The sequence below is a fragment of the Onychomys torridus genome, chromosome 7 (assembly GCF_903995425.1).
Source record: "Onychomys torridus chromosome 7, mOncTor1.1, whole genome shotgun sequence".
NCBI classification, from domain to species: Eukaryota; Metazoa; Chordata; class Mammalia; order Rodentia; family Cricetidae; genus Onychomys; species Onychomys torridus.
The window spans coordinates 84,989,673-85,061,761 of record NC_050449.1 but is presented as its reverse complement, the minus strand read 5'-3'; the positions used below and the strand labels follow the sequence as shown (position 1 = coordinate 85,061,761).

Genomic DNA, 72,089 nt, shown 5'->3' with positions numbered 1-72,089 from the left:
TGCTGGTGGAAATGAAAACTTGTACAGACTCTATGGAAATCAATATGTCAGTTCCTCAGAAAACTGGGAATCAATATACCTCAAGACCCAGCTGTACCATTTTTGGTCATATGCCCAAAGGACACTCTATCCTACCACAAAGACACTTGCTCAACTATGTTCATAGCAGCTTTATTCATAATAGTCAGAAACTGGAAACAAACTTGATGTCTCTCAACCAAAGAATGTATAAAGAAAATGTGGTACGTTTACACAATGAAGCATTACTCAGCTGTTAAAAACAATGACATCATTAAAATTTTAGGCAAATGGATGATATTAGAAAAAAAAATCATCCTGAGTGAGGTAACCTAGACCAAGAAAGACAAGCATGGTATGTACTCACTTACAGGTGAATTTTAATTTTTCTTAATAGAAGAATAATTTTCACTATGTAAATACACCATATTCACCATTCATTCATCAATTGATGGGCACATCTATGCTGCTTGCATTTCCTGGGTATTGTGATGGGAACAGCAATGACTATTGATCAGCAGGTATGTCTATAGTAAAATACAGGATTCTTTGAGAATATGCCCAAGAATGTGGTAGATTTTTTTTTTTTTTTTAGGAACTGATTTCCATAGTAACTGCACTAATTTGGATTCTCACCAGCAGTGAATAAATGTTCCCATCTCCCCAAACCACACCCACACCAGCATTATCTGATCCTAGCCATTCTTACTGGGGTAAGATAGACTCTCAAAGGTTTTCTGATTATGTGGTGTGTGTGTGTGTGTGTGTGTGTGTGTGTGTGTGTGTGTGTGTGTTACACAAGGCAAAACTTTACTCTTGATCAAGGAAGAGTGAACACCTTATTGCAGTCTAACATAGGTGGTGACTTTTCCTCATTGGCTGGTGTCTTACCTCATAGTCTTTTGAGATTGGCTAGTTTTAAAAGATTCAGTACAAAGGACGTGAATGGGGAAGAGGAAAAAGGCCACTGCTGTCTGTGGGGAGATGAGAAGTGAACACCATCCTAAATGGGTGTTTATTATTGACATGTGCATAGTCATGTCAAGGACTCAATGCCTCAGGCTCATGGGAAACTGTTGAAGCCTTCACCATGGGCCAGGCTCAGAACTGGCCAAGCCTTCCTCTGGTCCAGGCACAAGTAACTATGGCTAAAAGGTCAATGTGTGCAAATACTACAACTGCAGCTGCATGTTTATAGCCTGAGAATGTTCACCTACATAGACCTCCTACAGAGACTAGCTATTTTCTCCCTGTGCTGTACATAATACATAAGCTTAGGTTCTGAGATGCTGTGGTAGTTGATACCACTCCATCAGAATGCTCACATCCCTCCCGACTTCAGTTTTCTGTATATGTGTCTATCTAGACACTGAGCCCTTTCTTCATTTCCTTAAAACCTTGGCCAGGTTTCCAGAGCCAAGCTCTGCAGATCACAGCACAATACTTCAAGGTGAAAAGGACCACCACTCCAGGCCATCCACTTCCTGGAAAACAGCAGAGGCCTTTGTGTAAACAAAGGTTTTGCTATGTGTACTTTTAGATTGTTTCCTTGACTCTCAAGAATAAAGAAAACAATTAGAAGAAGTCCCAGGGATTTAGTGTAAAAGCAAATTAATGAGAGCAGTGGGCGATAGGGCTGAACTGCCTGACTGTGCAGATCTGTAGAGAGATGTTGACGTCTATCTGGAGATGACTGATAAGATAAAAAAGAAGCAAGGCACCCATCTCAGATGCAGCTTGAGGAAGATTTCCACAATCTAAATCAGCTAAGGCTCTTCCAGGCAGAGGAGAATGAAAGCCAAGTTCTCATTATCTATGCATGAGATGCCTGGTCAGTGGGATTCTCCAGTCCAACATGCATGGCTCCCTCTGCATGAGTGACGGGGCCATAGGGAGCCACAGCATGTCTCCTGTGGACCTAGTGCTCCATGAAGAAGTTGTCAGGTACTCATGGATGAAACGAAGATGTGTGTAAGGAGGGTTTCAGATGGAGCTGCTGTACAGTCATGTTTATAGAGTACCCATCGGTTCCAGTCGTTTCCTTTGTTGAAGTCTTGAGGTTTGTTATGCTTTGTTTCTGAAACTCACTTTAAAACCTGTTTTGAAAGCATGGACTCCAATGTAGCCACATACGAAGCTGGGGTCCTGAATAGTCATTGGGTTATGAGGGCTCTAACCTCATCAATGGGTTACTTGATTGATCAGGTCATAGTTTAGGGACTATTAGGAGGTGGGGACAGGTTGGAAAAAATAGGTCTTAAATAGGTTTTTCTTGCTTATTTTTTTCACAGCAATAGAAAGCTGGTTTCCACAGGGTTGGAAACAATTTCTTCCTTACTCCTGTATTGTCAATTATTTTGATATCCCACAAACCACAAATGTTTTAAATAGCTTCGAGAACATTGGATCATTTTCAGAAGGCTTTAATCTACTACCCAAATCTCTAAGAAGAATCACTATCTAGGGCAGCTGAAGCCTAACAAAAGGTGTCCTTTAGACCATTAGATGTGAAAGTCAGAATTACTCCTTGGTGCATAGACTGCAGAATGTAAGTTGTATAAGGAAGCAAGAAAGATATTAACATTATGATGTCTCTCCATCTGTGCTCTTCAGTGACAAAGAGAATTGTCAATTGGTGGTAATGTTTTCAAAGAAGTCTTTCTTCTGAGCAATAGATTTCAATTGTCGATATGTGGAAATATTTGCTGTAAATAGATGTGCTCTCATCCAGGCTTTGTTGTTCCTTTAGGCAGCATAGGCTCATTAGACAGATTATAATTTTTAAAGTCTTGAGGTTTGCTATGGTTTGTCTCTGTCACTTGTTTCCAAATCTGTGTTGAAAGCTTAAACCCCTCATATAGCAGTGTGCAGAGTTGGGGCCCTAAGTAGTAACCAGGTTATGAGGGTTCTAACCTCATCAATGAGTTATTGGTTGATCAATCCATAGCTTAGGAACTATTAGGGTGTGGGGTCCTTGAGTTAGGTTGGTTATGATGGTGGGATGAGTCCTAGGACTTTTCATACTAGAAATGATCATTGGTTTACAATTCAGTTGCAGATGCATTAGTCCTATATCATTTAGTCTTTGTGTTGCTGGGACAAAATGCTTGGCATAAGCATTAAGGGGGTAAGGCAGCTCCAGCTGAAGCTAAAACAAAACAAAAGGGGGGTATAGAAGTGGTGTGAGACACCCTACAGCAATCCTAGTGTGTACAAGACTCAAGCAGGGAGACTCTGTGTGCTTTGGAGATCCTCTCTCCAAAGAGGGGAGGAGAGAGGACAGGGTCGGACAAAACTGACCCACAACATTAAGGTTAGCCATTAAACAGTGGAAGTTTAAGAGTTAAGGAAGGAGGACAAGACAGGAGTTCAGAGCCTCTGTGTTGTCATTCATATGTTCTGAGTATGGCTCTCTGGAGTCACTTACATGGATGTAGCCGCAGTCTGTCTCTGTCCCATTACATATCTGTCACAGGCTAATAATCTGTCTCTTCATGTCCAGTCAAGTGGGCATAGCTACACAGTCCATCTTTGTGCCATCAATTGTTTGAGCGCAGGTGCAATCTGTCTACCTGGCCTCACATTTCCTTCTCTGGTCACTTGAGTTGGTGCCCTCTAAGGAGGACCAAACCTTTGCAGTGTTCACTTTCTGTGTTGGTTTTTGAGTGTTCTGCCCCACAACAGAGCATGTGGTTTTGGGTTAGATGGCCAGTTTTATTACTCCAGATGTCTTTCAGTCTCTAGATAGTGGATAGATGGATAGAGCTTCTAGCTTCTGTGTGACTTATACCCTATGATCTTTAAGCACTTGCCACTGTTTATCCTTTTTCTGGTGAGTCAGTGAATCGAACACCAGACTATGGCTCATACCAGATGTCCAACACATGGGACACTGCACAGGTCTGACTCAGTCTCCCCCTCTAGGTAGAGATATTCTTCTGGCCAGGTCTCAGTATATAATTCCCTAATACTTGTCCTATTTGCACAGAATGGGTTATGAGGGGAAGGGCCTTTACCTCTGGCCACCAACAAAGCAGGGGTCATTTGATAATAGCTTCTTGCCACAGCTCTAGGAGAGTGATGAAAGGGGACAGTGTCTGTTAAAGCTACATGGATTCCAGGGTTCCCATCTGGTTGGACTGTAGACCTGCTCACTAGTATATTCAATGTCAACAGTGTTTCTGAATCTTTGTTCTGTATTATACTTACACCCCCCACCTCTCTCCAGCTCAACTCTTCTTTCTAAAGTGCCCTTTCTCTTCATCTTCATTGTTTTTTGCCATCCTAGGTGCCAATATGTCTCTAAGACATTCTTATATAGTATATAAGTGACATATTTTTAAAAAATAAAATAAAATGAAGAAAAGGCTAGAAAATCTTCATGTAGCTACTGTCCAACAACTGCATTTGCTGTCAGCTAGGTAAATGTGATTATTGTCAAATGCTATTGGAGAGATTTATGCTAATGGTTGCTCACTTTATCGCACAGTAAGACATTAATTTAGTAAGTTATTTACTCTCTTTTTAGTTAGAACATTAACTAAATCACATTGGGAAAATAAAACCAAGAAGCAGAATCTAATTGGAAACATTGTTTAAGACAAGGAAGCATTCCTATATCTATTTAGGGTTTCATTATGCTTCAGCTTGGGGGTGGGGGTGGAGAGTTTCATGAAACTCACCTGAAGTCCTCACAGTTTCAGCTAAAATTCATATTTACCAAAGACACAAGTGGAAGGATGACCATGGAATTTTACTGCTTTCATTTCAATAAACAGTGCATAAAAATTTTTTGCTAAATTTCAGAGATCCACGAATATAAAAGCCAGTCAAGCTTGTATTCAAATACGTATAGAACCTAGAAGGGGAAGAGGAACACCACTAAACCAACAGCAATGCTTCCAGGAAATAGAACATTTAAAGAAATTTGCATAAAAGACTATGAAAATAGGGTGAGAGAGTAATGCATTCTTCCTAGATGGGGCATAAAGTCTTCAGTATCATCTCAGCTCCCCCAGACATGGTACTTTAAAGATTATTTTTATATGAGTCAAATCTTCTATTAAATAAACTGTGGGAAGTCACATTGATTACTGTGATTTTCTCAAGCTTAAGGAGTAGCCATCTAGACAACTACAAAGGGACCTGGAATTCCAGAAGGCACATCCTGGGGAGGGAGCATTTGAGCAGCAAATGAACTCACTAGGACCATTCCACCCAGGAGAGAGAAAAGTGAAGCTGGAGAGGGGAAGCTGCTTCACCAGAAATGAAAACAAATGGATCAGGACAAAGAGTGCCTAGGAGCAAGCTTGCTTATTAATTAGGAGAGACTTTACTGTAGAAGTTAAAAATAGGCTTTGCAGAGAGACGTTGAGGTATTTTCTAGAAGCAGAAATACTTAAATAATCTTTTTGGTTCAGTGAAAACTAAAAGTGAAATGTTTTCTGTTTAAATGTCATTAAGTTTTCAGGGTGGTAACAGCAGCTGTAATCCAGCCTTCAGGCCCTGTAAAGAACTGAAGGTCCAGGAAGTCAGTCTTGACTTCCCTTTGGGGATATTATCATATGCACTATAGCAGCTGAAATCTTTCTCATTTGGTCTAGAATGGAAAACTACGAGCTTTGAGTTATGCAGGTCTAAATCACAAATTCATCAATTATTGCTGGGCAATGGAAATTCTAAAATTTTCCATTTTTCTCTTTGAAATGTGGCTATGCAAATTAAAGTTTCCTCCTAAGTTCCATTTTACATAGGAATTCACATGTATGCTTTCTTCTGATAAAGATGCAAATTAATAAAGAATTGCATTTTAAAGTATATGGAATATAGAGATTCTAAATGATGATTTAGTTTAAGGTATACACATGCACACACATTCATACATTCACATAGAAATACATACCCACATTTAATTTCGTGGGTTACTGAGTGACCAGTAGCACAGAAGCTTCATCATTAAATGAATTGTTTTAAGATTAGCTGTCTTAAATATTACAATCAAGTTATCTGAACTGGGATTGCTTTCCATTTAGGATTGAGAATATAACGCTCAACTGTTATAAGGTCTCTATTTAAAATGTATACTTTTTGGTATTTCACAATGCCTTTTTAATACACATAAATAATAATTTATACATTACTTTTCATCTTAAAAGAATGTGATTTACATTTTCATTCTTTCTTTTTTAATTTATTTTTATTTAAACTCTTTGAGACGATATATTTGGATCATATTCTTTCCCTTCCCCCAGTTCCTCCCAGATCTGACAGAAAATCCATCTCCTTCACTAGAGTGTCACTGGGTATATCAACCACACTACAGGACAAGCCCATGCCCAGGAGTGATTGGCCAACACAAGACAGACCCCAGGCATTTTTGTTATACCTTTCCCCCTTTCTTTCTTTGGAGAACAGCACAAGTGCTGGTTCTTGACTCGATGCACCTTGTCCAGGTGGCCTGCAAACCTCATTGACTGTCTCCAAGTACTGAGAACTGGCTTTCTCCCACATTATTTAAAAAAAAAAATAGTATTCAGTTTTAAGGTGCTTTCTTCTAAGTAGATCAAAGTTTCCTATTACAAAATTAAGATAGCCATGTACTTCAAATGAAACACTATTGAATGATGAATGTGTCATGAGACAATTCAGGAGGAAAATCCAATAATTATTACAGGTGAACGTAAGTGAAACATAATATACCAGAACCATCGTGATGCTGTAACAGTGGTTGCCACAGGGAATTGTATAGGTATAAATATATAAATGTATGCATACTTTAAAATATCGGAGTGATGTCAAGTAGGTGATTCCTTGATTCACTTCAAGATCTCAGAAAAGCAAGAATAACTCAAAACACAAAACAATATGAAGAATAGAGCCAAAAGAATATATAAGAATAAAATAATTTCTTCAAAAGTTAAAAATGATTGATAAACCTAGCCAAACTAACAAAATGTAAAGATTAAATTAAGCCAAGGAGTTGTAGAAAATTTTAAAAGATATATAGCATACAAACAGATTGAAGCAGAAATAAAAAATTCTTAAACTAAAAAGCCCAGGCCAGTTGGAGTCTCTGCTGAATTCTATCAGGCCTTTAAAGGACTAACACAATTGCTTCTGAAATGATTCTTTAAAATTTAAAGGGGACAGTGCTACAAAACTCATTCTATAAGGCAGTATTACCCTGATACCAAAGTTAGATAAGGATGCAACACAAAAGTATTCATAGAGCAATCCCCCAGATGAACATAGATGCAAAAATTCTCAAAAATCCAGTAAAAAAAAAAAAAGAGCATTCATCATGACCAATTTAGTTTCATTCCAGGGATGCAAGGGCATTTTAGTATATACAAATGAAGAAATGTAATATAGCCAATAAACAGACCCAAGGTCAGAAAACAAAGGATCATCTAAGGTGAAGAAAAGGTATTTGACAAATTCTAATATTCCTTCATGATAAAAAAAAATTCCTGAGCAAATTAAGATAGAAGAAATACAAATCAACACAATAAAGGCTGTATCAAACAGACTTATAACCAACATTGTATTAAATGTGAAAAAAATCAAAATATTTTCACTAAATTAAGGAAGAAGTCAAGGGTATACATTTTCTCCACTCTTACTCAACATAGTGTTTAAATCTTATTAGCTAGAGCAACAAAATGAAAGAAAGAAGAGATGCTAACAGGAAATGAAGAACTTACATTATCCCTATCTGAAGACAGCATGGCCCTATGTATGGGACCCTAAAAACTTGAAGCTGATAAACATTTTTAGCAAACTGGCAGGAGATAATTATCATCACTGTCATTGACAACGAATCAGTAACTTTCACATAACAAACAGGCTGAGAAGTAAATCAAGGAGACAGTCTCACCCACAACAGATTAAAAACACCTTGAGTAAAACACAAACAAGGAGTCACAAAAATCTCTACAGTGAAAATTTTAAAAGACTGATGAAAAATATGAAGGAAGTAGAATATAAATATTCTGCTTATGGATTGGCAGAATTAATTTTATGAAAACATACTATATTAGCCAAAATTGTCTACAGATGCAGGGCAGTCTCCATATAAAGTTCATTCTTTCCTAAACTGGGCAAATGCTAAGATCTTATGGAAAATATAAAAGGCCCCAAACAAACAAAGCTGTCTTCATCAAAAAGAACAAGGCAGCATCATGATACCTCATCTCAGCTTACACGCAAAGCTTTAGTAACAAAAAATTGCATTATTAATGACAGGAATACAGAGGGCCTAGAAATAAAGACACAGCTGCAGCACCTGATTTTTGACAAAGATGTAAAAAAATATATACATTGGAAGAAAAAGACAGCTTCTTCCTACACAGAACAATGAAGAAAGATATGTATTCCTCACCTTCCATAAAAGTCAATTCAAAATACATCAAAGACCTTGACATAAGCTATGAATCTCTGAAACTGTTAGAGGAAGAAGTAGGGGAAACATAGGCAAGGACTTTCTGAAAATGACCCCAATAGCTCAGAAAGTGAAACCAAAATTTGACAAAAAGGGTTATAAGAGATTTTAAAGTTTCTGCCCAGCAGGGGAAGGGACAGTGTAAGGAGGAGAAAATATTTGCTAGCTATATATCTGATAGAGAGCATTAACAACTGGAACATATAAAGAACTCAAAACTCTAAATACCAGAAAATCAAGTAGCCAACTCCATAAATGTAAAGCACAAATGAATAATAAACAGATGAAAAAATATTCAATACCCTTAATTGTGGAGGAATGCACAATAGAATTGCACCTGATAATCCATTTCACTTGCTATAATAGCTATCAGGCAACTACCCAGGCCCCAAATCAGGGTTATGAGTTGGACCACCCCATCTGTGATCTGCTGGAGCACATGAAGGGGCTGGTCCTGCAGAACCACAGCTGCAGGATTTCTACACCACGGGGCAAAAGCAGGATAACTAAGAGAAGTTCCAATGAGAGTCCAGCATCAATACTGTAACAGACACCAGAGGCCTCGAACCAGACCAATGATTCTGCAATGAACACTTGCAAATAAAGATACGTGGACAAAAGGGTTGACTGCGTGACTCACTGTGTCACACTACAACTTCCATGATGAGATTTTTTTTCCCCTTTCTTTTTCTTTTCTTTTTTCTCTTAAATTTTATGGGGGGAGTTCAGAGTGATGGGAAATATTGAGATACATGATGTGAAAGACACAAAGAATAAATAAAAAGAAAGTTTAAAAATAAGAAAGAAAACAAATGGCAACAGATAACAGTAAGGGTGTAGGATATATATATATATATATATATATATATATATATATATATATATATATATATATATCACTAGTGGCAATGTAAACCAAATTAGACCTGTGGAAATCAGGAAGGAAGTTCCTCACAGAACTAAAAATAGATCTTACTACGCCATTACAACCTGTGACCCAACTATACCACTCCTGTGCATACATCTGAAGGACTCTGAGTCAACATGTCATAGATGCTTGCACATCCATGTTGATTGTAACATTCTTCATAAGAGCCAAGTTATGGAATCTGCTTCACTGTCAACAGATGAACCAACAAAGAAAATGTGGCACATGTATGCTCCAGGTTTTTAATCAGCTATGAAGAAGAACAAAATTAGGTTGTTTTCAGAAAAATGGACTCAATTGTAGATATCATATTGTATGAAATAATGAACACTCAAAATGATAAGTATCAGATATCTTCTCTCATTTGTGGATACTAGTATTTATACAGATTTACAAAATCATATATACACATGCATATATGTATAAATACACACACATATATACATACATAAATAATATACATATATATAATTTACAAGGGAGCAGAAGTAAGACTGTGAGAAGAAAGACTTGTGAGAACAGGAAAGGGGGAAGGTGAAGGAGGTGAATGTATTAAAAGCCCCTGATGCACTGGAGTGAGTGCCTTCATGCACAGCATCACTGTGGCAGTGAATGTTAACTTTGCAGTGGACTGCAGACACATGAAGGAGTCAGAACTGGACAGCAGAATCTTGAGTTGAATATAATAATTAATTACCAAATTTAATGTGGTTTGTTTGTAAGAAAGTGCTATACTATCAATTTTAGTGAAATAAAACTTAAAATATATTTAAGGAATGTACTTTAACTTCTTAATAAAGATAGATAAAACTTCATGCCAGTAATCACCAACATGCTATTTCTAGCTTATTCTTAGGGCCAGAGTTCAAGATACATATAGTCCTAGAATAAAAATTTAAAAAATAAATGCAATTAAGTTTTTTTAATAGTACAAATGGGCACAGCTGTCAGATAAAAGATCTTTCAGGTTTGTGCTATAATTATTGCATTTATAAAGCCTTAAAAACAGAATTCTGAGAATCAGACCTTCAAGACTCCAACTTCCAAAGAAACAAGAATGACTGTTCTGCTACTCTTAAACATCAAAATAACAATATTGAGTTTAATGGTCCTTAAGGAACAGCCATAATTCACATATCCACATACTTTCATAGCATATCCTCTTTTAGAAAATTGGGGGAAAGGGAAAAGTTATATTGTTCTTGTCCTTAAAAAAAACTAACATTAATATCTTGTTTCAAATTCTTCCTATCCATGATCACTTGATATTTTTACATGCTTACATTTTGTTATTGTCACTGCTGGATAAAATAGCCCAAAGGCTCAATCCATTAAAATTCTTTGAATATACTTATTCTGATTCTTTGTAAGGTTGTTTTAATCTGTTTAACACACTATTTTAGAAATGTCCCAGACTTAAACTTCAGAGACCTTAACTTTTTTATATTTATTTGAGATGAATTTGCTGCATAGATTTTTTTATATCACTATTTATTGTAAAGCTTATGGATACTTTTGATCTGCATCTGAAAGCTCATAAAAATCACACTTGTGGAGCAGGGTCTCAGTGTACTTCCTGAAGGTTGTGCCTGTTGCTATGGACATCTGGCTCCTTCTTCTTTCATCACTAGAAACAAAAGCTACACTGCATCATGAGTAAAGGGGTACTCCATCTTCTTTTTCTCTTTTATTTGTTGATGGAGACGGTGCCATGATACACAGCCCTGGCTGGTCTGGTGTTCACCATGTAGGCTAGGCCGACCTCAAACTCATGGCAACCTTCCTTCTTCATGTTTCCGAGTCCAGGTGTTGCAAATGCCAGCTGTTTTCTTTGTAATCCTCTTTATGTATTTTGGAATTTTTTTTCTTACCCTAACCACTGACTTGAGTTATTTTATATGATCTGTCCATGTATGTCAGGAATTCGTCTTTCTCTCTTGTCGTGTAAAAGTGATTTGTTAGAATAAAAATTGTACTTCTTGGTCAGAATTGTAGCATGCATTTTACCTCTGTTATTTGCTTTTAAGTACTTATTGTTACTATGTGCTTAGAAGTCCAGACATTTAAATATTGGAATGCAGGAGTCTGCTGCTGTGTGAAACGTTTGCTTTGAATGATCTCTGGAAACCATCTGTTCTGTCTTCACTTGCTCAGTAACACAGTTTTTTTCTTCTTTATGTTTGCTTTGGGTTTATCCTTTCGTTTACTTTTAATCTTTAGCTGATCAATATTAGCTCATTAACTTTCTAGTTTTCTTCAATAGCAATTACAATTCTAGCCTTTTTTACTTAGGGGTGAATCAATAAATTTAAAAGGCAATAATTTAATTATTATATATTCTGATGTATTTAATTTTTCCATTAAGTCATTTTAATTCCTGAGATATTGACATGTTTTCATATGTAGAAATCATTTAAAGCATTAATCTTTATTAATTTCTAATTGACTCTGTGACAACTAATGTTTGAGTGGTACAGTTCCCAAAAGTTTGTTGTGACATGTTTCTTGGCCTCCTATGAGATATCATTATTATTTTTTTTGTAAATGACGCATGTTGGAAAATAATTGATCTTATCTAGCTGTTTCATGTAAAGGGCTACATATGCTCCCTAAGTCAGTGTTGTTAATTTTGCTGGTCAAATTGAAATGATTTGACGTTGAAGACCTTTTATCTAATGACAAAGATATAAGCGAATTTCTAACTGCGTTGACTCTGTCACTCCAGCTCTTCAACGTCTGTCTTCAGAGTGTGAATGTTAGGTACACGCTTGTATAGAATTACTGGCAATTCCCGTTCAAATGGAATGTTTACCACAGATGTCTACCATTGTTGTCTCTGTGCCTAAGGATTTCTGTTAAGGTCTAGTGTCTATTCTAGGTACCAGCCAGCAACTTCTTTAGTCTTCTTACTTCTTATATTTTACTACCATTTTCTTTCTTGCAGTTTTTTTTTTATCATTTTTAAGGCAACTCTTATAAAGAACCTATGCATTAAAAAAAAAAAAAAAAAAAAAAAGCTGCTAGGGCCAGGGAGCTGGAAAGATATCCCAGAAACCAAGAATATTGGTTGCCCTTTCAGGAACTAGAGTTCAATACCCAGTATCAACATGGTGCCTCACAACCATCTGTAACTCTAGCTCCAGGGCATCTGACACCCTCTTTTGACCTCGATAGGCATCAGGCACACACTTTGTGCACACACATACAAGCAGACAAAATATTCATGGGCATAAAATAAATCTAAATAAAAATTTTTTAAAGCCTGGTTTAAGTATAAAAATCCAAGCATGGGTAGGAGATGAAGTCATGAAGTCCTGCTTCTAGCTAAGAAATTATTCGTCGTTGACAGTTTCTGGGAGAGGGAAAGTCAATTTTCTTCAAGGTTGATCCAATAAGTGGTTCCACAACCATGTACATACTGGCAGCACCAAGGGGACTCAGTGGTTTTGAAAAGGGACACATGAAATTGGGAGGGAATAGTGGTGGATGGTTAGGGAAGAAATTGGATGGAAGAGGAAAAGGGAGAACTTGATCAAAACACATTATAAGAATATATGAAATGTTCAAAAAATAAAAATTCCTCTTTAACAATTCCTATCCACAGACAATGCTAGTAGAGGTATGGCTTTAGAAGATGATTAGAATATGAGACTTGACCTTAGTCCCCCTCCAAAAAGATGGAGATGGACTCTAAAAATCACCCCCAGTGGACTGACTTAACTTGTCCTTCCCACCGTTTCTGCGATTATGAAGACCTTGTACTTATTCACTCCAAATAACACATTTTTCATGATGCTGCCAAAAAAGTTAATGCTGGGATCCCACTAGACACTGTCCACTCACCCTGATCTTGCACTTTAAAAAACAGACTCATCACCTTCATCTGTGAACTGTTTGTAAGTGTCTGTCCAGGCAGGACATCCACTAACACAGGAAACATAAGAAGCATGCACATGTGATTATGATAGGAAAGCATTATGAAATTATAAAGAAAAAGATACCAAAGGGTACAACACACAAGGAGAGGGGGGAGAGAGGACGAAGGACAGGGTGAAGGGGTGAGGGGGAGAGAAAGAGGAGGGAAGACAGAAAATGGATAGTGTGATACTATAAAGGTGGACATTCAGACTTTCTGGAGAGGGTATGGTAGCAGCTGCCAATGATAGAGAAGCTGCCTGAACCACATTAATCTGCACTTGGCAGGGAAGACAACACATCTCTGCAATGCAGCCCTTCTTGAGAGTGGCACTCATTTAGACTTCAGTTTTCACTGTGGGTGTGATGCCACACCATATCAGAAGGACTAGAGAAAATCATCCTTTCATGTAAGTATGCCAGAGATTGTGAGGACTCCACAGAGACACCAGCAAAGAGGAAGTTCCTCTTGTCCTTGCATCATGGCTGACTAGCTGTGTAGGTTGTGAGAGATTCACTCCCACTTTTACTGCAGGGTATTCTTGAGGAGGGAGAAGTGAGAAATATTTAGATAGAAGGATAGAGGGGAGAGAAACAAATACACAGGATAGCTTGGAAGGGCCTGGATCCTCATCCACTAGCACCTGCTGTCTCTTCTAAAGGGTTTTTTAAAGGAATGCCAAGGGGTAGGGAAAAAGACCTCCCCTTGCTAGATCAAAGCATACCACATAGCTAAGTGAAGACCCTTCCAAACACCTGGGAACCATGCATGTGGTCAAGCAATATTCTAATGCAGCCCTGCTGGGTAAAGCAAGCTCAGATATGGTTGACAACACCCCAGCCACATGCCTGCCACAGTCTATGGCATGCTTCTATTAAAAGATGGTCTCCTCTCCTCTACACACCTCTCCTTTTCTCTCTTCCCCTCCCCTCATCCCTCGTGTCTTCTCCCCATCACCCACCTGCTCCCTCTTGGTTGGTGTGCTGTACTCTCTGCTATCCTTTTCTTTATAGCTTCATGATACTTTCCTATTACAATCTCTTCCTGAATAAACTGAGCTTGCTGTTTCAACATTCTCCCAGAGTCTGTGTCATTGACTCTGTGCCTACTAGGCCCCTCCCCCCAAAGGGAGCAGCACAGGACCCTGACACACACAGGTAATCGAATACAAATGTATACTATAGCACAAATCTTAGAAGGTCTTATTAATAAAAACAAACATGGATCAATGTATTGGGGTAAATGCTGGAAGATCAGAGAAGCAACGTAAGCCACAGCCACCTCACCTCGCCAATTCCTCAGCTGATCCTGTTTCCTCAGACTGGATGCCTCTCAGCTGAACTGTGATGCTCAAAGCCTAAAAGCTTAACCAACCAAAAGCTTCTAGTTCCTGGTCTTCATGCCTTATATATCTTTCTGCTTTCTGCCATCACTGCCTGGGATTAAAGGTGTTAGTCACCATGCTTGGCTGTTTCCAGTGTGGCTTTAAACTCACAGAGATCTAGGTGGATCTCTGCCTCACAAGTGATAGGATTAAAGGTGTGAGTGCCACCATTTTCTAGCCTCTGTCTGTCCAGTGGCTGTTCTGTTCTCTGATCCCAAATAAGTTTATTAGGGTGCACAATATTTTGGGGAACACAATATCACCACAGTATATATATAAATATATATTGTTAAATGCCTATTATAAGATGTGAAAAAGATTAAAAACCATGGTAAAATTTCCATATAATATCCCAGAAAGAGTTGTAGAAGAAAGAAATAGTAGGGTAAAGGAATCACTAAAATTCATGCTGAACAAGAACAAAAAATAGAAAATAAATTAAATAAGAACCAATTATCTCCAAGAAACAATAAAATCCATTAAAGCATAAATTCTACAAATGATAAAGTGGTGATTGTTATGTAACTTTAAAGCTTATTAACAACAAATGCACCAACAATGTTATACATAAAAACAGCAATGCATGTTGAAGTCATTTGTAAATGCAAATTATAAAAAAAAAATGCTTACAAGCCAGGCAGTAGTGGCACATGCTTTTAATCCCAGCACTTGGGAGGCAGAGCCAGGCAGATCTCTGTGAGGCTGAGGCCAGCCTGATCTATAGAGTGAGTTCCAGGACTGAGACCAAAGCTACACAGTGAAACCCTGTCTCAAAAAACAAACAAACAAAATACTTACATCTTATGTAGAAAACCTGTTATTCTTATCTTTTTTATTATTATTATGTGTTTTAAATTTTATACATCAGCCATGGGTTCCCCTGTCCTCCTCCCTCCCGCCCCCACCCCCACCTTCCCCTCAGCCCCTCCTCTCCATTCCCATGTCCTCCAGGATCAAGGCACCCCTGGGGATTCATTTAAACTTGGTGGATTCAGTACAGGCAGGTCTTGTCACCTCCTTCCAGACTGAGCAAAGTGTCCCTGTGTAAGCCCAAGGTTTCAAACAGCCAGCTCATGCACTAAGGACAGATCCTGGTCCCACAGACTGGATGCCTCCCAAACAGTTCAAGCTATTCAATTGTCTCACTTATAGAGAGGGCCTGATCCAGCTGGGGGCTCCACAGCCTTTGGTTCATAATTCATGTGCTTCCATTCGTTTGGCTATTTGTCCGTGTGCTTTTTTGCAGTCTTGGATTCAACAATTCACGCTCTTGCAGACCCTCCTCTTTCTCGACAGTTGGACACCTGGAGCTCCACCTGGGGCCTGGCTGAGGATCTCTGCATCCACTTCCATCAGTTATTGGATGAGAGTTCTAAGACAACTGTTAGGGTGTTTAGTCATCTGATCACTAGACTAGGTCAGATCAGGCTTTCTCTCGACCATTGCCAGCAGACTACAGAGGATATATCATTGTGGATTTTTGGGGACCTCTCCAGCACTCTGCCTATTCCTGTTCTCATGTGGTCTTCATTTATCATGGTCTGTTATTCCTCATTCTCCCTATCTGTTCTTGATCCAGCTGGGATCTCTTGCTCCCCTAAGCTTTCTTTCCCTCAAATCTTGCCCTTCATTACTCCCACTGTCGTCCAGGTAGTTCATATAGATCTCATCCATTTCTCTGTCATTGGGTGATCCTTGGGTCTTTCCTAGGGTCCCGTTTTCTACGTAGTCTCTCTGGAGTTGTGTAGCAGTCTAGTCATCTTTGTGTTACATCTAGTATCCTCCTATGAATGAGTACATTCCGTGTTTGTCCTTCTGAGTCTGGGTTACCTCACTCGGGATGATTTTTTTCTAGATCCATCCATTTGCCTGGAAACCTCATGGTGTCATTGTTTTTCTCTGCTGAGTAGTACTCCATTGTTTATATGTACCATATTTTCTTTATCCATTCTTCAGTTGAAGGGCATCTAGGTTGTTTCCAGGTTCTGGCTATTAAAAACAAAGCTGATACGAACATAGCTGAGCAAATGCCCTTGTGGTATGATTGAGCATTCCTTGGGTATATGCCCAAGAGTGCTATAGCTGGGTCTTGGGGGAGATGGATTCGCAATTTTCTAAGGAAGCGCCATATTGATTTCCAAAGTGGCTGTACAAGCTTGCTTGCATTCCCACCAGCAGTGGAGGAGAGTTCCCCTATTCTTATCTTTTAAAGGATCTAGTTTAACACTAAAATCCAGTGCACGCATGCGCACACATACACACACACACACACACACACACACACTTTTGCATATATACACAAATACACACATGCACACTCATGTACTCATCTATATACAGTAACACATATGCACACACACATGCATACTCATATACATACACTCACTCACTCACCTCCCCCACATATGCACACTGACACACACATATACATACACACATCTAAACATATATCAAGCATGTGCAAATGTGAATACATTTTAAATACATACACGCATGATAGCATTGGATATACTTGGCATTGAGTTTTGATATTCAACTGTATACAAAGTTACCTGTGACCATACTATACAGCTGTAGCATTCCCTTAAGTAAATCCATAGTGTTAAATTATATGGCAATGTAATCATTTAACCCTGTAATTACATATGTTAAGCCTGCATCAGAATAGCTTGTGGGTTTGATCAAGCACAGATTGCCAAAACTCACCACTGGATCTTCCAGCTCAGTTGGTCTGTGGTGGGACCTCATGTTTAGGTTTTAGCTCCATGCTTGTGATTCCTTAAATTATTAGTAATTACTGTTATTTCTCTTTTTTGGTCTCTTGTGACTATTGTTTAACTCTCTTCCAACTTTTGTGAATCCCAATCTATGTACTTTGTATTTTCTTCCCTTACACTTCAGACCAAGACCACCAGGGCAATTGCAGGTTAGGCTCTTTGATTCTCTCAAAATGGTGAGCATATGCAAAGTTCATATATTCCTCATTGTAGGAATACAGTGATTTTTTTCTATAATAACTGGTCAAGCCATTTTAGCACAGTGAAACAAAAAAAAGATACATTCTTTTATAACAAACTTAAATTAGAAAAAAACGTGTACATTAAATGGATTCATAAATGCCTACTATAGTTGTAGACCCTAATGTATATGAAAGGTCATCAATGTTTTTTATTTTGATTTATTAAAGTTTTTTCTTCATGAAAAATATTTCTTATGTTAAGGTAACAGAAAGATAAGAGCTGAATTATGAATGACAATTTCTCAGACTTGGGAATAAAATTGAACTATCTAAACAGTTACCTGTATTCTGTTCCTACTATCATATTTCTAGAATAATCCAGAATCATTGCTTTTCTGAAATACCTGTATTTGAACAACTTATATAGGAAACTTATTTCAGGAGTCAGACCTGTGAATTGTATCTGAAGGGCAGAATGCTGTCTTTAGGAGTCATCTTAGAGTCTGGATCTTTCTCCTTTTCCATTCACCTTCATTTTGTAATTACCTTTAACCATGTAAGGAATATCTAGATTTTCTCATAAATTTTTCAAAATTTAGTTTCTCTCAAACACATGCATTCATCAGTTTTGACCTAACTACAAAAACCAAAAAACAAAAAACATTTTGCACATTGAAATGCCTTCCACATCAAAGTTCTGGTGTACTATTAACTGATTTACCTGTTAAGAAAGAGAGATACTGTGAAGTAATCAGACTAAATTTAAAGAGAATATCAGCACAAAGAAATGAGCACCCACATTTAAGAGGCTTAAAGTAAATGATCAATAAGTAATCTGCATAATTTTTGTCACATATCCTTTACAGCATAATAATCTAAAATCAAACAGTTTACCACATAAATAGATAAATGCAAAATTGTTAGTTTATCAAAGGTTTTATGTTTTAATCTGTTTCTAATATACTCAATGTGAGGGACAAAAAGTATTTATTAACTACATTTTAGTTAAATGTTATTAGAAATTATTTTAAACTTTGGATAGAAACATTTATTGCATAATTTGAAGTGATCAGCTTAATATAGCTTTTATCAAATTAAAAAGGATTTATTTGATATACATTCATATTTCAGAAGGGAAAAGGATTCTTTGGCCCACAGTTTTGGAGGTTTCCAACCTTGGTCGGTGTTTTTGTGTCTGTGGAGAGGCAAGTACAACCTAGCAGAGAGTGCTTGGTAGAATAAAGCCACTCACCTCAGGGTCAAAAACAAATGAGGAAACCAGTAAGTGACTAAGTCTCCCAGTCCCTTGGAAGGTGTGCCCCCAATGGCCTACAACTCCCACAAGACTCCATCTTCCAAAGGTTCCAACCCTTCCCAAAAGTGACACAGGCTAGGGACAGTTCAGGTCCAACTTACAGAAGCATTATGAATAAAGCTGTTGGCAACATTCATGGGCACATTTTTAGGGGGACATGTTTTTGCTAATTTGATTGATCTAGGAGCACTTAGTTATATTTGTATTCATTTGTGACAAATGTATCATAATCTATTAAGGGTATAAACAACTCTTTCCAGAAGGAAGATTACATTTTTCAGTATTATAAATAAGATCTGGCTAGTGATTACAGACATCACAATTATCTAAGTTAATTGTTGATGGTATCTCAGGAAATTAATATTAATAGCATAAATAAACAGCAGTTCAATCTCATACAACTGCTGCAGAATAAGACAGTTTCCTAATATCAGTGTCCATCTTTCAGATTTGCATACTAGCCTTCTAATACCCAACTATGAAAACAACATGAAACAAAAGTAGCATTTCTAGAGTTAACTTTAGTACATTCTAAAAATCTAGACTTATAAATAAAAAAATCATAATATTTTAAGTAAATTTCACTACATCTATGAAAATGAAAGTCTAAAGTCTAATAAAATACAAAATATTTTGTTAGAGCTATAATGATTTATTATACTGAAAAGAACCAATTTATACTATCTCATACCAAATAAGTTCCAAAATACATTATTACACCATAACTAAATGTTTTAATTTGGACAGATGGGTGCCGTTCTGGGTGCTCACATCCATTGCATTGTGGGTTGCATATTATAATTAAAAAATATAATATATATTATGTGGATTCTCTAGAGTGAGGTAGATAGAATTGTTTTAAATATTTAGTTTTAAATTTTAACACTACTGAAACAACAGGACTGGAGTGTCAGGAATCATTGTAAAGATTTGGTTTTCTCTTTATGGTATATCATCTAGGTTCTATTTAAAAATTGTTTTCTGTGGACATATATATGTTTTACACTTGTATTCTGTACTCTAAATAAAGCCAAAAATGAATATTAGGACTACAACCCCAGTTAACCCCATCATTACCAGTTAAGTGAATCTTTATCAATATTCCCATGTGACTACTTCAATCTACATTAATGAAATTGTTTTTCCGTTTCAGAATTATTGAAAAATAGATGAACTCTTTTTTCTCTGTACTATCCAATCATAAAGGACGGACAGGCTGGCATTTTGCCTAAGCAAGGACCAGATGAAACATTTATGGTAAATATTAACCTTCAGTGCCCTTATTCCCATGAATTTATAGCTAATCTCCATGGCAACAAGATGCACTATTGACCCTGACTTAAGTTTAATCCTTCTTTGTTTTATTTGTCTTGTTCAGAATTAGACTGAAGAAATAAATACACAAACCCAGCTTCCAGCTCAACATTTCAGAAGATGATTGTAGCAGTGTCTATGAAGATGCTGAAGTTATTACAAAATCTACACTCATCACTTTGGAGACAAATATTGTATGATCATCTCTTATGTGTATTCAAAAATGCAATCAAACAAATATCTAAAAGACAACCATGGTATAAAAACATCCCCCCCCAAAAAAAATAAACTTGTAAACTATAGAATTACTTAGATGCTTACATTATATTATAACTATATTTAAAATTTTTGCAGAAATGATAAACGATGTTTTCCAAGCAGCCATTCTTTTTTTCACTCTCTCAAGCCATATAAGTGGGTTCTATATTCTCTGTACTCCCATAAGCACTTGGGATTGCCTATATTTGAAATTTTAATCACCATTGTGGGCATAAAGTCATAGCTCATAATTTTGACTCATATTTATGATGACTGATCCTCTTGAATGCTGTTTCTTATGCCGCTGATTGTCTATACATCTTTGGCTAAGCTCTGCTCAAATCCTTTACCTATTTTTTCTTTGTGTCATACTGTTTCTTTTACTGAATTGTCAGACTTTTCACATATTATGGATAACATGTCCTTATATGATTTCTAAACATTTTCTCCAATTATGTGCATTGTCTTTTTACTAGATGACTTGCATTAGAGTACTCATGTCTAATTTTAATGTAGTAAACTTACTTTATGTTGTTACTACTGTTGCTTGAGTTTTATATGTTGTTCATAAGAAACCCTCCCCTAATCCAGAGTTAATATTGTATTCTTACATCTTGCCACTACTATCAAAGTTTCAGTTCTTTGGCTTTTGCCTTTGATCCATTTTGAAAGAATGTCTGTCTATGTTGTGATGCAATCAACCAACTTGACTCCTTCATGTGTGAATGCTCAGTTGTTTCAGAAAAAATTGTTGATGACAGTTTTTCTCCCCTTGGCTTCCCCCTGCCCGAATCCTTTAGGAAATCAACTGTTCATAATATACACTATATTTCTGAACACTCCAATCTTCCACTGATCTGTATGTCTATTTTATGTCAATTCCAAACTATCTTAGTATAATTTTTAAAATGGAAAGGTCATAGTCCTTCAAATTAAGCTTTTAAAAAAGATTGCATTGTGAGCTAACTTTAAAATTTTCAGTGAAATGAAGTCTCAATTGAAAATACATGATTATTTCTTTCAAGTTCATCTTTCCAAATAGCTTCTGGTGGCAGAAACTAAATGTCATACACAGAATTGCCTTTCCTTGTGTTTTCAGTAACACCCAACATTTAACTCGGTTGGCTTACATGTTCAGAGGTTTAGTACATTATTATCAGAGTGCAACATGGTGGTGTGCATGCAGACATGGTGCTAGAGAAGGAGCTGAGAGTCCTAAATCTTGATGTGCAAGCAGCAAGAAATGGTCTAAAACATTGGGTGTGGCTTGAGCATATAGAGACCTCAAAGCATACCCCCACAGTGAGACATTTTCTCCAACAAAGCCATACCTATTGCAACAAAGCCATACTACTAATAATGTCACTCTCTATGAGCATATGGGGGCCAACTACATTCAAACTACCACATTTCACTCCCTGGCCCCAATACACTTGTAACAATATCATATTGCAAAACATTTAGTCCAACTTCAAAATTCCCCATAGTCTATCACAGTCTCAAGAATGTTTTAAAGTTCAAAGTCTCTTCTGAGATTCATGTAATCTCTTAACTGTAATGACCTATAAAATTAAAATCAAAAACAGATCACATACTAACAACATACAATGGCCCAAGATATACATAACCATTTCAAAATGTAGGGAAGGGAACATAGCAAGGATATACAGGACCAAAGCAATACCTAAAACCAGCAGGGCAAACTCCAAACTCTGAATCTCCACATCTGATGTGAAAACACTCTTCAGATCGCCAAATACTTTCAGCTTTGTTGACTGCAACACACTCCTATCTCTTGGGCTGGTTCCACTCCCTGTTAGCAGCTTTCCTTGGTAGGTATCCCATGGCTCTAGCATCTCCAACATCTTGGGGACTCCAAGGCAATCCAAGCTTCACCTTCACAACTTCATAAAATGGCCTCTCTAGGGCCACTCCTGACACATGCCTGGCCTCAACAGCTTTCCTTAGTCATGGAGGAAGGTTCCATAACACCTTTCTTCTACCCTTGACTCCAAAGGCAGAACTGCATTGCTGAAGGTGACAAGTTCTGCTGCTCATTGTATCTGGAACACAGCCCCCTCATTCAATTACATCTTGACCAGCTTTCTATTTACCATTGTTTCCTTCACTGCCTAAGCTTCACTGTTCTGGAACTTGCTATGTATACCAGACTGGCCTCACACTCAGAAATCCACCAATCTCTGCTTCGTGTTAGGCGATATCACTTGCTTGGGAACACAGGCCAGTTGACAGAATTCAGGGTTTTTTTTTTTTTTTTCTTCTAAAAGTTGACTCTATGAGGTCTACTTAATCTAACATTCTGGAACACAAGGAACAATAAATAACAAGAGTGATGAAAATCAATGCTTCCCCTTACAGGTGTGATTGCTTCAGTGACTTCATCTACATCTGCCACAGGCGGGGCAATGCCTTTCAATATTCAGTATAGCTCTAAATCATCCTTTTCTTGATTTACCCAGATTTTCAAATATAAAACAAGAATGACAAGTGCTGACTACATGAACACCATGTATGGTAAAACTGAAGCATCATTTTCATGGATATGCACCTACCTGACGATTCTACAGTCCAAAGGGGATCCAATAAATCTTTCATCTATTGTTTTACAATGTAACTTATACAACTTTAGGCAACAACAACAAAAACCTCATTCACAGCACAAAACTCATTAGTGTTCATTACCTTTCTTGTGCTTTAAATTATTTGCTACCTTGGTGCAATTGATTCTTATTAAAAACTCAATATGCCATGGGTTATATACTTTATAATTATAGTGTGTTAAGAAGACAATCAGCTAGTGTGGTAATATGTTGTGTTCCCTAATAAACTTTGCCTGAAGATCAGAGGACAGAACAAGCCACTAGATTAAACAGAGAGGCGAGGCAGTGGTGGCACACATTTTTAATCCTAGCACTAAGGACTCAGAGATCCATTTGGATCTCTGTGAGTCCAAAGCCACCCTGGACTACATGAGATTGACTCAGTCTAGGAGAGAAAACAGAGCCAGACATTGGTGGCACACAATTTTAATCCCAGTACTGTGAAGCATATAAGCCTTTAATCACAATAAGTGATGGCTGGGCAGAGAAAGGTCTGTAAGTCATGAGGAGACAGGAACTAGATAAAGGCTTTTCAGCAGAAGTGTTCCTTTCAGCTAGAGGCTTTTTCAGCCTTCTCAGAAGAGAAAGCTCATTCGGCTAGAGGCCTATCCGCTGAGGTATTTTCAGGCTGAGGGGTACTAAAGGTAAGAAGTAGCATGGTCTGTTTTGGGGGCCCCTAGCAGTGGGACCAAGATCTATCTGTAGCTCATGAGCTGACCTTTTGGAACCTGTTCCCTATGGTGGGATGCCTCACTCAGCCTTGATGCAGCAAAGAGGAGTTTGGTCCTGCCTCAACTTGATATGTCATGCTTTGTTGACTCCCATGGGAGGACTTACCCTTTCTGAGGAGTAGATAGGAGAGGGGTAGGAAGGAGGTGGGGGGAGGGAACAGGAGAAGAGGGAGGGAAAACTATGGTTGGTATGTAAAATAAAGAAAAATAAATAAAAAATTTAAAAAAGAAAAAAATTACTAAAATGAGAACATGTTTCTATATGCACATATACCAAAACATGGAAGCAAGAGAAATGTTTCTGTTCATTGGGGTGTGTGTGTGTGTGTGTGTGTGTGTGTGTGTGTGTGTGTGTGGTATTGTATGTGACATATGTATTGTAGTATGCATGCATATGTGTGCATGTGGATGTGAGTGCCCACATGTGTGAGCATTCATGTGGGGACCCTCAGTGAGCATAGGTGTCTTTCCTCAATCACTATTATTTTCTCAGAACATGGGCTCTACTTTTGAAGCTCACCAATTCATCCAGGCTAACTGGCCAATGAACTTCAGAATCAGACTGTCTTTAGATGCCCTGAAGATTTCTACTCCCTCAGAGTTATAGGCATGAGGAAGAATTTGTAGCTATTTATGTGGTTGTTGGGACCTGAACTCAGGCCCTCATTCTGAGAAAGCAAGCACTTTACCAACTAATTAATATCTCCAGTGCTAATTAAAAAATATGTAAAAATGTATTATCTATTTAGTTACTTGTGTGTGTGCATTCTTGTGTCACAGTGCAATGTGAAACTCAGATAATGTTCAACGTTCTCTTTGTCCACCATGTGTGTCCTGAGGAATGAACTCAGGTCATCAGCTTTGGCAGCAGATAACTTTTTATTTTCAAGACAGGATTTCTCTATGTAGCTTTGCGCCTTTCCTGCAAATCACCCTGTAGCCCAGGTTGGCCTCGAATTCACAGAGATCCTCCTGCCTCTGCTTCCTGAATGCTGGGATTAAAGGCATACACCACCACTGCCCAGCCAGCAGCAGATAACTTTATTTACAGTGTTATCTCACTGACACTTCCCCCTGCCCCCCCTCTGAATAAAGACTTTTCCAGGGAATGTAGGATAGAGATCAGGAATGGAGGTAGATTACCAAGAAGATTTTCTGCCCATAATGATCATTTATCATGCATAGGTCCCATATGGATTAATTCAAAGTTTTTGGGAAACTAGCAAATCCAATATTTGTTAAGTAAATTATTTTTAAAAGCATTTCAAATGTCATTTGTATAAGTGTCACATAGATGTATGTTACATAATACTTTGATAAGTCTTATGTTTAAACTATGTAGTGAATATTAATAACTTTGCATATGTGTCAGATTATGTATGTGGATATGGACACACATACACACACACACACACACACACACACACACACACACATACACACAGAGATAAATGAGGAATCAAACAGGTTTTGACAGGAGTTGCTTGAGAATTCAGGTCTGTCTGGCATCATGGATGGAGCATGAGTCAGTGAGCTCAGCTCATGCAAATCCTTTGGGAAAAGTCATTTTTCTGTTGTTGTGAGCTAGTAATGTATGTCAACTGAGACTCCCTTTTCTCTATTTATGAAATCCACATATGGCTGGAACTCCTGGTGAATAGAAAATATGGTCTTCTAAGTGAAGAAAGTTACAACTGCTCATAGTCACCATCAAATACACTTCCATTATGGACAGCTGTTGGTTTCTCATGCCATGCACCATGATATATATATATATATAATTTTATAATTAACTTAATTTCACATATCAGCCATGGATTCCCCCATCCTCCCTCCTCCCACCCCCAGCCCTCCCCCCAATCCACCCCCATCCCTACCTCCTCCAAGGCAAGGTGTCCCCTGGGGGATCAGCCCAATCTGGTAGACTCAGCCAAGGCAGGTCTAATCTCCTCCTCCCTACACCAAGGCTGAGCAAAGTGTCCCAGTATAGGCCCCAGGCTCTAAAACGTCAGCCCATGCACCAAGGACAGGTCCTGGCTCCACTGCCTGGGGGCCTCCCAAACAGTTCAAGGTAATCAACTGTCTCACTTATCCAGAGGGCCTGCTCCAGTTCCATGGGGGCTCCTCAGCCATTGCTTCACAGTTCATGCATTTCCACTAGTTTGACTATTTGTCCCTGTGCTTTTTCCAATCATGGTTTCAATAACTCTCGCTCATGCAATCCCTCCTCTCTCACTGATTGGGCTCCTGGAGCTTCACCTGGGGCTTGGCTGTGGATCTCTGCATCTGCTTCCATCAGACACTGGATGAGAGTTCTATCATGACAGAGTGTTTGGCCATCTGATCACCAGAGCAGGTCAGCTCAGGCATCTCTCGACCATTGCCAGTAGTCTATTATGGAGGTATCTTTGTGGATTTCTTGGGACATCTCTAGCACTCTGCTTCTTCCTATTCCCCTGGGGTCTTCATTCATCATGGCATCATGTTCTTATTCCATGCAATGAACATTCAAGTGGTGAAGAAGAAAAGGTCAGGAGTTGAAGGGCATCCCTGACTGCATAGTTTGAGTCCAGTCTGCCTGTTTTTAATCAAAACAGGCCTTTAAACCACTTAGAAAACCCTCCCCAGGAAAATTATGCATTCTAGAGATTTTAGAAATAGCATAAAGCTTGCCTAAATTATAGGTTAGCCCCATGCTGTCTCTGGCCATTTTTCATTCTCAAGTGATTTACAAAGGTCCCTTTGTCCATTTCATCCCTGGTCCTTGAAAGTGCCTGTATTACTCTGTAATAAATTCTGTCTGGCCCTGATACTACAATTTATGTGTCTCATCTGAAATCATTAAATGGAGATCACAAAATCAGGGAGCTAAGGATAGTAGCAAGCAAGATTCTAGAATACATTCATAAAATGTGTACCTTGGGTACATGTCATAGTTCATCAAGGAAAAGTGTTTTGTTCCATAAGCCTGACAACCTCAAATTGATCCTTCTAATTCAATAGGGAAGGAGAAGATTGCCCTCCAGATGTACACCCCAGCATGTGTGTATTCACCCCTCCTGGCCCTGAACCACACACACATTTAAGCAGAGAAAATGCTATTATGTAAGACAGAAAAGACAGAAGAGATGACCCACACTTGGCCTTTGATCCTACATCAAAATATTGACAAATAATATTTATTTCAAATAATGTATATGGTTTTTTAAAGCTACTTTCCTGTTTTCATTAGCATTTAACTTAAACAAACAGTAATTTCATATCCTCATGTAAAGGGTCCTGGATATTTTGAGAACTTATATTTGCAATATGCATCAGTTTGCCTTGCAAATTTGAAAGATAAATTATTTCAGTGAATATGCTCTAAGTCCAGCTTTAAGTAGTAAGGAAACTACAAATCACTCAGGTATTGACCATGTCACAGAGACATTCTCAGCTAAGATGGACATAGTGTTTCCTATCAAACCAACTAAAGTGCTGAGGATTAAGGTGAGGCTCTAGGGAACATTAGTAAAGTGCTTTCTGATAAAGAAACCCCCAGAAAGAGTGTTAAGTCCATGGATAAAATAGGATCAAGGTAATGCTTAGGCATGTATGGGCACAATACATAAGAAGACTTCATGCCAGTAGTCACTTTGCTGAGAAGTGTGTTTTGTGAATTGGGTGCTTCTTGTACAGTAGGATGGTGAAAGGCCTATGAGATTGTTACGAGGGGCTATGCAATTCTTCAGAAGGAGCTCCTATAGTCTTAACAAGTGACTACGAGGAGGCCTGAAAATTTAGTTCAGTTGGTACAACGTTTGCCCACATGTAAACAGCCCTGAAATCATTTTTCAACACTGAATAAAGCTGGGTGTGGTAGCACAGGCCTAGTATCCTGGAAGTTAGGAGGAAGGAGTGGATGGATTGGAAGTTTAAGGTCATCTTTGACTACATAGGGAGATCAAAGTCAATCTGGATGACATGAAACCATGCTGAAAAACAAAATAAGATCCACAGGGTCAACCCATTTTTTTTTCCAGAAAACATGAAACTTCTTTGTAAATGTCTTGGTTTCTGTTTTTGAAGTAGAAGGCACTTGGCCAGCATAAACTACTCGAGTCCTCACAAAATCCTGGATTGCTCTCTGTGTACAGCCTGACCTGCATAGTGAGGCCAGCAAAGTGAGGCATCTATTTTAACCCTCTCCATCCTTGTTTGTGATGGTAAACTAGCTTTCAAACTTCAGTGTTAACTCCTGACAGAAATTCTGCCTTCCCACTTCCTTTGCACAGCAACTTACCTCTGTTTCAAAGTCTCCCCTGCATAGCGTAGATCCTGACTATTCACTGGTATGTGAATGTTTTCAATAGGACCTTGTGGTTGTTTGAATGAGAATGGCCTTCATAGGCTCATCTATTTGAATGTTTGGTTCTTAGTTGGTGGACTGTTTAGGTCAGATTAGGAGGTATGGCCTTGTTGGAGAAAGTATGGCCTTGTTGGAGGAGGTGTGTCACTAGGAGTGGGCTCAGAGGTTTCAAAAGCCCAAGCAAGACCTAGACAAGACACTCTTTGTCTCCTGCTTGTGGATCAGATGTAAGCTCTCAGGTACTGCTCCAGCACCATGCCTGCCTGTCACGATGCTCCCCTCCAAGAGTGTCACAGGCTCACCCCCTGAAACTGTAAACAAGCCCTGGATTAAGCGCTTTCTTTTATAAATTGCCTTGGTCATGGTGTCTCATCTCAGTAATAGAGCAGTAATGAAGACAGACCTTGAATACTATCTGCTGTGGAATGTCATTCTGTATGCTGTGAACATGTGTTGATAACTAAAATACTGATTGGCCAGTAGTCAGGCAGGAAGTACAGGCAGGATAAGCAGACAAGGAGAATTCTGGCAAGAGGAAGGCTGAGTCTGGATTCTCCAGCCAGACACAGAGGAAGCAAGATGACAGGGCAGAACTGAGAAAAGGTACCAAGCCACATGGCTAATCATAGATAAGAATTATGGGTTAAACTGGGCAGTGGTGCTGCACGCCTTTAATCCCAGCACTCAGGAGGCAAAGCCAGGCAGATCTCTGTGAATTTGAGGCTAGCCTGGTCTACAGAGTGAGTTCTAGGAAGGCACCAAAACTATAGAGAAAAACCTGTCTCAAAAAAATAAACAAACAAACAAAAAATTATGGGTTAAATTGTGTAAGAGCTAGTCAATAATAAGCCTGAGATAATGGCTAATGGCCAAGCAGTTATAATTAATATAAGCTTCTGAATCATTATATTATAAAAGGCTGAGAGATTTGTCCCAGCCATAGGCCAGGCAGGACACAGGAAAACTTCCAGCTACAACTATCCTAATATTTTCTGCATGTATACCTGCCCACATCTTGAATACAATGATTTTGATGACTCTTGAGGTTGAATAACTTCACCATGTTAACAGAGCACAAGCAGAACACACTGCCACTAGAAGGCAAGCTGTAGACCTCCAAGGTAGGCAAGTTTATGAGATGTTACTGGCATATGTTTTGCTATACAAACATGGACAATAGGCTGCAGATGATATTAACTGTGTGGCAGAGGGTGGTCAGTCAGAGCTCTGTGGTTGGTTGCCTAGAGATAATTCTAGCCCCACCTTCATCTCTTCTTGTTCAAACCCAGTGTTGTCTAGTGACCATCAGCCTGTATCAGATTTGTAGCTGAAGGTTTTCCTGTGTCCCACCTGGTGGCCACTCAGACCCAAGTAAACACAGAGAGACATATTACTTATAAACTGTATGGCCATGGCAAGCTTCTTGCTATCTAGTTCTTGTATCTTAAATTAACCCATTTCTATAAATCCATATCTTGTCACATGGCTTGTGGCTTGCCGGTATCCTTACATCTTGCTTCTTATGGTGACAGTGGCTGGCAGCATCTCCTGACTCAACCTTCCACTTCCCAGTATTCTCCTCTCTGCTTATCCTGTCTATACTATACTTCCTGCCTGGCTACTGGCCAATCAGCATTTTATTTATCAATCAATCAGAGCAACACATATTCACAGTATACAGAAAGACATCCCCAGCACAGGTTTTACCCTCCCCCACTTCAAGGCCTTCACATTTTTAGGTGCTGGGGGTAAATAATGGAAGCCAATGCAGCTGCACAGGAAGAGCTCTCTTCCCTACTCACTCAAAAGGAAAATTAGTGTCTTCCCAGTTTTCAGAGTAAATTTGATGCAAAATTGAAGGCACAGAACAGAAATACCATAATCAAAGTTTCCTTCATTGACCTGAGCCATTTTTCTGTATTTTTGAAATCACTGGTATTCACAAGGAAGCCTTTTTCTCATTATCTACTATGATTTTAAGTTTGGGAAATTGTTCATATTTCAGGGTATGCATTAGAGTCTCACAGTCCTTACATAGACCTTAAAACTTTGATACCATTACTAGTTGAAAATTTCACTACTGGCCATTAAGTAAATTAAGGCTCAAGGATCAACATAGAGCTTGGAAGAGACAAAGTCAGTTACAGGAACATTCCTCTGTTATAGATATAATAGAATAAAAGGGTAGATTAATGAACTTACTTTTAAAGAACAACAACTTGTTTAAAATGTCTTACATTGGTATAGATTTTAGTCTACTGATACAAACTTAAAGTTAATTTTGTTATACTGTATATATATTTCTACTCTCATTTGAGATATTATGTTTATGCAAGTCATTTAGATTATAATGAATAATTAAGAAATACAGATCCATTAGTCTTCTATGATAGTCAAAATTATAGTCATGTTAAGTTTTCTAGGTATACATAGATATATTTCAGATAGACAGGTAATCTTCAAATACTTCAAAGGTCTACAGAATATGGCATTTAAAATATTTTTAAAATTTAGACTTTCTGGACAGTGAGACATGTCTGCTCCTGGTAGCACCAATTTACTTTAGAGAGGAAGATGGGCATTGAAGATACTTCATATGGAGTTTATCTTCACCTTGACAAAAAATAGCCATTTGGGCAAGAAACTGTTCTTGCCTGGACTACTTGATCAACTGGACATTCAGGACCCATAGAAAGGTGACCACTGAACTTTGCTTGACAAAATGGTCCTTCAGGTTGCTGCTTCACAGATGAAACTACCAAACGTTCTACAGGACACTGAGAAAAAAGTGACCAAGAGACTCCAGCCGGGTGGGCTAAAGACAAATGCCCCAACTTTACAAAGGAACATTAGGTGACTATTCAGACTGCCAGCTGTCTCTGTCTACCCTGCAAGACTCCTGAAAGTTGCTTGCATCCTTCTCCCGGTTCTCAGGTAATATTATATCCTTCTAAAGTCTTTGATGTGGTTGAAGACTAGATAGTTATAATTTTCTCAGTTATGATAAAAGATAAGTTAGATATAAAACCTTAAACTCACAAATATAAGATAGATAGGATATCTTCTTTAATATTGTAACTGTAATTCTTGATAATTGTTTTGTTGTCTGTAATTTTACTATGTGAAAGTTAACCTTCCTTTTTTTAACAAAAAAGAAAAGGGGAAGTGCTGTGGATATCACTCTGTATAAATAAAATGCTGATTGGCCAGTAGCCAGGCAGGAAGTATAGGCGGGACAAGGAGAGAGGAAAATTCTGGGAAGTGGAAGGCAGAAGGAAGACACTGCCAGCTGCTGCCATGAGAAGCAACATGTAAAGACACCGGTAAGCCACAAACCATGTGGCAAAGTATAGACTAACAGAAATGGGTTAATTTAAGATAAAAGAAGTAGATAACAAGAAGCCTGCCACGGCCATACAGTTTGTAAGCAATATAAGTTTCTGTGTGTTTACTTGGTTGATTCTGAGCATCTATGGGCCCGGTGAGTGAGAGAGATTTGTCCTGACTGTGGGCCAGGCAGGAAAACTCTAACTACACTCTGTGAGGTGTTTTTTATGGCAGGACCAGGAAAGTTTCTAACTCTTACATTTATTTTCCCAAAGGGGGGAAAAAGTGAATATCTACTATAATCTATAAAAGCATCTATAAGCTAGTGAGCTAATAAACTATGATAACGTGAAAGACCAATCACATCACAGTGGAGTTATGTACATCCTAGTTTAATTCAAGGAGAGATGAGTGATTTCAATGAATGAAACCACCATGTTGCCTTTTACTCTAAATCAGTGTTCTGGCTTCACATATTCTGAGGACTCGTTCATCAGTTCATGAATATAATAACATTCATTTCTTATTTGCACTGGTTTCAAAAAACATGAAGTCCTAGACAAGAAAAAAATAATAAGTCAATTTTCAGCAATAAAAGTGAAGCTACTTTTCAAATTAAGAAAATTGAGGGAATTCGGGCATGGGAGGCAGTAGAGTTTTGAGTTTGAAGCCACACTGTTCTACATGGTGAGACCTTTTCTCAAAAGCTAAGACAAACAAGACACCAAAGTATAAACCAAGCTAAAGGGAGAAAAATCAATAACAAAGGCAAATGGGATATGTATAGTACAAATGAGATACTATACATTCATAAGAATGAAACATTTCATAAATAAAAAAATAGTATGGAAGATAGTATGTTAGTTACTAATGACTTACAGAGAAGAAAAATAAAGCATAGCATACTCTCACATGCGGAGTATAAAAATGTTCAACTCATCATTCTAAACAAAGAGAGTAGAATTGTAGCCTGAGGATGGATGTTGGGTTGGGGGAAATAAGAGTTGTATCAAAGGTTCTAAATGTTCATTAATGGATAATAAATCCTAGTGATCCACACACAGCACTGTGACTGGAGGTATATCACGTCATTACATATTCCAAAACTGCTAAAGAGTAGATTTTAAATGTTCACATTTAAATGCAAAATAAAGATAATCCTTGAGGTAACAGACACGTCACTTAGTGTGCTTGATCATCTTACAACCTATATTTCCATCAAGATGCCATGTGAAACCCCATACATGCATACACATAATATTTGTCTATTGAAGTAAGTAGAATGGTTGCAAGATTGAAGCTTTAATTAAGGAATTCGTTATCACATCTCAAATTTGCAAAGAATAACATGCTAGATTCTAGTGATTCCTAATCTGGTTTTATAATCACTAACATCTATGTTTGGCTAAACTGTTATTTCATTTCCTAGATCTCTATGACTTTACTCTTATTTTTGAAGAGCAAATATTAAAATAATCTCACCTGGGTGTGGAAGCTCATACCTGAAATTCTAGCACTTTGGAGATTCAGGAGAGAGGATTGCCATGATACAGAAGCCAGTTTAGACTACATAGGGACACTGGGTCTCAAGAAAAAAAAAATGAACTAAAAGCAAATATGAAATACCTCATGTCTTAGTTAGGGTTTCTACTGCTGTGATAAAACATCATGATCTAAAACAACTTGGGGAAAAAAGGTGTTATTTCAGCTTAAAGTTTCATATCATATTCCATCACTGAGGAAAGTCAGGACAGGAACTCAAATACACCAGGGACACATTAGCAATACCTAATGCAGAGTCCAGGAAAGAATACTACTTACTGCCTTGCTTATTATGGCTTAGTCTGCCCTTTTATAGAACCCATACCACCATCTCAGGGATGGCACTGTCCCCTGTGTTCTGGGCTCTCCCACATCAATCATCAATCAAGAAAAATGGGCTATAGGCTTGGTCAGAGGCAAATCTGATGAGAGTATTTTCTCAGTTGAGTTTCCCTCTTCCAAGATGACTCTAGCCTGTGTCGGGTTGACATAAAATTAACCAGCATCCCATGATATGCTCCTTCAGAGATATATGGACATCATTAAGTTTATTCATAACCACAATACCATTGTTGCATAAAAACAATAGTTTATTTTAGCATTATATGGCAAGTGTTCACATTTCTCTGCATGCTCCTTGAAGGTTTGACTAATTTGATAAAAATGATCTGCCCTGTAACCTTCAACTTTGATGATATGGGAGAATTTTCTGAATACTCAACAAACCTCTGGTTCTGAGCTTGGAACTTAGTATGGGAACTGAAAAAATCTCAGGGCCACTGCTTTATCCCAAATATTTCCTGTAACATGCTAGTTAGATCTAGAGATTTGACTGAATGTGTATGATTGGATGATTACACTTCATTTTATTAGATGAGTTAATCAAATGATATGTTTAGATAAAAATCTTTGTTTCCACAACTTTTATTACATATAAGTATCAGTTCTTTGAAGTCTCAATTTAACTTTTTATTTTGAGTCAGAACCTCTCAACATACGAGCTTTGTATCTTTGACTTGAATGACAGCATGGAACTTTGGACAGAAAATGTGTCCCCTGTGAATTCAAACTGTAAGAAAGACGTGAGATCATCTCAGAGATAGGTCTATACATCACCTCTTCTATAAAACCTGGGAAGTAAAAATGTATTCCTCCCTTGTATGGTTTTCTTTTTCCTATTTTTTAGAATCTCATACATATATACAATGAAATATGATCATACCCACTTCCCATCTCCCTAACTAAGAAGGCAATCTTTAAGTATGCAGTTTTCCATGTTATCTCCACATGGTTCTGGGGAGTCCATCTGAAATAATAATCACAAGGAACAGACTTACTATGAGGAAGCAAGCACCAAGCATCACAGCCTTTATCTTTACATCAAGGTCTATTGGGAACTGGATCCCAAAAGTGTCCACATCTGTCAGTAACTCCTTCAGAAAACCAGACCAACGCTTGGAAATCCTGCCAATCACAATTTTTTCATCAAGAGATTTGATCTGAATTGGAAACAAAAGTCAATGAACAAAAGGAGAAACTTAAAAAGTTCTAGAAAACTAGTAATAAAACTACTTTCAGGGTTTAAATAAGAGGAAACAAACACTCCATTCAAATTATGCTCTCATGTAACTAAACGTTGGAAGAGTTGCTACATAAAATAGGAATTTGGGGCATTATATATGAAAAGTTCTCAGTGTTTCCCGTGTTTTCACTTGTTTCCTGAAAGTAAATTGAATGCCAGCTTAAGTTTTGTTAATATTTCTGTAAATAGAAATAACTTTACACATACCTAGATACTTTCTCATATAGATCTACTTTTACACATACCAGTATATAAAATCTTTATAGGATGTATGAAATGCCCTCACACATGCTCAGAAATGTATACACACATGCTTTGTTAAGATCTCTTGTAGTGTTTCTGTATTACCTGTGTTTTCTCAAAACTGCCCATGTCTGTGATGAGATTTTTAGGTCATTGAAGGCAAGGTTTCACATATAGATAACTGGATTCTAGGAGAGGAATGAAAACCTGCATGGTTACCAAGTGCAGTAAGCAATGGGACAGAGTGAACATGGAGACAGCCATTCGTGAGCATGGAGAGAGGGTTCTAAAGGTTTATTAGAAAATGCTAGCACACTGGGGCAGTGGTAGTGCATGCCTTTAATCCCAGCACTCGGGAGACAGAGCCAGGCAGATCTCTGTGAGTTCGGAGGCCAGCCTAGTCTACAGAGCAAGAAAAAAAAAAAGAAAGAAAGAAAGAAAGAAAGAAAGAAAGAAAGAAAGAAAGAAAGAAAGAAAAGAAAGTGGTAGCCCTCATCAGCTTTAGAGTATTTTCGCCCCTTCTGTGGAAATGTAGGCCTATTTTATTTTTTTTTTTTTAGGTTTTCTGACTTTTGAAGAGAATCAGGGAGTCAAAATGACAAAAATTCTCTCAGCTTTAAAAATTGCACCAGGAAGTAAATGAAGAAACATGCTTTTCAATGTACTAATTCAACAGGGAGGTCCCAGTGAAGCGTGATTGGACAGTAGGCGCTATCCCTGCACTAACTTTTTTCCTCTAAAAACGATTCACCTCTTTTTTATTTTATGTATGTGGGTGTTTTGCTTGCATGTAGGTCTATGCAGCATATGCGTGCAGTGCCTGAGGAGCACTGTATCCTTACACTATGAGTCCAGACAAACCTTTCTTCCTTCAGATTGCTTCTTGAAATGGTCAGGTATTAGCCATAGCAATGAGAAAAGTAGCCAATACAGAAATTGTGCATATTGTTAAGATGGCTGTATTTTTTTCTTTTCAACACCATCAGCACTGATCTTTCATTGGACCAGAAAACGTTTCTCTGACCATGGTATTTCTCTTTTGAAATATTTGAACAAAGGGCTCCCTTTAATACAACTGTAGCTCATTGCAAAATATGTTCTATTTATAAGGAAAGGAAATCCAATAACTATGATCACATGTGTTACCTTAAAATCAATGTTTCCTCCAAGGCTGCATACAACACATGGACCGACAATTTTGAGAACATCCTGCTTCTTCTCATTTTGAACTGTAAACTTTGGAACACATGGGTGCCAGGTCTGAACAACATAACCTATCGTCACACCAGGAGGAGCTTGGACTTCCATCTACAAATGAAAAAGAACATTGGTAAATGTGTTTGTCATCATATTGTCTATTTGTGACTTCATTTACTAACAATGACACACAGTGCTCCTATCTACAACACCCCTTAATTGGATCAATGCTATTCCTTCTCTTAATTCATGGAGGATGCAACCCCACTAAAGAAAGATGAATTAACTTGCATCAGATTCCTCAGCTAATACAGAAAAGAGATGGATTGAAGGCTTGCCAGGTGGCATGCTTCATTAATATCTCCATTTATTAGAACTGTCAAAATTATTAAACTTTTTTCTTAAATTTGTTTATTAACTGTAGCTTATCTGTGTGGACAGAACTCTGACCACTGGTGAATTTTCAACTATGAATCCTGACATTTTATAAGGAAAGGAAGCTGAGCACTAGACTCATGGCCCTGCTATTTCTTTACTAGGAGGCCATCACGATGCATTATTGTGCTCATCTGTAAATGATCATTTTTGATGACCAGGCCTCATGACCATGTTATACTGGTTCTCAATTATAGCACTGTCCTCATCAAACACATTTTTCTCAGATACTGCTATGCATGTGAAATTATATCTAGTCTAAATGGCATGGAAAACAAAGGAATTCTTTATAAATAAAGCTTGTTTCTCAAAATACAATATGTATAGTATTAAACTTCAAATAACTTTTTTCTTGTTGTCTCTGAGCACAAGTTAAGGATATTATTTACATAATCACTGGGAGATTCAGACAGACATGGTTCTGGGCTAATGAAATCCCTATGAAGTCTCCATGCCATGGTATCTACTCTGAAAGGCACATTTGCAACGAGTAGATGCATATCAGGCAATATGAAACAGACAACTGAACTTTAGCTGAGGACATCTCCACCTGGGGAATGTTTACTACAGAGGACATAACTTGCTGTGTATATTAAAAGAGAAGAAATGAAAAAGACAGAAGATCATTTTTTTCTGTTTGTCCCTCAGTGGAGTGTTCAAATCATCAGATAATCACAAGATGAATACATCTACCCTTCTCCCAACTCTTCTGTGAATTCACTCTATTTCTAGAAAAAAATTCCAGGACATCCTCAGACATGCAGCTCCATTAGTTTGCTCCATGCCTGTCATGATCATTTCTGACAAGAGATTTGGCCAAAATGTCTTCCCTTGAACATCACAAGCTATTGCTTGAGCTGTAACTCAGCTACTGAGGGCACAGGTTTAGACATTTATCTTCCTTCCTATAGCTGAAGGAAGACCAAAATATTGATCATGGATCATTTTTTAAAATATCAATAACATGACAAAAAATTCTTGCAAACTGTGTTGGTAAGTATTCACAGACCTTCTGGAGGCAGCAGGGACAGAAACAAGAGCTACATCTTAGTGGTCGCTTCAAAAGTATAACTTCATGACCTGAGTTATCAAGAATCCTCATAGAGAAAGACCTGCAGTCCCCACAGCAATTACGTGTGCAGAAATTGGACTCTTCGACTGCATAGTAAACTTTCTGACCAAGCTTGTCCTTGATTTTGTATTTGTTAACAGTTTCAAAACCTAAAATGGCTAAAAGAAAAAAAAAGCAGGAAATCATTACCAACAGTGCATTAAAATCCTCAACCTATCTTAAGATCATGTAATATCTAGATAGTCTGGGTCTAGATGATATTCTAGATAACACAAGGAGAGAAAAATGGGAGGTATATATAGATAATCCAGTCTGAGAGAAGGAAAAACAAAAGAGATGGAAGAGAGGCTAGCAAACTAAGAAGAACTTGAGTACCACTGGAAAACATGGAAAACAAAACAGTCGTTTTTGATACCTCTATCGTCTAATTCACAGAGACTGCTGCACAGGACAGGCACAGTGGTGACAGATGTATGGGTAAATGTCCACTTCTCTAGCATCGTTTCCATGTATTACAGAGAAACTAAAGAGTAGCTGATGTTTTTTAAATGATGTGAACTAATATGATAAATCAGTTGAGTTTAGATTTTGTTTTATAAATCATATTTTTTGCATTATGATTAAGTGATGGGGAGACTTATTCTCCATGCACACATGAAAAATGAGAGAGATTGAAAACAGAAGGTTAATAATAACATTGCACTGAGCTCAGGGTCCCCTTGAGGATATAGGTAGGTACTGGACAAGGGGCAAATGTAAGAAAGGTGCATGGCAACTCAGCTCAGATTTCAGCTGTCATATCACAGTGCCATGTCATGATATCACAATGCCAAAGTCATCCCAAATGAACTATGCCTTACTAGTGTTCTCTTTAATGCTAAAAGCAGAAAGGTGTCAAATGTAGATTCTCAAATATTATGGGATGATGCTCTGCTAACTATGGGAACATTCTCTCATTTAGAGACAGAAAGAGTAATTAATAGTCTAATTTGCCCATAGAAAAATGTCCTGCAGGAATCCTAGCACTATGGACTCATTTTTGAGTCTTTGATGAGACTTGAAGAGGAATTAGATTCAGTCTCTTAAAAAATGGCATGGTATCAACACTTGCCACAAATATTTTTGCAAAGATTTTTGAAAACTACTTTGAAAATTAATATTTTTTTTTTGCTGAGAGAGCATCTATTATTTAAATAGTAGTTCAATTATGCAACTTGGCCTATACTTGTTTTTCTATAAATTAAGATCAACAGGCTTATCCTGCTTCTAGTTACTCCCAGTTGCTTGAAAAATTAAAACCAACAAAATGAATCTATAGCAGGGATACAGATATAGTTCAGTGGTAGCATAACTGCTTAGTATGCACAAGGCCCTAGGTTTGAGTCCTAGTAGTGCAAAAGAAAAAAACTATAGAGTTGTATCTGTAGCATATATTTACTTTTCTAAGATAAAAGTAGAAATGCAGGTTATAAACAAAGACGCTGAAAATGAGTCAAGAAATCATCTTTTTATATTATTTATAATATTAAAAATAATTCCATTTGAGAAAATAAGTAAAATTCATAGATGTGTTATTTTAAATCAACGACTGAAGAACTAGTGAATGTGGATTAATATCACACAGTGAGTATATTTGCTGAATAAATAATTTGAAAATTACATATCTAAAATTTAGAAATGGAAGGCTATATAAAATGCAAAATCTGACTTTGGGGCTTAAAATTCTCAGTAATACATTCTGTGGAATTGAATTATTTGTAAACATTTAATATACAAAATATTATAAAGAGATAGTTTTTATTTCCTGAGGAAGCTTGTTTTAGAAAAACTTAAGCCCAAAATATTTTAATATTTAATAACGTACATGAAAGGCAATTTAAATAAAATAAGACAACCTATGTATTTTAATAAAGTCCAGAAGTGTGCCACACAATGCATGTTCTCATTTTTTCCAATGAAAAGGAACTTTGTAGACAAGTGACTATGAATTTAAAAGATGTACTCTAGATTTCAGTTAAGTTTTTTTATCATGCTCTGGTAGATAGAAGGAGACACAGTAGTTCTTACATGTTTCTATGATCTCCCTCACCTTGGCAGTCATCATGATTTTTTAGTAGCTTCTTCAGTTCTTTCTTGCAACTGGAGACACTGGACCTATGAAGACATCTGTAGGCACCTGGCCCATGCTCTGCACAGCATCTTCAACACAACAGGGCTCTGTGCTGAGCTAGAAAGTGCTAAGGAGCCCTATAAAACCTGGATTTCATGCTCCAGCAGGGCATTAATAGCGATTTTACAGAGCACCTCCATCCTAATTCCAAAAGACCATTCACTGGGTGACGTGAACCATTGACGAGGCTCTGTGCAAGCCTCACACTGGTCACAACTTGGCAGACAGCAGCTAAGGAACCAAGTAGGGTGGTAAAATGTGGGGGTGATTTATAGATATAGGAGCAAGGGTAAGTTTGGGGTGTTCTTTGTCAAACTTGTATTTGTATCATGCGGACAGTTGACGATCATAATATTTACCAAGAGATCTCTAATCTACAGAAATGAAAAATTTCTAGATACAACTACTTGTTTGAAGACTACGAGGAAAGACATTGTAAGCAATAAATCTTGTCATCCTGCGTCATCCAGAATGCTATATTTGTGGTGCTCAGTATGCCCTTACTTTCATTGTCTTTCTAGAAATATGATGAATGGAACAAAATACACACCTTCCACAACCTCAAACTGCTGATGAATCATAATGTGATCTACCTGTCATGGTGAAAAGAAAATGAAGAATTTCAGATGTTTTAGTCAACCAAACTTGGATTCATGTTTTTATTACTTATCAGCTGCCAACATTTATCAGTATCAAATTCTCATAATTGTTTATTTTTAATAAAACCATATTTAACAACTCTTTCATTAAAATATATCTATTGAATTAATTTACTATTAATGTGGGAAATTCAAAACAGTGAGTCCCAGGCCAGACAGTGGCATCAAGTAGCACCCTTTGTCAAAAAATATGTTTACTGTCTCTAACTTTTGTTTTTGCTTTTGCTTTTCGAGACAGGGTTTCTCTGTGTAGTTTTGCACCTTTCCTGGAACTCACTTTGTAGACCAGGCTGGCCTCGAACTCACAGAGATTCGCCTGGCTCTGCCTTCTGAGTGCTGGGATTAAAGGCGTGCCTTGCCTACTGTCTCTAACTTTTATGAACCACAGTGATTGCCTATCCATAAGTAAAATTTGAAGCATGGTCTTGTTTATGAACACTTTATCCATTTGAACTTACCTGAATTAAATATTCCAATCCAGGTGGTAACTCAGAGGAGGTGTGGGAATCCATGGGTCACAGCAGGTCCACCTGGCTGGTGAGATTCTGGCTGACTTTGGATAATAAAGAAGCTGGACCTTCATCTGCATAGATGGGTGGTAGGACTGGGCAGCCAGCCTGAGGTCCTGAGTCACCAGGATGTCCAGAAGTTCCCGAAACAGGGGCGAGCCAAATAGGTTGTTACTGAACAGAAAAAAGGAATGACCAGTCCTTTTGGAATTACCCTAACTATGTATAAGTTGGCATTTCTGACTCTAGTATCTATGAACTTTAAAGTGTGATTAGTATTTCTTAAAGCTATTTCAACAAAATATGTGGAATTTCCATGTCTTCTGCTATTTTTGAGGATTCTGGCTATGAATAAAGTCAGCAGACAGCTTTTCCTTCAGCTCTGTAGCTATTTCCCCCAAATTGAAACATTCCCATCTGGAGGAAAAAGGAGAAATCTTAAGTTCCAGGAAATAAACAAATTTCACTGATCAGAGAAAGCTGAAGTGTACAACAGTCACAAGGCCCCTCCCTTAGGCTCAGTTATTAAAGCTGCTGTGGAGAGAATCTCTTACCATTTGCTCTGTCTGCAAGTTTTTCTGAGAGCTGTGGGGATGCACCATTTGTGAGTTATCACTCAACCATGCTGCCATTGCCTAAGAGACATCTACGCTCCTATATGTAACCTTTCACCCACACTCCTGTAGAGATCCTCAAATTGGACTTTGGTGGAGTCGTTACTTTGGTATGTTAATGGTACCCTGTCTTGAGTGAGAAGACATCTGTTCATGCCTCCCTGGAAAAAGTTAACACAACACTCTTACCACTCAACCTTGAATGTAAAATATGTGAGATAAAATTATGAATGACTGGAGTTATTTATATGAAGATTTTGGCATGAGTTCATGGAAAAGGGTGCTAATGAGAAAACCAAAGCAAAAGACGTAAGCTACTATTTCTAGGACCAAAGCATCCTGCAAAAAAAGATTAACTTGGAAATCTAGCAATGACTTTTATTATATGTATAGAACAGGGGAAGGTTTTCCACTGTGGGAATATTTGTCAAGGTCTGGAGTCATTTCTCTATTTTCTACAACTCATGAGAAGGGTGGCACTGAATTGTCATGAGTAGAAGCCAGGAATGCCACCTCCCAAATGCCCAGAGTGACTCACTTGAAAATAAAGAATTCTCTATTCCAAATATTAAAGTTCAAAATGCAGTAATATATATGACTGCAATTAAGTTTCACAGGCTTATTTTTATAGTTCATAGAGGAGCAGTTTTTAGGCTCCATAATGTAATGTCACTGACGGCTGCAGGAAGCCCAGTACTCAGAATAGGCAGTGCATTTAAGTCAACACAGATGAGGAAATCCATGTGGCATTAAAAGTAGGACTTAGCTAAAAGAAAATATATAATCGCCTCATAAACATAGCTTTTATAGTCAATTCCTTCTAAATAAATGAACATTGACAGATGATTGATGATGTGATTATATTTGTTGCACAGTGAAGAGAAACAATTACCAAGAAGATAATTTGCACTTAAGTAGCCTACAATTAACTTCCAGGAGAAAGAAAATGTTTCCAAAATGAAGTTTTCAGATGTTAGGGACCAAGATTTCAGGAACCAAACATGAACCATGGAAAGTACTAGCTAAGCCAGAGAACAAGTCATAAGCCCACGGCCCTTCCCCAGAGTAGTAACACCTGTTTACTAACCGGAGGCTCCCAAAGATAAGAACATTCCACAGTCAGGTGCCATGGCAACCGAATGTAAAGAGCATTCCATGGTCAGGTAGCCTAGCAACAGAACAAATGGCCCCTGACCAGTAACCTCAGCCGACTTCCTGCAGTTGCAGGACCTGCATGTCTCCCACGTTCTGCACCCCTTCCATGTCCCTTCCCCTTCCCTCCTTCCTGCCCCTTCCCCTCTTATGCTATACAAGTCATGCAGCGAAAAATAAAGATTGGTGGCTTGATCAGAATACTGTCTTGCTGTCATCTCTCTTGTCTCTCATTCGCTCCCACAGTTGGGTCGCCCCCGTTGAAACCCCGCTGGCCGGGGCATTCAGACACCAGGAAGCTGTTTTAGATAGCTATAGCTTAGATGGAGGTGGAAACTCCAGAAAGGGAGAAGCTTTGTGAGATGCTGGAGAAAGGAGGAGAAGAACAAGAGAAACCCCTGATTTGGGCTGTGAATTTGGCAGGCTTCCCCAGCGAGATATCCAAAGAATAGACAGCTCTCCAGTAGCACAACAGGACACAGTTTACCCCCCAGAAGCCCTTTGTAAGGAGTTTTCACATTTTTTTAAGTTTGCTTGGCAGGCAAGGGGGGACTCTGGAGAGAAGGGTGACTTCATGACACCATTTATAACTCATCAATGCTGAGCATTCAAATTCCCATTGTGCAAAAAAATATTGAAACGATAGCCTTGAAAAAACATAACAGATATACATGAGAAGGGACAAGTTAACAATTTGATACTATAGGGAGGAAAGGAAACCAGAACCAAACAACAGAGAAAAACACTGTTCTAAAGCACAGTTGAGAGAGTTCTGGAGAAGACCTCATATGAGCTCTAGAACTCTATGGTCACATTTTCCATGTAGTCTAGACTTGGGAGTCAATCATCATCCATGTGCCATTTATTGGAAGCTGTTGGCCAGCCCATGATGGTGACACCTCTTTTAAGGAACCTTTGGAGAGTAGATCCAATGGGAGGAAACTCAAGAAGGAGCACCATGAACCTAAAACCCCAACTGGCAGCCAAGCCAAAAACTACAGCCTTCACAATCCACACATCTAAAGGAAGCTGTTGACTCAGTTCTCAACATTAGTATTGGACTCCTGGGATGCATGGACTAGCAGGATAGCAAGAATGGAACTCCACTGTGATTGTGTCTGTACTTCAACTGAAGCAGCCAATTTGAGAAGGTCTGACATGGCTGCACATCCAGATCTGTCTAATTAAATACCTGCCTCAAGTTCTCATAATGTTTACCTGTTCTGTTCTCAGGGCCCATTCCCTTCTGCAAAGAAATCCCCAGAAGAAAACTGAATGGATTCTAAACAGTGTTCACTTGCATGCTTGCTTACTTTCTTCCTACTTTTTAAACCTTAAACCTTAAGCTACAGGTTAATGAGTAAGAGTAACTTCTGGCAAAAAAAAACCTATAGGATAAATTTTCAGTTCTCACCACACACACATACACACACACACACACACATACACAAACCACTTTCCTATATTTTACATAATTATAACAATTATACATATATAGAGAGAGAGAAAATAAAAATGCATGAGGCTGTACATGGTTGAAGCATATGTTATACATGGAAGAAATGGTCATTATAAAACTTGTCACTGTGTACAATGGCTCTATGTCAATGAATGGAAACTAATAAAAATGATATAAATTCTGGTGCTAATTGACCTTTAGGTTGCTTCTCAGAGAAAATGAGAATACAGAGCTGAGGAAGATACATATACCAGTAATGACCACATGATAGAATGCTGTAACACTATAGTTACTTCCTCCTTGTTTTGTTAGGGGTTTGTGTGCGTATGCTTTCTTTTCTCTCTTAACCTCTTAGCTTGTAACTTATGATGCACTTATTATATATCATAGTGTTGGAGCATTTTCTTGGATGCCATAGTACTTAGGTTATCACATATCAAGTAGATAAGAATCGATGAAGGAATTTACACACTTGTAGGAAAGGATGAGTGCTTTTCCAGTTTTACTTGGGTAGCTGCTTTATCACTGTTTTAGTTGGCTTTCTGTTGTTGTTATAAACAACATGATCATAAGCAACTTGGGGAAGAGTCTATTTGCCTTAAGTGTCCTGATGCCAGCCCATTGTTGATGGAAGACAGAGGGAAAATTCAAGCAGGAAGCAAGGAAGAAAGCTGTTTACTGACTTTTTTTTGAAATTTTTATGGTTGTGTTTTGGTTTTGTTTGTTCTTTTTTCTGGCTTGCTCAGATACATTTCTTATATAGCCTAGGCCTACCTGCAATGGATGACACCATCCAGAGTGGCTTAGAACTCCTTCATCAATTAGCAATTTGTAAATGTCCCCTCAAACATTCCCATAGGCCAGTTCCATGGAAGCAGTTCCCGATAGAGGCTTTCTCCACAGGTAACTCTATTGTGTCAAGTTGACACAAACTTTCTAGCACAGTTGTCCCCTTGTAAACTTGACACACAAATGCATCACTGATCAACTGTGGGTTTTTTGTTTGTTTGTTTGTTTGTTTGTCCTCAAGATCTAATGTTAATATCACAATACAAAGCCCAGTCCTCTGGGACTCATTCAAGATCTTATGGGCTCTAAAGGTAGGCCCACCACTCCTACTCTCAAGTCTGCAGCACACAGCTTGCCTTGTAGGCTCAAGTTCACACCATTCCACACCTGCCTCTGTCTTTGGTGCATGTTCTACAGTTTCCAATACGCTAGTGTCTCCACTGCAGCTGAGAATGTATCTTTACTAATGACTTCTCAGCCTCCAACAGTGCCAAGCCTCAGCTTTTCTTTTTTTCTTTTCTTTTCTTTTCTTTTTTTTTTTTCTTCAAGACAGGGTTTCTCTGTGTAGCTTTGCACCTTTCCTGGAACTCACTTCGTAGCCCAGGCTGGCCTTGAACTCACAGAGATCTGCCTGGCTCCACCTCCCAAGTGCTGGATTAAAGGCGTGCGCTACCACCACCCAGCAAGCCTCAGCATTTCTTCATGACCCCTTCACACCTTTCAAAACAAGACCATGTGGGAGACTCTTACACATTATCAGATTCAACTTCCAGCTTGAAATGCATCCTTGGGACCCTCCATGAACCACAGAGTCTGTGTACTGACCTTGAAGAAATACTTCCCAGAGGATTTCACCTTAGTAATGTTGGTCTCTTATTAATCACAGTTGATTTTTTAGCCCCAGATAATCAGCATCAATTGTCCCAGTAAAGCAAAGATTTCACTACAGTTATTCTGGTCACTTTTTAATCATAGTCAATTAGATACTAGCTTACCAGAAACTACAGATTCTTATTTCAAATTATCACATGACCTTCAGCTCACATAGTCTTTGAGGGATTCTAAATATTTCCTCTGAAACTTCCTAATCCAGGCTTCTACCATCTGTAGTGATCTAAGCTCGGAATTCCCAAGGGCTTTTCCAGACTAAAGCTCTAGAATTCTCTACTTTTTTTCCCCCATAAAACATACCAAAGCATAAAAGCCTGGTCAGATTCATCACATCAATATGCTGTTCTCTAGTAACATTGCCCATCATAGTTTACTTTTTCTGAGGCTGTGATAAACAACATGACCAAGAAAAACGTGTGGAAGAAAGGGGTTGTTTGTTCTACACGTCCTGATCACAGACCATCATTGAGGGAAGTCAAGACCATCACTGAAGCAAAACTCTGGTAGAGGCAGGAAACATGGAGGAAAACTGCTTCCTGGCTTACTGTACCTGGCCTTCTCTGCTACCTTTCTCATACATTCCAGGCATACCTGCACAGGTGTGTTACCAACCCACAGTGGTTCAAGTCCTCCCAGTTCTACCAGTCAATCAATCAATAATAAATGCTGGACACACATACCCACAGGCCAGTCTAGGAGAGACAATTCTTTTCATTAAAGTCCTATTTTCAGGTGACCCTAGCTTGTGTCATGGTGAGAAAACTAACCTTACATTTTTTTTTTAAGTAAGTACAGTTAAAAGTTGATGTATGACTCATGGTGGTCAACTTTATGTGTTAACTTAATAATGGCCACACCGGGGCTGGAGAGATGGCTCAGTGGTGAAGAGCACCGACTGCTCTTCCAGAGGTCCTGAATTCAATTCCCAGCACCACATGGTGGCTCACAACCACTTGTAATGAGATCTGATGCCCTCTTCTGGCCTGCAGGCAGAATACTGTATACATAATAAATAAATACATACATACATACATACATACATACATACATACATACATACATAAATCTTAAAAAAAAATAATGACCACAGCATACTCAAACCAGACTTTAGTCTGGATATGTCTAGAAAATATTTCAAACTGAGATGAGCATTTGAATCTGTGGACTGAGTAACTAGGTTTTCCCTACCCTATGTAGTAGGCTTTCTCTACTCTTTTGAGACAGTGAATAGTAGAGAAGAGAAATCTCTGCTGTTTTTCTTGGGTTAGAAAATGAGTGTTCTGCTCATAATGTTCCTGATTCTGGGGCCTGTAGATCCAAAATGGACTCTGTTTCACTGGTTCTTCTGATTCTTGGATTGATTTACACAGTGGACTGCTTTTGATTTCCACTTTGGAATTAACTTTGACTCTTAAACTTTGTGTAAAAACAATTATAACTTTATATTCTTTTTAAAATTATATTTACTTATTTTTAATGTAGTATGGATGCATATATGGGTACTTGGGTGTACACACATGTGTGCATGTGTGAACATGTGCACATACCAAGGGGCATATGTGAATTTCAGAGGAGAGCTTTTGATAATCTCTCTCTTCAGCATATGTGCCCTAGGGACCAAACCATCTCACCAGCCCAGCCTCATATCTCTAGCTACATATTTCCCACTGTTCTTTCCTCTAGAGAACTCTGACTAATTTAATGGATCTATTCCAAGACATAGCATCACATAGTTGGAGAAATGATTGGACTGTGTTATAGTTGAATTAATTAAACAATTAGACAAATTTAATTGCATCCCCATTCTTATATTTTTTAAAATGCCAAAAAGACACAGAAGCATCTATACTTTACTAAAAAAATAACAAATATATGCTATATAATTTGCCATAAGAGTGATACACAGAATTTCACATCACAATTTGATCAGCATATGCACTCTTCTATCATCTGAAGTGCTAGGAGAGAGAACCATCACACCCAATATAGATTTAACATTCACGGAGACACATTTGTTGAAATCATTCCATCAGAAACCACAAATCCCCTTTGTGGCTGATCCATTTAATCCCCGTGTCCCTTTTCCACAAGGAGGAAGAAGAAACTGACAAAGTTGACCTCCTAATTCATATTAAGGCAGGAGTTTGAAAGACTGGAAAATTATGGGGATTTGAGAATACAAAGGAGATGTTCAGAAACACTCTTGATACAGTATCATAACTAGAAGGAACTTAGAGAAGAAAGTGTTTATTCTGGCTTAGAGTTCCAGTGGTGATACAGTCTGTCCTGGAAGGAAGGCAGGAGCAAGAGGCCAATCTGATGGTGATTGGCACACAGGAAACAGAGCAAAAGAGAACAGTCATGTGCAGCCAGGCTATAAAATTGCAAAGCCCACCCCAGCAATGTACTTCCTCCAGCCATGCTCTGCCTCCTAAAGATTCCAGAACCTTCCCAAACAGTCCCACCGGCTAGGTACCAAGTGTTGAAACACATCAACCTGTGAAAGAGATTTCACATTCAAATCGTAACACAAGGTTAATATTTACACACACATAACATATAATGTATGTGTGGATTATGCATGCACATATGCAAATTCTATAGGACTGTGTCAAGTGACAGAAAATTTAAAAGCCAAAGCAAGTGCAAGCAGTTTAACTAGCAATATTGTATTTTCATATTCCAAATTTTGTTTTTACAAATGCTTAGAAAGAAAGTTTTGTTTCTCGGAGTAAAATTTATGTGGACAGAAGAGTAAACTGAAATCCAAGACTTTCAGTCCTACCCACAAACGATAGTCCTGGCACATGCTCAGCTGAAGCCAGAGGATTATTGTGTCTCCAACACAAACAGTAAATCAAATACCTTAAAGAGAAACATTAATAAACTTTGGGTCTAACATAATCATTGAATACCTTAAAGGGAGGTATCAATTTGGGAAAGTGGGTGAGTTGAGAGGTTTATTTTCACTCCGAGTGCGTGCATCACCCTCATTCACTTGGTGAGAGAGCTGTTCAGTATCAAGTAACTTTCTTGTTCTAGCCTTTGCTTGTTCTACATCAGGGAGAGAAGGAGCAACTGAGACTAGTGAGAAAGCGCAGTGGGTCAGAGAGGCCTTTCCTGACTCCGTAGTAAGCTGGTGAGAGAGTTACAGGCTGTGAAGAACAGCTCTTTATCTAATGTCTTTGGTTTGCTTGCTAGTTTTGTAAATATTTAGCCAACTAACCCACGATCTACTGTTGTACTCACAGTTGGGTAAGAACTCTATATGAAGCTGGTTGTGGCTAGTTCTTCCCATATCTGTGTTGTTTCCTTGAACCTGTGATAGGGATTTGTTTTGTTTTTGCAGGCAGACTATCTTACAAGCTACCCCTCATTTCTAGTCCACTCCATCACAGCACTTCTGACGTGCATTTTTCAGTTCAGTGTGCTGTGTTCTCCAGGGCATGGTTGTCTACAGGTTTTCTTTTTACTCTGCCCTTGAACATGGGCCCTAGATTCCTATGTCTTTTTTTTTTTTTAAAGCTAGGGACCAAACTCAATCTTAGGGTAAATATTCAAGGAGGAAGCCTATAAAACACCTTGAGCTCCTCCATTTATCTGCCTCTTACTTGTTTCTGGCATCCTTAAAGAGCTCCTGGGTGATTACCTCTATTACATTGAGCAAATACCTACTCCATATCTCCAGGGTCTGGAAACTTTTCTATGTTTTTGAAGCTTCTATTCCATTTGTACTATACTGCTTATTATGCACGCATATGCATGCATGAACTAAGAAATATGCACAAATATATATTTTATAAGGATTGATTATAATTCCCACCAATTGGAAATACTTGACAGTTGTAGAGAGTTATACTTTATTACCTATGTTTGGGGTGAATATTACATATACAGAGGGAAGAGTTTCAATGAATCAACACAGTTGTGTTTAAAATATTTCAGACTTGGGGTAGGAAAGATGGCTTCTTGGTTAATAGTTCCTAATGCTCTTGAAGAAGACCCACATGCAATTCCTAGCGCCTGCGGAAGGCCTGTGACTATGGATCCAAGGGATTAAGCATCCTCTTCTGGTTTCTTCAGGAACCTTCACTCTCATACATGCATGTGTACGTACACACAGGTGCACACACACACACACACACACACACACACACACACACACACACACACACACACAGGAGATATTTTAAATGCCACTGTTTTTATAAATGTAAATATGATTCCTGACCACTAGATGGCTCAGTGTAAATTTTAACTCTCCATTTTGTACAGGATTGAACTGGTTCTACCATTCTACCTCAGATTCTTTCACTGTGATCTCATTTCTTTAGCACTGATAATGAAGTATAAAGATATTAGAATGAAGATAGAGTGCTTAGTGTATTTCCTGAACCAGCAGAAGTACTTGGTGACTGTCATCACTGGCATAATTATTGCAGAAAGATGTGCTTAAGGTTTCGTTCTTTTCTTACATCCTTACTATTTTTCACCCATGCATGTTTTGAAATGAGGTATTTGCTCTACATTAAATCAGATCTTTTCCCCATGGAAAAATTAAATTATATTGTAACACGAATCTTAAAATGGTCTTTTAATTAAAAAACCTGTGAGCCTGTTATTGGGGTAAATGCTGAAAGATCAGACAGACAAAGGAACAATCCATTGCCCTGTCTCATCTTGCCAACTCCATGAATCCTCTGAAACCCTCTGAGTTCCCATCTGAAAAGCTCCAGCTGAAAAAGCCTCTAGTTGAAAGGGGCATTTCTTCCAAAAAGCCTTTTGTTCCTGTCTCTTCACACCTTATATACCTTTCTCAGCCCAGCCATTACCTTCTGGGGTTAAAAGCATGTGTGATTCCCAGTACTGGGATTAAAGGTGTGTGCCACCACTGCCTGGCTCTGTTTTCTCTCCTAGACTAAGTCAATCTCATGTAATCCAGGGTGGCTTTGAACTCACAGAGATCCAGACTTCTGAGTGCTAGGATTAAAGGTGTGTGCCACCACTGCCTGGCATCTATATTTAATCTAGTGGCTGGCTCTGTCCAATGATCTGCCATAGCTTCCCAAGAGAACTAGCTTCTTCCTGTCTAACCTGAGCCTTTATTGCCTGCTGTTCTGCCTTCTCATTGGCTCTTAGCCTAGCCACCTCACTTCCTCGTCACTGTCTGTACAGATCTCTAGGGCTCTATGGTTGATATTGGGATTGAAGGCGTGTGTCACCGCACTTGGCTGTGTCCTTGACCACACAGAGACTCTGCCTGCCATGTGATCGGATTAAGGGCACGTGCTACCACCACCTGACTTCTGTTTTCGGATGGCTATCTATGTCCTCTAATCTCCAGGCAAGCTTCATTTATTAACATACAAATAAAATATCATCATACTTCAGCACACATAAAATATCACCACAGGGTACACAATATATCACCATATAGCATCTTAAGGAATGTGCTTATACCTTTAGAAAGATGCACAAAGGGCATTTACTACTTGGAAATTCTGCAGCATCGATTTGAATGACGCTACCTCCAATCTTTCTTTTGGGTAAAATCATAGGAATTAGATTTTGCAATGCTTATGTCATTGCATTTGCCATAAATGTAAAGAGGTCATGCCTGAGATCTGCTTAATCTTCCTTGATGTTAGGATTATGTTTAAACATTGCCTCTGCCTTCTGATTTTCTGTCCTCAGTGGATTCATTAACTCCTCCCATGGTGTGATGGGTCCTACAATTGTGCAAATAACTGGAATCTAAAAATCAGAAGCAATGTTTATTAAAAAAAAAAAAAAAAAAAAAAAAAAAAAAAAAAAAAAAAACAAAAAAAAAAAAACACCGTGGGAAAAAATTCTAACTAGTCAGGGCTACAGAGAATAATTTGACTCTGTAGCCCCGAGGAAAAGCTACAAGCTCCTTTTTACAGACAAAGGTTATACAGAGGGAAGAAAGTACACTTTGGAATTTATGGCATTTTGGGCATCTTGATGTCTTGACTTGAGCTAGCACTCTCCAGGCTCTTCTGAGATGGAGAGGGACCCAGGACTTACTACTTCTGATTAGAAGGTGTTAGTTTAAAATGTTTACATAGTCGTGGGATCATTCAAATTGCTTTTACCCTGCACTGGTGAATGCAGGGTAAAGGGTCAAAGTGGCTACCAGTCCTAATATACTCAGAATACATATACAGACTAAAAGCATCCAATTTTTTTCATATTCCTAGGCCCTTCAGTGGAGAGCACATATGAGCACTCTCTCCTTTCTCTTATCTATTAGCTTATTTTTATTTTGTACTTTGTCATATGGTATAGAATTCAGTGGTTGTAAATGCACTGATATTAATTAAGTCAGAAGAATCAAGCTTAGACATTTTCAAATTGCCCTTGTTTTTTAGCCCATATTTACACAGATCCTAATAGGTGCAGCCAGGCTAGTCATTTCCTGATCTAGTCACTATTACTCAGAATCAGATGGGAGTAATAAATTATATTACTCAGCATTAAATAATTCCTATTTCTGTGGGGTTTATTTCATTTATACCCAGGGAATAGATGTAAATAAATTACCAAACATAATTTTTTCTGAGATGAACAGTTGGCTTTCAGTGGGAAAATAACTTTTATGTTTTTTCATAATCAAGAACTATGAAATGATTCAGGAAACAATTTTAAAAGACCACTGGTCTAATGCTTGGAAATAACAGTAAACTGGTGCTTGAAAAAACACACTAGCATGGATGAAGAACAATGTGTTTACATTGGCTATCTATAGGTTACCATTTTAAACTTTGGGATGACTCATCCCTAACAGGCTTGACCCAGCTGGCCCAAACCAGTGAAAAAGATATTTTCTGAGAGCCAATCTGGGTCTGCCTAAGAGCCTAGCAACAGCAGCTGAGACATGATCTGGAGATGACCAATGAGAGGCAGCCATGTCACACCAGCAGATGCATGTTCATCAGACCTTCCCCCAGGGTGGGGTGGAGCGTGTACAAGGCTTGCCTCTTCTGAATAAACTGAGCTTGTTTCCACATTCTCCCAGAGTCTGTGTCGTTGACTCTGTGCCTACTTGGCCCCGCCCCAGAGGGAATAACAGCACAGGATTCTGCCACAGGTGACCTTTAAAAACTGTAAGTTAAACTTTTGGTCCTTTTTTTGATTAAATGTTAGGAATTTAACTTTTGAAATTTGCTTAACTTTTGAATATTTTGGAAAAATTTAAGAAACTTCTATCTTATTTTCCACAATGACTATACAAAATTACATCCACACATAAGAACGTTCAAGGTTTCCCCTCTGTGTACATCCTCATCACACCTACCATCTTCAGCCTTCTGCATAAGAACTCCTTTTGCCCTGGTATGGTAACATTTCACTGTGGTTTTGATTGGTGTTCTCTGGCTGAATATTGGGAGTGAGGCTAGCCCAATAGAATTAGATGGGAGGGATTTTTATCTCTCTCAGATTTCTGCTTAAGAACTTCTGTTATTTTTTAAGAGACACTAACATATGATCACATTTCATTATAAACATGTACAAAATTCTCAAGAATAACCTTTATTTCGAAAGGTTTAGGAAATTTGCCTTGTAACCATCTGTCCTTAGTTCTTCCTTGCCAAGGAAATGGTTCAACCTACTATTGCTACAGGTCTATTTAGATGTTTATGTCCTCTTTGTTTGATTTTTATAGGTCAAATATATCCAGAATTTTATCCATCTCTTCTAGATTTTCCAATTTGTCAGCACACAGGTATTTGTAACAATACCTAATAGTTGATCTTTTTTATTTGTGTGGTATTAGTTTCAATGTCTACATTTTCATGTTTAATTTTATTAATTTGAAACTTTTTTTCCACTTATTTTAGTATCTCTTCCAGTTCCTCCCAGCTCCATTTTTCTAGGTCCTCCCCTTTTCTGTCTTCCATTAGAAAACAAACAGGTTTCTAAGGGATAACAATAGAATAAAATAGGGTAAAACAAAAACCAATGCATGGGAATAGGACGAAACAAACATACAGAAGGAAAAGAGCCCAAGAAAAGGCACAGGAAACAGTCACTCAGGAATCCCATAAAAGCGCTAAACCAGAAGCCATAATATATAAAAATGACTTATAGGGTAAAACAAAGAGATGAGCATATATGTACATATAATATATAATAAAGTAGCATATAAAATAAAATAAAACACAAAAAAAGAATGTTTTTAAAAATAGCCCTGACACAATATTATGGGACAAGATAAGACACCACTGGGATTGTTTTTGTTGGCCATCCACTGCTGGGCATGCAACCAACCCTTAAGAGTAGTTTGTTTCCCTAGTGAGACTCAGTTGTGGAAAACTAGATTTTCACTTGCAAGTAGCTTTCAATTGGCCATAGCTTCTGGGTTAGTGATAGGGTATGTATCCATTCTGAGACTTTCTCTTCTTTTGTCTTATGAGTCTGGCTAAAGTTTTGCCAATTGTGTTTGTTTTTACAAAAGCCTAGTTTTTAAATTCATATTTTATTTTTAGTGTCTATTTCTTGTGTTTTTGCTTTTATCTGTTATTTCTTTCCTGTTACTTACTTGGGATTTGATTTATTCTTTGTTATCTAGTTCTTTGAAATGCATTCATTTTGTTCTTTATCTGGAATCTATTTTTGAAACAGGAAGTTACAACAATAAACCTCCCTCAGTAGGAAGTTGCTGTATCCTGTAAGTTTTGAAATGTATTTTCATTTGTTTGGAGAACTTTTAAACATTAAATTTTTATATTTTATGACCAATTGTTCTTTAAAAATTATAGTGTTCAGTTATCATATGTTTGTGTAATTTCAAACTTTTTATTTTATTGTTGATTTTTAGTTTTATACATTGTGATAAAAAATCCTGGATGTGTTAAGAAATTTGTTGAGTGTCTTAAGTTCTGTTTATGACCTAATATATGCTCTAGTCTAGAGACAGTTACATATGCTAATGAAAGTTATAGCTGCTGGCTGTAATAAGTGACTGTCTTTTCTATTTACAGTAAAGTCTAACATTTTTTTGCTAAAGTGTTCTGACCTGTATATTGATCAAAGTAAGATGCTGAACTCCCTCAATTATATTACACCAGAGTGCATTTCTCCCTTTAGATTTAATGATGTTATTTTATAAAGTTGGGCATGTCCATATTAGATGGACATAAATTTGTACATTATATCTTCTTGTTGAACTGGTCTATTGAACATTATTTAGTAGTCTTTTGCGTTTTCTTGAAGTTTGATCTGAAAGTCTACCTAGAAGTCAAACCTAAATGTAGATATTTCAGCGTTACACTTTCTTAGAATGTCATTTCCCATTCTTGTACTTCCTGTATGTGGTTTTCCTTGCTCAATATGTAATAATTGTTTTGTTATTTTTTTTATCTGTTAATCCGGCCTGTGTCTTTTCACTTCAGAATTTAATCTGTTTACATTCAATGTATTATTTATCTGTAAAAACTTGTTTTGTGAGTAATTTTCTTCTAATTATGAAAATATTCTTCTCCCTTCTATTGTTGTCATATGTGGCTTGACGGTTGTGTAGCTAACAATTGATACTTTATATTTATATCTTGTGCATCTTATCTCCTAGTGGGATATTTCAAGTGCTTTGGGGATGTTGTTTAACTTTCTTTTGCTTCTGAATATAGGATGCTCTCAAGTATCTGTTGTAAGTTTACTTTGCTGATCATGGGTTCTCAGTTTTTGTTCTGAAAGGCTTTTTTTTAACCAATTATTGCTGAAAGATACTCTTGCTCAGGATAGTATTCTTATGTGAAAATTATTTTCCTTTAGGATTTATAATACATCTTTAAATTTCCCAAGCCTTTGTGGTCTTTCTGGTATTAATATAATGGAGATATAATTGGTGTGACAGTATTTGTGTGTGTATGTTTGAGAACCCTTTCTTTATCTTGCACTTTTGAAGATTTGGCTGTCACATGGTGTAATAAAGATCTTTTTCATTCATGTTTTTTTGTGGTCTTACAGGTTTCTTGGCTAAAAATATTTGTGACTTTCTACCCAAATAAGAATGATTCTGTTATTTCATTGAATAGGATTTAGATATCCTTAATCTTAATCTTTAAACCTTTTCTTTCAGAATTAAAAAAAAAAAAATGAAGACATTTCATTTAATGGTGTGAGTTTGAAGGATCTCTTCAATTCTTTCCTTTTCTTCTTTCTTCTTCCTCTTCCTTTTGGACTCAGTACTAGGTACTTCCATGTTGCAGTGATAAGGTAAGGTATTACCCGTGTAACTCAGAGAAGAAAGTTGCTTTGGGCTCACTTGTCCAGAGTGAGGCATCCACCATCATCACAGTGGGAAAGATGGTGGCATATAGACATGGTGGCTGGAGCAGCAAGCAGAGTGAACTGGGAATGCCACGCAGCCTTTTAAAACTCAAAGCTGGGCTTCAGTGACACACTTCTAAACTTCATAAACCTATCTGAACAGCATCACCAACAGGGTGTTCCAACATCTGAGCCTGGGGGGGGGGACGGGGGAGGGACACATTCTCACTCAGACCACTGATCTGTCTAGACTATTGTAAAGGATCTGCCTTTAATGCTTTAATGTTAGCAGTTCCTGCTTCTACTTAGTGGTGTCTGTTTATCGACACCATTTTGTTCTGTCATACTTTCTATCTCTGCTCAATTTCTCATTCCAATCTGGTGCACACTGCCTTCCTAATTGTATTTTACTGTCTACCTGCACCTTTAATCAGATTGACTATTTTCCTACATTCTTTGAAATTCTTTATCACTTTTCCTACATTGGGTTCTTTGTGATGTTGCTGGAGAATCACTATACTCTTTTGGAGGTATTGTGTCTACTTGCTTTTCTGTACTTTCTAAATCCTATCTGGTGGATGGATTATCCCCATCCACCATTTTTTGGGTAGCATTCTTAATAACAACTTTCCTCTTCAAGATAGGCTTTGGAGTATCAATTGTTATACAGTGCTGGTATGGCATCCTTTTTGTACCCTCCAAAACGGTGAAAACTCTAGTGCAGTCAGATGTACTTGTTGTCTCTAGGGACCATGCAACACTGGAGATACTAGCAACTCAGGCAAGTGAGTATGGATAAAGGATGATGTGTAACTCATGTGGTGACAACTCCTGTGAAGGAAATGGTTACAGTAGCTAGATGGGCCAGTACCGGAGCAGATAGTGCTGCCAGGACTCTCTTTTATTCTTAATTCTGTGAAGGAGGTCTTTACCTTCTCTGCCCATGAGTGTAAATGGAAGATTCTTTTTTTGTTCTGTCTCCTTGCTTTCTATGTTGTCAGGGTTACTACAGCTGACAAGGTTGTAATGACTCACTTGCTGATTTCCAGTGTTCTTCCACAGTCACTCATCTCAAAACACGTCATACATTTTATTTTAGGTATTTTTGTGTAGAGGAGGAAGTGAATTTGGGGCGTCTGTTCAGCACCTTAAATCTCTACAGAAGTATCAATCATGATTTTGATGTGGGTCTCCTGAATACTTAGTTTGAATATTTATCCTACAGCATTTTTAGTAGTATCAGTACATTTTAAATGAATCACTGATATTGAACTTTCAATACATAATATTTACAAAAAAAATAGTTCAGAGTATATTAAAAAATCTTAGTATTATAAATAATTATTTGATCTTCCATAAAGCAGTAATATGAAATCATGACAATCTTGTGTCTCCTCTCAAATATGCCTATTTAGTCGTTTATTTCTATTCTGTTTATTGTTTAGAACTTTAAAATTTTGAAAAAATTTGATAGAATAAATATTATCCTTTGAATGTGCTTCTGTATTTTATTCTTACCTTTAAGAGGGATGATACATAAGTTTGTATGATATTTTCCAGTGAACTTTATTGTGATCTAAAGTTCTTAAAAATATTATCTAGAAGAGAAGTATAAAATTAACAGATATTGGCCCAGCAGTGGTGGCTCATGCCTTTAATCCCAATACTTGGGAAGCAGAGGCAGGTGGAGCTCAATGAATTCAAGGCTATCCTAGTCCACAAAGTGAGTTCCAGGACAGCCAGGACTGTTGCACAGAGAAATCCTGTCTTGAGAAAAAAATTAACAGATAAAACCTCCTGAAAGAAAAACATATTTCTTCTTGCTTTAATTATGAATGGAAAATTCATACTATTTCCAAATACAGGATCTTCAGGTTTTTTTTTTTTATTCTTGTAATAAATTTTAACTTCAGCAGGAATTATTGTGTACTAAGGAAATCAGGGGTAAACAGTGGAATTTTCCTTTTCAACACAGAATTATTGCACTTAATTTTTAGAAAGAATACTTATTTCGTAAAAAGAATTGATGAGTATTTCTGGAAAATATCGTATGACAAATAAGACATGGTTCCTGACGAAATAAGTCACAAAGCTAGGGCTTAAGTTTATTATCACATATTTTTGTGTTTTGTTTAAAACAGCTATATTGGAAACAAGGAAAGGGCTTCAGAAATACAGATGGGGTGTGCCTCATTCTTGGTATCACATAATGGAAGGAAGATTAGCTGTGCATCTCTTCATCATTCCATCATTCATAACATTAAAGCATCTGTAAACCTTGGTCCTGAAGACCTCAAGCTCCATGCTTTGGAAACAACTGTTCACCTGTAAGTTTGTCAGTCTCTCCATTACACTGGCAACAGCCATGCTGTAGTCTACATATAATGTGGAACATTTAAACTCCCATAAAAATGTAATTACCACCCCAACACATGTAACTGGTGTTTACAGCCACTTCTAATTAACTCTGCATAGAACTGAAAGTGAAGTCTTCAGGTGCTTTCATAAGATTAGCTGCATTTGCATTGTTTGAGCTCTATCTTGTGTCTTTACATTTTATGTTCACAATTTCCTTCCAACTTAATTGTTCCCTAAAGCTCCCACCCTACCAGATGAGATTAAAAAATGAAACAAATATTAGGAGAACAAATTTAAAATAGCTTGCAGTTTTTTGCACATTTGTACTTTAATTTCCTCCTTATAGTGTGCCTCATCCTTTTATGCTCTTCGTGAATTCCTGGTATCTTCCTCCATACTCTCCCTGCTATTCTCTGTTCCACATGTATCTGTCCTAGGACCCTGAAGCAGATCTTGCTTGCTTTTTGTCAACTTGACACAAACAGACATATCTAGGGAGGGAGGGATCTTCATTGAGAAATGTCTTCATCCAGATGCCTGCTGTAGTCAAGTATGTGGGGAATTTCTTGATTAATGATTGGTTTGGGAAGGCTCAGCCCACTATTGGTTCTGCCACCCCTAGGCAGGTGGGGTTTACAAGAAAGCAAACTGACCAAGTTTGTAAGGAACATTCCTCTGTGGCTTCTGTTGAATTTATTGTCCCGACTTCCCTTAGGGATGGAGTATGGCCTGAGAGGTGCAAAACACCTGAATGATGCCCAAGAAAACATGAACACAGGCTGATGAAATGACAAAGACAATACAGGATTTAAACACTAGACTCAGTAAAGCAATATAAATATTGAAGTGAACTCCAGTTGAAATGAAGATTGAATTGACAAAAGTCAACATCAGAATTAGAAAACTGATGGTACATCCTTACAAGTAGAATGGATTGAATAAAGGTAGACTATAAGGACTCAAACACAACTTAGAGGAGTTAGATGACACAAGCAAAGAAAACATTTTTGTAGATGTATCTGGCTTGTTAAATAAGAAACACAGAACCGATTGCAGAGTTAAACCACGAGGTCAGAGCAAGAGCGGAAAACCTTACCCTTTACTGCTTCTGAACTGTGCCCATGCCATCCGTGTGCAGTGACAAGTCACAGAGCCAACGCCGTCAGCTCGGAATAACTCAATCCGAAGACAACTCAACCTGTCAAACCCAGACTTTAATATCCAGCAGCTTCAGAGGCAGGAACAGTTGACTGGGATTGGTAGAATTAAACCAGAATTATACAAGCAGAGGTCACTGGACAATGACGATGGGAGGAGGAAGGTCAGGGGAAGTGTGGCTGATCTTCATGGAAGAGTCAGGACAGGGTGTGGGTGGGTCTAGGAAGTCCTCACTGTTCTCCTGCTCATTGGTCTCTGTGTCTGTGTAGTTAAGAGTCTCTTGGTTGTTGTCTTTGCTACCAGAGAACAGGCCTCGCTCTCGCCATGGAACCCAGCACAGTTTCCAAGACACGAAGAGAGAGACACCAAAGAGAGCAAGATCACAGGCGGTAACCACAAGGGTTAGCAGGCTCACAGAGATATCTGGGTCACGGAGACCGGGGTCTGGTACGGTCCCGCAGGTGGTAGATGAAATCTTGGCAGCTGTCGTGCTCCAGGGCCCCTCGGGCACAGAGCTCGGCCAGCAGCTGCAGCGCCTGGTGACAGAGTGCGTCCCTGGCCCCGGGCATGCCCCCCCCCCCCCATGGCCATCACTCTGTTTTGGTTCTTTAAAGTTTGTGCCTGCCTAGCAACGCTGTTCTCCTTCCCAAAGAGATTAATATGCAGATCTGACATAGGAAGGAAATTAACTGGAGATCAAATAGCCTTGCCCACCACAGTTGATGATTCCTCTGTTCCTAAGCAGACAGATGTGGAGGAGTGGACTTCCTGGGATGAAGATGCACCCCCAAGTGTGAAGACTGGTGGAGGGAATGGGAATGTGGCAGCACAGCAAAGTTCTGTGGAGCAAATGGAACCAGACTATTTCAGGGACAGGACACCAGCTATAAGGAAAACTCGGAAAACTGTCACTAAGAAGAGAGGAGGATGGGCATTGAAGACACTTGATATGGAGTTTATCTTCACCTTGGCAAAAATAGCCATTTGGGCAAGAAACTGTTCTTGCCTGGACTGCTCGATCAACTGGACATGCAGGACCCATAGAAAGGTGACCACTGAACTTTGCTTGACAAAATGGTCCTTCAGGTTCCTGCTTCGCAGAGGAAATTGCCAAACATTCTACAGGACACTGAGAGAAGTGACCGAGAGACTCTAGCCCTGTGGGCTGAAGACAAATGCCCCAACTTTACAAAGGAACATTAGGTGACTGTCCAGACTGCCAGCTGTCTCTGTCTACCCTGCAAAACTCCCGAAAGTTGCTTGCATCCTTCTCCCGTTTTTCAGGTAATATTATATCCTTCTGAGGTCTTTGATGTGGTTGAAGACTAGATAGTTATAATTTCCTCAGTTATGATAAAAGATAAGTTAGATATAAAACCTTAGACTCACAAATATAAGGTAGATAGGATATCTTCTTTAATATTGTAACTGTAATTCTTGCTTGATAATTGTTTTGTTATATGTAATTGTACTATGTAAAAGTTAAAACCTTCCTTAAAAAAAAAAGAAAAGGGGAAGTGCTGTGGATATCGCTCTGTGTAAATAAAGTTCTGATTGGCCAGTGGCCAGGCAGGAAGTATAGGCGGGACAAGAGAAAAGAGAATTCTGGGAAGTAGAAGGCTGGGGAGAGACACTGCCAGCCGCCGCCATGAAAAGCAACATGTAAAGACACTGGTAAGCCACAAGCCATGCGTTAATTTAAGATAGAAGAAGCAGATAACAAGCAGCCTGCCACGGCCATACAGTTTCTAAACAATGTAAGTTTCTGTGTGCTTTCTTGGTTGGGTCTGAGCGACTGTGGGACTGGTAGGTAAGAGAGATTTGTCCTGAGTGGGCCAGGAAGGAAAACTCTAACTACACATTTTTTTTTTTTTTTTTTTTTTGTCACAGGAAAGGAACATGCAGGAACTGTGTGACAAGTAAAAAACCACAATATTGAAGTTATAGGCAGAGATGAAGAAGAAGAATTCCAGGTCAATGGACAGACCATATCTTCAACAAGAGCATAGAAGAGAATTTTCCCAAACTAAGGAAAGACCTACCCATTCTGCTACAAGATACACACAGAACACCAAGTGAACAGAAATATAAACAAAACAAAACAAAACTCCCCATGGTGAAAACACTAAACAGCACAAATAAAGAGTTGAAAAACTACAAGAGAAAAAAAAAAGCATGAACTACATACAAATAAAAATCCTTGAGAATACCAGCTGGTTTCTCAATAGAAACTTTGAAAGCCAGAATAGCTAGAGCAATGCACTCCATGTTCTGAAACACAACACTTACAGCCTCGGTTACTACGTCTGAGGAAACTGTCTGTGATTGGCAAAGGGGAAAGAGAAGCTGTTCATGATCCACACAGACTAGAGAATACACGCTCACAAAAGCAGCCCCACAGAAAATATCAAAAGCAATACTTTAACTGAGGACAGAAATAAGCATGGCAAAAAAAAAAAAAAAATCTATAGGAAGAAAATAAATCTGGGCTAGAAAGATGGCTCAAAGGTCAACAGGACAGGCGGATTTTCCAGAGGTCCTGAATTCAACTCCCAGCGCCCACATGGTGGCTCATAACCATCTATAACTACAGTCCTATGAGATCCAGTGCCCCATTCTGGTGTGCAAATATACATGCAGATAAAGCACCCATCTATGTACATATAAAACATAATAAATAAATATTTTTTTAAATGAAGCTATAATTACTGAAACAAAGTATAACAAAGAACACAAACAACAGAATAAATCAATAAAATGATTAATCAAAACTCACCTTTCAATTATAACTTAAGTAGTTAATCAAAAGAGAGAGGATGGTTGAATGAGCTAAGAAACAAAAGCCACCTTTCTGTTATGTATGAGAAACTAACTCATCTTAAGTTTAAAGACAGGAACCACTTTAAAGTAAAAGGGTGGGAAAAACATATACAAAGCAAATGAATGATGTAGCAAGCAAGATCGCTGCCCTAATATTTGACAAAAGAGACTTCAAACTAAAACTCATCAGAAGAGATAACAAAGGACACTTCATTCTAATTCAGGGGACAACCAACCAAGAAGACATTACAATTATGAACCAAACTCTGATGCTTAACATTTCTTTTAGAAATTACCACTTGAAATAAGTACACAAATTGGTACCAACCCAATAATAGATGATCTTACTATCCCACTTACTCTGGTAGGAAGCACATCTGAAAAAAATTAATAAAAAAATACTTAAAATGTTGCCATACATCAAATGTATCCAACTTATCTTCAGAATATTTTACCCAAGCACCAAGGAATGTACTTTGTATTCAGCATTCCATGGGAAGTTTCTCCATGGAAAATACACCACACTCTGAGATTAAAAAATAATAATAATAATAAAATAAAACCAAATTCTGAAAGGTTGAAATAACTCTATGTATCCTATCTGACCATAAATCAATAAAACCTAAAATAAACAGCAAATAAATCTCTAGTAAGTACACAGATTCATGAAGATTAAACAGTTCATCAGGGAATAATGAATAGGAAAAAGACAAAATAAATAAAGAAATTTTAAAGTCCTAGAATTAAATGAAAGTGAAGACACAGCACAACAAAACCTCTGGAACACATCAACAGTAGTCCTACTAGGGAAATTTATAGCTCTAAGAGCTTACATTTTAAAAAAATCTAGGGGCTAGAGGATGGCTCAGCGGTTAAGAGCTGGCTGTTCTTCCAGAGATACTGGTTCAATTCCCAGCAACCACATGGTGGCTCACAATCAACCATAATGAGATCTGGTGCCCTCTTCTGGTCTGCAAGCATGCATGTAGGCAGAACACTGTATACATAATAAATAAATAAATCTATTTAAAAAATCTAAAGAAACATAAAAGATTTGAGATAAAACTCAAGAATTAGGAAAAACATCAAAAAATTAATTCCAATCCCAGATGATGGCAAGAAAGACTAAATATCAGAGCAGGAAATAATAAAATTGAAACAAAGAAATGAATACAGGGAACCAATGAATCTAAGAGCTAGTTCCTTGAGAAACAAAACAATATTTACAGACCTTTGGCTGAACTAACCAAAAAGAAAGAGATGGCCAAATTGACAAATCAGAAATGAATAGGAACCATGACAACAGACACTACAGAAATTCAGAATATTATAAGGGGATAATTTAAAAACCTGTTCTCCATTAAATTGGAAAATCTAAAAGAAATGGAGGAATTTCTAGATTCATCAAAACCTCCGACGTTAAATGAAGAAGAGCTCAATACCCTAGACAGACCCGGAATAAATGAGGTTGAAATAGTAATAAAAGGCCTCTGACTGAGAAAAGCCCAGGCTGAGATGGATTCACAGCAGAATTCGACCAGATTTTCACAGAAGATCTACAGCTAATGGTACTTAAATCTTTCGAAGAGAAAAAGATAGGAAGAAAATAAACCCAAAAGAAAAAAAGAACTCCCAAGCCCCTTATATGAAGCCAATATTACTATAATATCAAAAATAAGTTTAAAAAAAAGGCTACAGGTCAGTATCTCTGATTAACATAGACCCAATAATCAATTCACAACAAAATATTTAGGAAGTGAGTATAGATATATACCAAAATGAACATTCACCATAATCAGGTTAGTTTATTCCAGAGATGTAGGGATGGCTAAACATATGTAAATGAACACTGTAATAAATCATACAAATAGATTTATGAAGAAAAATCTCATGATCATCATAAGAGATGCAAAAATAGCGAAATCCAACATGCTTTCATGATAAAAATCCTAGAAAAAGCAGGAAAAAGGGAACATACCTCAACATAATGAAGGATACATATGAAAAACTCTCAGCCAACACCATCCTAAATGGAGAGAAACTTGAAGCAATTCTATTAAAATCAGAAGCATGACAGGGCTGTCTGTCCACTATTCCTACTCTTTTTCAGAACAGTTATCAAGGCACTCATTGGAACAATAAGGCAAGAAAAGGAAAGTAAAGGAATACAAATAGGAGAAGGAAGAAAATCATTCCTACTTGCAGATGATATGCTATTATACATGAGAGAGCCAAATAAATTCCACCAGAAAAGTCTAGAAGTGGTCAACGGTTTCAGCATTGGCAGGACACAAAATTGACTCTCAAAAGCAGTAGCCTTTACATACATTCAACACAAGTAAGCTAAGAGAATTCATGGATGCTTTCCCATTGACAATAGCCTAAAAGAAAATAAATATCTAGGAATAAGTCTAATGGAAGAGGTGAAATGAAAATGTCAAATTTACAAGAAATATGTCAAATCTCTGAGGAATGAGATTGAGATTAGCAATAGAAAATGGAAAACCTTGTGAATTAATGCTGTAAAAGAAAAATAACAATTACAGGTGCAGTGGAATCTTAGTCAAAATTCCAACATTTTACACAGAAATAGAAAAAAAAAGTCCTAAAACTCATTTAGAACCACAAAAAGTTCCCATTAGTCAAAAACAAATTTGAGGAAAAAGAACAAGAGAACAACATTGTTGAATTACCATTCCAAATCTCAAGATATATTACAGTACTATAGAAATAAAAACAGTATGCTATGGACTCAAAAGCAGAAATAAAGATCAATGAAACAAAATAGAAATCCCAAACAGTAGAATAATAGTACAATAATATACTTAAGTAATGCCGTATGATTTCTGACAAGGATTCCAGACCGGTATACTGAAGAAGAGAGTATCTTCAACACACAGATACTTGCTGAAAATACTGGATATCTACATGTAGATTAAAACTGGAGGCATATCTATCACTCTGCACAAAGATGAATTTCGAATTGATCAAAGGACTCACTGTGAAACTTGAAACACTGAAACTTCAACAGTAAAACCTAGACAGTGCCCTGAAAGATACAAGCTTTAAAAAAAAAAAAAAAAAAAAAACCTTTCTGAATATGACTGCATTTGCTGCATTTGCCCAAGATTTAAGACCGACAAGTAAAAAACTTCTACACAACTACAAAAGCAATCAAATGAAGAGTCACAGAGTGGAAAAGAATCTTTGTCAGCTCTACATCTGGCAATGGATTAATTTCCACATTATGTAAAGAACTTTAAAAAAAAGTCAAGAAAACAAATAGCCTAATTAAAAAGTGGCTATGAATTTGAACAAGGAATTTTCAAAAGAAATAAAATGACTAAGAAATATTTTTTAAAAATATATTGTTCATAGCAATCAGGAAAAGGAAAACTAAGACAACTTTGAGATTTCATGGTATACCAATTAGAATGGCTAAGATAACAGAACAATGCAGAAAAGGATGTGGGGAAAGGGGAAATCTTCATTCACTATTTTTGGGCTGTAAATTGTTGTATCCAGTCTAGAAATCAGTCTGGAAACCAAGGGAGAATTCTCAAAAAAAAAAAAAAAAAAAAGCTACAATTAAACTACCATAAGAACTAGCAAAACTATTCCACAGTGTATGCCCAAAGTATGAAGCATCCTACTGCACAGATACTTGTTCAGTGATGTTCATTGACATTCTATTCTCATTGTCAAGGAAATGTAAGTAACATAAATATCCTTCAGCCAGGGAAGAGACAGCAAGGATGTGTCACATATAAATCATGGATTACTATTCAACTATAAAGAAAAATAAAATTTGCAGGTAATGAATATAACTAGAAAATATATTGAATGAGGTAACCCAGAAGCATGAATAGTTCCTAGCTCCAAATCTTCAGCTGTGACTATATAACCTGATTTCTGCACTGATCTTACTTTTTTCCTGTCTGCTACAGTTGTATTTTGTTTGATGTTGTTTCTTCCAGTGTGCTAACGAGGATCAACAAATTATTTATATGAGATCTCTCTGAGATTGTAATGTTGGCATTTAGTGTTTATCTTAGTTACCTTTCTATGACCATAACAAAAACTATGACTTGAAGCAACTTAAATGAGAAGGAGCTCATTGGGTGCTTATAGTTTCAGAAGGTGAGTCCATGATCATCATGGTGGAGGGGCATGTGGTAGAACAGTAACTGGAACTTGCATCTGATCCATAAGCACAAGAGATAACTAGGGATAGCGTGGCCTTTTTAAACACCAAAGCCCACCCCAGTGACACACCCTCTAATCCTTCCCAAACAAGGCCATACCCAGTACTTCCCAAACAGTTCCATTAACCTGGGACCAAGCATTCAAATATGAGCCTATGCAGGCCATTCTCATTCAACCCACCACATTCCTGTTAGGAGTTCCTTCCTCACGTCTCATAGATATTGTCTTTTCTTTTATATTTAATGCAAGAACATTTTTATTTCTTGATTTCTTGAAAGATCTATTCACTACTTAAAGAACAGCATTAATCACATATTATTTCAATTAAAGTATTCTTCTGAGTTGTTGGAAAGAATGTGAATTTCACATTATCTTTCAGACAGAGATACAGTTTTCTTACTTTGGAAGAAAATTCTGACTTTATCCCATGAGATTATTAATAGACAGCTAGGAACTGCTGTCCCTGAAAAATCATTCACTTCTCACTTAGCCTACAGTTTAGAGATAGGCAGAATAAAACCCTGGAATTTCTAATTTCATCTGTATATTTTGGGGTAAACTTGTGGATTTCTGTAGAAAAAATATGCTAATTTTCAATGCTTATGAAATCTAACCTATTCCATCCTCCTTCAAGACTTATGGTACAGAGATAATACTACCTCAGGTACTTTGTTTTTGGATTTAGTATTATCTAGATCTAGGTTTTAGAGATGCCCCCTGAAGCATCCTGTCATTGTTCTAAACCTACAGCCTCCTTGGATTCTAGGAACATTAGAGCCTTAAGATCCCCCAACCCCCATGATGAAAGGCCTCCTCCTGTGCCCAGCAGGAGCGACAATCTCCTGGGAGCCAGTTTGCCCCATTAAAATACTTCATTAGAACCATTTTTCAGAACCAAGACCATATAATCATCACCACACCACAGTTTGATCAAGACTGCTCAATTATGTATTCTTCTCACTTTCTACCTAATTCTTCTCTTTACTGCTAAAGCTCATAGCTATTAGAAAGATGCACTCAGATGTTCAATTTTCTCATTTCCAAAGTGTACATTTTACATAAAGTCCTTTCTTGATTCTTCATCATTACTTCTGCTTGCTTTCTTTGGGACCAATGCCTAGAATTTACAAGTTGGAACCCCTAGAATTGGGCCTCTGGCTTAGGTTCTGGTTATACAATCACATACTTGCTATGTATCTTATCTCTGAAAAGATTCACTGTTGGTTCAAGATAAGAACTTCTTGTTCATGTTTAGGTCAATCATTACCCTATTTTTTAAGATGAAACCTGATCCTAAGAAACATTTTTTTTTTCACATTAGATTTACATGTGGAACAGCTCTGAAATGAACCCACATGTCCAGAGGAATAAGGTGGAAACAAGAACATTTGACTTAGATCTTTGCATGAGTGTGAATAGTACAAAAAGATAGTAGGAAAGCATAAGGCCTCTTCAGGGTCACGTGAGTTACATACATATTATTTATATGTCAGAAGAAAAATGATTCTGGAGGCATTTATTATAATCCAGCTAGGGCATTTAATTCTTTTTATTCTAGACATAAACATAAAATCCTGATTCCAAATTAAGAGACTAAATTCCAATATAGAGGCTTAAGAACTCAAAATCTTAGGCAATGTCTCCAAAAACAACCATCAGGTTATCACCCATATCATACTAGTATCAATGAAGCCTCAACAGAATTTGAATCCTTTTATCTGGACATGTGTTTCTTAGTTCAATAGTCTCATATATGTCTGCCAAACAGCAAGAAACAAAATTCATAAAGTGATGGATTTATGAAGAAATGATTAAGTACTGAGGAAAGAATCCTCATGCTTAGGATTAGTGGTTTTATAAAATAGACATCTGAGGGAGCTTTCCCCTTAAGCTATATGAGGATCCAGGAGAAGTTAGATTATGAGGGAGCAGGGTCTTTTCAGACATAAAATCTCAGTCCCTTAATCTTGGGTCCTGAGCCTCCAGACTGTGAGAAGTCATTTTCTATTGTTACAACCCATCTAGATGGGGTCTTGTTATAATGGCCAAAAACAACAACAACAAAAACCCAATATGCTTGATAGGAGTTTTACAGGCTGGTATGAATGAGATCCTAGGCATAAATGTAGCTATAGTCAGTTATGATTGTCAATATTTCAAAGTCTCTGACAGATACATATGAAATGGCTACCTTAGACATCAGTGCAAAGAAGATTGGACCTTCTTCTGGCTCACATTCCAGTCCTTTCAAGTTGCTATTAGGAAGAGTCCAGGATGGGCAGGTCTCAGTAGCTACAACAATTAACATTCCATTCAGAACCTAGAACCTAACTAGTTCTATGGATACTTGGAGGTGCCCAGGGATATACAGTTAATAATTTTTCATGATCTTGGAATAATTTACTTTCAAATACTTGAGCAACGTTCTGTCATATCTCTAAGATGTTTGTGATTGCTAAAGGCATTGTTATTTTTGTAGGACAAACACCATGGAAATGAAATATTTATAGCCCATGGCATGGTTGAAGGACATTGCATGTTGTTTTCCATTTTAGCAATAATATACATGGTGATATTATTGAGAAGTATCCTTCTTGGTCACATATGAAAAAGGCAAAGACAGAAAAGAATGTAAATAGAACATTACATTATGGAAAGCAGAGTTTAAGTTCAGGAAATAATGGAAAACCTTTCCCATCTTAGAAAAGGGAAAAGTATTTAAATGTAAGAAAGATGGAATAACCTTAAAACAGGGATTTGAGCATCTCGAGGAACAGTGTTGAGATAGTAGGGTGAGTTACTCTCCTACGATCGCCCTTATACCTTCCTCACCTACAGACAATATGACACTCTCTCTAGGGCTTGCCTCCTCTGGACCAGGAAAAGGGGTCTGAATACCTATGCAGTGAAAGGAGCATGAAGGGTAACCTCCATATTGCCATAAATACAGTGCAGTGCTTATAGGGCATTTTGTGTGGGTGGGGCAGAGAGGCTCTACCTCACAGCATGTAGAATCAGGAAAAACAAACACAACTGGCATTTGTAGTTAGTGATTTCCTGCCTGGCCCAGAGTCAGGACAAATCTCTCTCGCCCTCCAGTCCCACAGTCGCTCAGACCCAACCAAGAAAGCACACAGAAACTTACATTGCTTACAAACTGTATGGCCGTGGCAGGCTTTTTGTTATCTACCTTTTCTATCTTAAATTAACCCATTTCTGTTAGTCTATACTTTGCCACATGGCTTGTGGCTTACCGGTGTCTTTACATGTTGCTTCTCATGGCAGTGTCTCCTCCCAGCCTTCCTGTTCCCAGCCTTCTCCTCTTTTTTGTCCCGCCTACCCTATCCTTTCTGCCTGGCTACTGGCCAATTAGCATTTTATTTATTCTAACCAATCAGAGCAACACATTTGACACACAGACCATCCCACAGCAGGCATTCATGGAGAAACAGAAGATAGGCCAAAGCAAACTGCCTTTCTGAAAGATGAACTCATCCTGTCCCAAAGGATTCATGTCCCTCAAGTATCTGACTTCTCCATAGAGAAGAGAAGGCTGCCTAAATGTGTCATGTGCAATCAGTAATCTTCCGAGCACCCTAACTAGATAGACATATTGAACTCTGTTTCTGTGAGCATGAAGGCAGCAAATTAACGCTGTAGTGTTGTGCCCTCTTGGTTTCCAGGAGCGTGGGCTGTATGTTGCAGGTAAATGACAGAAATAAATGATGAAAACAAATATGGATTCATTGCACCATTCCAAAATCTAGTATATGCAGATGTTTGAATGCCTCTTCACCTACAACTTCCGCTTTAATTTTCTTTCATGGGAGTAAACAAAAATAAGGCACAATTCTTGCTTTTATAGAATTATGAGGTTACACACACACACACACACACACACACACACACACACACACACAAACATGAGATTTATTCAGAATAGTCTACAGTGACCTTTACTATGGCATACTTAGTCAACTCTCAACTTTATTGTCTTTGAAATGAAGCTCCATTCTTCTAGTTATAAAATTATATGGTAGTGCACTTTTCTTGGGTTAAGAATTTTGGATACAGAATAGTGTGTTTTATGTTTAAATAAATGAATGTTGAGTTGAATTAAAATTATTAGTTCATAATTTAAGGCAAAATTTCATTATTCTTCTGAAGATTTCATCTCTGAAATAACATACCACCTAAGTCATCAGAGAAATGTTTGTAAGATGTTTTATTATTATTAATATTGTAATTATTATTATTAGTTCCTTGGGAGTTTTATACATGTTTAGATCATATTCATCCCTCCTGCTGCAAGATTCAACCCCTTTTTTCTAACTACCCAATTTTCTGTTCCATTTTTTAAAATACTATAATACCAAGCCATGCAACCCATACATTCCTGGATGTGCAATCTTCCACTGGAGTAAAATCAACTTACCAGGGGCTACACACTCAAATAAAACTGCTTTTCCCTGTCTGCAGCAGCCAGTGACTGCCAACAGCTCCATGGGTACAAGGTGGAATTGTGGACCCTACTTCCCTCTCCATGCTGGGATTTAGTCTGGCTTGGCCTTTGAAGGTCTTGTGCATGCTGCCACAGCAGCTCTGAGTTCGTGTGTGGAGCCGCCATGCTTTGACCCGATGACATTGTTTCCTTGTCGTTAGCCACTGCCCCTGGTTCTTCACTCTTCCCATCCCTCTTCTACTGGACTTTAAAATACTTAGGATCCTCAGCCAGTAATACTGACTGAGACACAAAATGATAGCTTAATATACTTTATGTTCTCCTTAAAAGAATGATACTTTTTAAAAGGAATCTCAAAGTGGGCAGTGGTGGCGCACGCCTTTAATCCCAGCACTTGGGAGGCAGAGCCAGGAAGATCTCTGTGAATTCAAGGCCAGCCTGGGCTACCAAGTGAGTTCCGGGAAAGGCACAAAGCTACACAGAGAAACCCTGTCTCCAAAAACCAAAAACCAAAAAAAAAAAAAAAATCAAATATCTCGATGGGTGAAAACATTTGCTTATTTATTGATTTAAAGTTGTTATTTATACAGAGTATTACCCAAGGGGTGGAGTGGTAAAGGTAGGCATCCATGTGATATCTAGGAAGAATTTTCCAATGAATGAACAGTGGTTATATGTAGATTTGTTATAGAAGAGCAGATTAACAAGTAGTTTTAATAAGTTAAAAATTCTATGTACACAAAATAAGTCATGGAAATTTAGATTGACTGTGACATGGATGTTAAGCATCCTAGGTAAGTTTGTTATGGTTTGAACAAGTGTCCCCAAAAAGGTTCATGTTGTTGAAGGATTTCCCCAAGATGATGAATCTATTCATTGAGACATAATTGAATAATAAGGACTCTGAATTCATTGATGG

General features: G+C 37.8%; 1 pseudogene; it reads right to left on the bottom strand.

Moving 5' to 3' along the window:
• Positions 1 to 32,075: 32,075 nt before the first annotated feature.
• Positions 32,076 to 60,251, bottom strand: LOC118587633 (annotated as a pseudogene).
• Positions 60,252 to 72,089: the final 11,838 nt, after the last annotated feature.